The sequence below is a fragment of the Leptinotarsa decemlineata genome, unplaced genomic scaffold (genome assembly GCF_025532065.1).
Source record: "Leptinotarsa decemlineata unplaced genomic scaffold, Ldec_3_MD MMD2_tig00026328_RagTag_RagTag, whole genome shotgun sequence".
NCBI classification, from domain to species: domain Eukaryota; kingdom Metazoa; phylum Arthropoda; class Insecta; order Coleoptera; family Chrysomelidae; genus Leptinotarsa; species Leptinotarsa decemlineata.
In genome coordinates this window covers 20,556,824-20,610,792 of record NW_027412688.1, presented here as the reverse complement: position 1 = coordinate 20,610,792, position 53,969 = coordinate 20,556,824, and the positions used below count along the sequence as shown (strand labels likewise).

The 53,969-nt window shown below is 34.8% G+C and overlaps 2 protein-coding genes and 1 long non-coding RNA gene across 3 annotated transcripts; 1 reads left to right on the top strand and 2 right to left on the bottom strand.

Moving 5' to 3' along the window:
- Nucleotides 1-7,957: 7,957 nt before the first annotated feature.
- On the bottom strand, nt 7,958-24,937 carry LOC111513336 (GILT-like protein 1). The gene is made up of 4 exons (XM_074182661.1): nt 24,779-24,937; nt 23,118-23,258; nt 12,120-12,293; nt 7,958-8,268 (listed from the first exon to the last, which is right to left on the bottom strand). The coding sequence occupies exons 1-4, from the start codon at nt 24,827-24,829 to the stop codon at nt 8,023-8,025; spliced, it is 612 nt and encodes a 203-aa protein (XP_074038762.1). The 5' UTR covers nt 24,830-24,937; the 3' UTR covers nt 7,958-8,022.
- Nucleotides 24,938-36,280: 11,343 nt separating this feature from the next.
- On the bottom strand, nt 36,281-42,336 carry LOC111514389 (gamma-interferon-inducible lysosomal thiol reductase-like protein). Its single transcript, XM_023170625.2, has 4 exons — nt 42,178-42,336; nt 41,098-41,238; nt 38,999-39,172; nt 36,281-36,625 (listed from the first exon to the last, which is right to left on the bottom strand). Exons 1-4 carry the CDS (start codon nt 42,223-42,225, stop codon nt 36,368-36,370), a joined length of 621 nt encoding a protein of 206 aa, XP_023026393.2. The 5' UTR covers nt 42,226-42,336; the 3' UTR covers nt 36,281-36,367.
- Nucleotides 42,337-50,030: 7,694 nt separating this feature from the next.
- LOC141485522 (uncharacterized) lies at nt 50,031-53,689 on the top strand. Its single transcript, XR_012467265.1, has 3 exons — nt 50,031-50,111; nt 52,031-52,318; nt 52,649-53,689. It is a non-coding gene; the product is annotated as an uncharacterized lncRNA (long non-coding RNA).
- The last annotated feature ends 280 nt before the right edge of the window (nt 53,690-53,969 follow it).

Genomic DNA, 53,969 nt, shown 5'->3' with positions numbered 1-53,969 from the left:
GTCAGTTCAGGAGATACTTCTTGACATATGAACAGCCTATCCGATATTTCACGCCGAACAGTTTCGAACACAGTAGCGTCAATATCTCTAGGAATATTTATTATTCTCTGCCGTATATTCAATATTGCAGCAGGTTCAGTTCCCTACACCTTTTGTTTCAAATGGCTCATAAAAAAAGTCTAAAGGTTTCAAATCTGGCGAGCGGGCTAACCATTCTATATGACCTCGACGGCCAATTCAACGACCGAGAAAAGTAGTATCCAAATAGTTTCTTGCTTGTCTGGAGTGATATGGTGCTCAATCTTGTTGGAATACGATATCCATATCGAATTCATTAGAATTCGCTTCGACGATTTCAGTGATGAGAGGGTCAACAGTAGTTTCCAGCTTATTCAAATACAGTTCCCCTGTTCAATTTTGATCAATAAACAGAGGTACTACAATATGATTTCCCAATACCCCTGCCCAAACGATAATTTTTTCGGGATATTAGGTATGTGTTTCCCGAAAAACGTGAGAGTTGGTGTCACTCCAATAACAGCAATTTTGTCTGTGAACATTGCCGTTAGAAAAAAAAGTCACTAAAACAAATATCGTGGAGATAGGTAGGATTCCTTGCAATGATTTCCGTCATGATTTCGCAGAATTCTGTTCGTCAGAGTCATCTTCAGTTAATTGGTGTACCATTTTAATTTTGTATGGATGATACCTATTCCTCTTCAAAAGTCTCCACAAATGTGAAAGAAACACTTCACAGACATTCGCGATGGAATAAGTAGACGGTTCAGGATTTACCACCATCTCACCAATTATTTGCACTTGCTGTTCTTTCAGAATGGACGGATGACCTGAAGGTTTTCTGGGGGCTTTTTGTTACGTACACTACCGGTAGTTGTGAATTTGGATACAAGTTTCCTCAAATATTCTCTACAGATATGACGATTCGGAAAACGTTCATTGAAAATCCTTTCGGTTCCGTGAAAGTAACGTGTGGCACCATAAATGCAAATCGCTTCAATTTCTTCTTTCAATGGACGAGAATTGACCATTTTAGAGATTGTTGACGTGGCACCTTTCTACTAGTGAAACCGAAAACTAAATGAGAATATTTTAACTGCACAATGATGATCATTGTCGTAATGATATTTTTTGTCGTTTTTATAAACGAAAAATAACTTAACGAGCCTTATTGGGTTGTTGAAATTACCATATAGCAGATAAAAAGGAATGTTTCTAGAAATATCGATATTAATTTATTTGTCTTAAGGAAAGTATTAAATGTTCCGCCATTTTGTAGTAGCTAAAGATATTGACTTTATATTCTAGGATTGTGAAGTATTCGCCAGGAGCTTCAAAATGATGTATTACAAAACCCCCCTTTTCATTCAATTTTTTTCCCAGAGGGCGCCCAGTCGCCATCTTGAAAGTTTCATCTGTCAATTTCACTTCAAAATAAATTGACCTGGGATTAAAACCTGGGCTTTAAACAATTTCAATGTCGAATAGTTCAACTTACTTCAGTCCGGCTTTCCGAGACACACAATTTTTGAAAAATTGTTCTTTGGCACACTTGCAATGCCAAATATTTCATCAGATTTGTGATGGAATTTGCCGATACTTGAAAGAAGACGGCAACATTATGTTGATCCCAAACAGAGGCTCTGTTGATCTTGAGATGCTGTCAAAAAAATAATTTGGTTTTGTAGGGTGTGGTTGGTGAAAGTTGTTTCTATCACTGCTGTTTTCAATGAAAATTATCGATTTTTCAAATTTCACCCGTCCTACGAGTGAATTGTAACTTCATATTGCCTAAATAGACAAAAAGTCATTATCTTCTTACTTATATGGATTCCAACTGAGAATTTCTGCAAATATAAAAAAATACAAGTTTTTCTGTTCATTCGCATTTTCAGCCAAATTTTTCTATCCTATTTTTACTATCATTTCATCTGAGAGAAGGTGATTCAACGAAAAAAATACCACCAATAATTACAGAAAACAGATCTTTATATTTCTGAGTTTTTACCTGCATCGATACTTTGACTCCTTGTCACATTCCTTCGACTTCTGTATCCAGCGGTGCAGCAGCTTCATCAGCAGAATTATCAAAAAAAAAAAACGAAAATACAATTATTTGGGAGATTATTTCATTTTTTATGCAATGGGAATCAAAACATTTGGTACCTTAGGCTCCCAAGCATTCGAGTTCATTCATGTAATCGGCATTAGGATCTCCAAAGAGATGAATGACCCATTGATTAAAAAAATCAGCATTCTGATTCAAAGAGGAATTGCAGCTTCATGTTCAGGTACAATTCCCTAATCAAAAACACTAAGTGGATTATCTATGTTTTCCATGAACAGAATATATCAGCATCTACCTATGATGGTACGGCCAATCCAATCCTATCCTCATCGCCAATCGAACATTTCATTAATCTCTTTCTCCGATACCACTATCCAATTCTCATGTTTTTACGCATCGTAACGAATATGTACAGTCAGTGCAAGAATTGGAGTTGTGCAGTGTGGTGGGAGACTCGCAGCAAAACGGTCAAGCTTTAACAGAAGAGAAAGTGGGAACTCTAAATGTGGCTCAGTTTAGTCCTCTGGTTGAGCCCTCACAGTCCCCAGAAGAACTAATATCCAATTCAGTTTCAAGCAGTTTAGCTTCGAATTCCTCATCCCACCGATCCAGTTACATTAGATCGGTGATACATTCTTCAGTCAGAACTTTTGGGTTTAATGGATTGAGAAATATTGGAAACACCTGTTTCATGAACAGTGTAATCCAATGTTTATCAAACACGAGACGGTTGCTGAAATATCCAAAAAAGGATGCATACCTGAAAGATATCAATACTAGTATTTCTAGTATGAAAGGTGTTTTAATCAAAGCGTTTGCAGAAGTTATCAAGGAATTGTGGACAGAAGATTCATCAGATAGAGTAATTAGCACAGTCTATTTTAAAAGTCAGATTCAAAGATTTGCCCCTCGATTCATGGATTCCGCCCATCAAGACGCCCAGGAATTCCTTAGATATCTTTTAGAAGGTTCACATGAGGACCTCAACAGAATTACTGAGAAACCTGAACCGATTTAACGGAGATTGACGAAAAATTGACAACAGCGGAAAAGCACAAGAGTCCTGGCTAAGATATTTGAATATGAACAACTCTAAGATTGTAGACAATTTCGTTGGTCGATTAAAATCCACTGTGAAGTGTACACACTGTGGATACTCATCAGTAACCTTTGATTCATTCTAGGATTTGTCTCTGGGATGAACTGAGTTCATCACATTGCTTGGATTCCTTCACAAGAGAAGACACCCTGGATGCAGATGAAAAACCAACGTGTTCGGAGTAGAAGATATGAGCAATCATGCAGCAGACAATGTGGCTTTGTCGTTATAATATATATGCACTTTCAAATCACAGTGGGACTACTTGCAACATGCATTATACAGTATATTGCAGATACTCAAATAATTGCACGTGGCATGAATACAACGATTGACACGTGTTCACCAAAATCGCTTGTGAGTGATGAGGAAGATGTCCTCGTTTATGAACAGGAGGGAACGAAGCTGCACCTTTGAGGTAATTTTTTTTCTCCTCTTTTTTTTCACTAACTATGTTAATGATTGTTCCACATGATAAATCAATTTCAACAACGCTTAAACACTCTGTTGACAGATCCTTGCGGAGCAAAAAAAACTGAGGGAAACATTTTGTAAACTGTTGAATGCCTCTCACTTTTGAAAAGAGAAAGAACTGAAAGTAAAGCAAATGAAATTCTGTTGACAGATCCTTACGGAACCGGAAAGAAACTGAGGGAAACGTTTTGTAAACTGTCGAATGGCTCCCATTTTTGAAAAGAGAAGGAGCTGGAAGTAAAACAAATAAAACTGTCAACATCCAGTGTGCTCTGTACGCAAAAACTGCCATAATTTTGAAAAACTTGAAATTTTTTAAAGGAAATTTTTTTAAATTCCCAAAGAATTCGAAATCGAAAGTAATTTATTTCCACATAATGCTTTACTAGTATTTTCATTGAGTGAAATGAGGTCAAACTTGAAGCAGTTCAACTTCACAATGAAATTTCAAAAGGTGGACTGCAGTTTAGACCACATTCAATACAACCATACTGTATATTTTTGAAAATGATTTTTTTGAAATATTGATAGATTGATAACTCAAGGATATTTCAATTCTCGGTACGTGATCAATCACAAAAATATAATATAACCAAGGTCAACGAGATAACTGATATTTACTTATGATTTCCATTCAATGGTTCTTATCTGATATAAAATTGAAAAAATATGGCTTGAACGAACTGATATCTGTAGAATATTCCTTTGTTGGATAATCGTCTTCCTCCTGTTCTCCTGTTCAAGACAAAACAACGTAAGGCAACCACCCTCAGGAATATCATGTGTCCTAACATCTAGCTTTGAAAACTATCAAAGTTACTTCTTCAATACAAACTGTTCAATGTTACCATGGACCCAATATGTCTGACACATACGACAATTCCATAGTTAAAAACGGCTCCATCACATCTATTAGTTATGTTTCTGTGATAAATTATATTCATTTTTTGAAGAATCGATGATATTCAGAACAATAATTTTGCCAAGCTAAAGACATACTGCTATTTATATCCTTTAAACTTGAATTGAGAGGTTTCATATTCCTTCTTTTTGAATATTCATTATTCAATCAACTCTATATTTTGTTCATGTTCATTTTTCACATCTTGAAAGCAAAAGTTTTACAATCGATCGTCGATGAACTCCTGATTTGGTTTTGACGTCTACTATGCGTATTCGACCAACTACCGATGGTCTTTCTGAAACCATTCAGTTCTCCATACCAGCGGTGGCAAATACTCTCTCACCCATCTACACCAGAAATAATCAGTGAGTTGTTTGGAAATTCTCCATTGCTTTCGGGTGAATAAATGATCTTCAGAAAACCGTGTTAGGAATCACACGTTAAACGGTAAGACCTCGTTAGTCCTTAGCCCGCACAAGTTCCTCAACTTCTAAGAGTTGTCGTTCGTATAGGGGCGACAGCTGATTAACGGAAAAACAGATTTTAAACAATTTTTTTAAACGAAATTAATATGCAACTAAAACTAGAGGGATGCTTTTTCATCTAGTGGACCAATAGAGAAATGTACAGAGTTTCTCTTTCTAATCTTTATTGAAATATGCAGGAACATATAAGGTGTCTCATTAGAAAATAGTTTTACATCAATAACTAATGATATCTCATTTAAAAAAAAAGTTTTTGTACAACTGTCATTAAAAGTAACATTTTTAGTGGTTGTCAAGAGTATTAAAAGAAGATCATTAAGTAGCGTGTTGGAAATATTTTAACAGTAGTGTTAAAAGTATTTTCAACACGACTTTTTTCGAACAAATAGCAATAAACATAACATAATTATTCAATTTTCAAGGAAGTTTTATTATGTATTTGAAATTTCAACAATCAAAGATCTTTCATTAATTTAATGTCTTCTGTTAATAAATGACACAGCTCTTCACGCCGGCAGGCTCCATATATTCCGAAAATAGTAATAACTTTTTTCATCAATTATTTTTCATCTGGCGTCTTATTTATAAACCTCTGGACTTGTTTATTTTTTGGGCCTATAACTTTGAGAATGCTTGAGATATATATGCTTGGAATAAAATTCCAATGAAATTGGAATATGCGATGTTGTGCTGCTGAGTCGATTTTTTTGGTATCAATTCAATTGAAGCTCTTTTTGCAGCCTCTTCAATATCGTCAGGAACACACAATTCCTCACTATTGTTCTCTATTATGCAAGACATCAAACACCAGCAAGAACTTTAAATGTGACTCTAAATGAATCAATTCTGTTTGTTGGTAATCAGGTGATTCGGAGTCACCTGACACGGCCACTTCATAGCAAATGCGATAACATGTAAATAGTTAACTGACAAGACATGTCAGAACGTGTTTTTATAGAAATATTGAATTTATCTATTTTATTATGAAAACAAGCCAGTTGTTGAAAGTAAGTTTTAATTTTGTTCGGAATCTTCACTCACAAAATAAAACCTTACTTTCTACATATAGGTAAAAGTACTTTGGGAATGTAAAAATTTTTGGCAGGATAAAGTTACCGCAATATTTCAGAAATGCACATTTTCGAAAAACATACTGTAACTCTGAAACGGTGATAGATATTGATATGTGGTTTTCACCATTGAGTTTTTGTCATGAAATTTTTCGCCTAGTCTATTTTGAAAACAAGAGTTTCCTTTTGAAAGTATCCAATATGGCCCAATCTGTACGTCTAGAATATTCCAAAGAATTCGATAGTTGAATGATACGCAGGGTGTTGCATTTAAAAACGGAAAGTCGATATTGTTTATCATTACAAGTCGTATGGAAGTTTAAAAAGTTTTAGTTGAAAAACTGCACAACTGTGAATAATAATCGACGTGTCTGAGCGCTTTCTCGAACACACTGATAAATAATGTGTAACGAGTATTAACGAGCGAAAAAAGTTAATCAAATGAAGAACATTGTAGGACTTTGGAAAAATACATTGAAAACTATGATTACTGAAGAAATCGTCATTAATATGACAATTTCTTGGTGGGTAAGTGAACAATGAACTATAACTCAATACTTTCAGACCGTTTTCATATGAGTAAATTCATTATTCCACAGTTATATTTGAATCATTTTTATCAACTAGTGAGTCTTGAGATTATACCTATTCCATAATTATTTCTTCATTTCATGCTCAATCATCTTACTGACAGTATCTTTAAGAAAATATAATTTTTATCCAAAAAAAAAAACACAAAAGCCTGAACTCGGAAAGTGGAAACGAGTGTACCCAACCAAAAATATGTAATGTGGCGAAGAAATGGATATTTTTCAAAATTTCTTTACCTTATTACAAAATTTCTTCTTATTTCATTCGATTTTATATGTATCGATATTACATAATCTACAACAGGTGACATTATCAGGATCAAAAAGAACAAGCATTTAGAGATCGTTTTATGCGATGAAGAATTGTTCAGTTGCAATTCAAGGCACATCTTGTTAGTCTAACATTCTATGATTTTTATGAACCCTTACCAAACAATAATGAGTGAAAAGTGTTTGTTATAACATTTCTGTTTCTTTGTATATCAATTCAATGCAGGAGGTCTTATGAAGAATAAATAAGTTTTTTTAAGTGAATATATCTCCCAAATTGAACCTATTCATTAGTGATTTTTTTTATACGCTTCATATTAGCTTCACCTGTATGTATGTTTGTTTATAACTCTCAAGCTCGGGATCCGTATTTGACAGATTTATCGACATTATTGCTTGCTCTATTCGCGGGCAGATGGCGCTGTACGTAACCTTCTTGATATATTGACATGATTGCGTGATCTATTCGCGGGCAGATGGCGCTGAACGTAACCTCCTTGATATATCGAAATCATTGCTTGATCTATTCGCTGGCAGATGGCGCTCTACGTAACCTTCTTGATATAATTCGAACTCATTTCACATGTATTTCTTTATTTGAAAACAGTATATTTTCATTGACACGCGCGCCTGCTGCCTCATTTGTAATCCTGAAAAATCAGTATAACAATAGATTCTTGTTTCAGATACTATTACTCAAGAATTCAGGAAGGTATCATGAAAAAGATAAACCCAGCCTTTACTATTTCTGTAGATATTCGAATATATTGACACTTTCAAAAATTGTAACATGTTAGCAAAAAAAATTGCAAGAATTGCAGAAGTATGCAGGTCACAAAATGGCTTGAACCTTCATCATTTTTTCTGCTAACATGTGAATCCATGGATTCGATACATTTTCAAGTTGAATTGATGTTAGTTCATTTTATTATAATCAATTTTGTATAAAAAAGTTGGGTTTACAAAAAAAAACGTCATCTTCAGAAAGTTTACTAATTGTAATTGAACTGGAAATCTCCAGAATTGAATTTAAAAATAACATTGCTATTTATTGCACCAGTAACATTTACTATCATTCAAGATGAAGTTCACTAATTTATCTAAAGCATTTAAGGCGATAGAACTGATTCTTTCTTGAAATTTGTTGTCCAATACCACTGTCGGTACGTGGGCCAATTTTGGTTTCAAGGAATAAGTTTTCTTGCCGTTTGCAGCAAGCAACTCATCGGCTTTTCCAGATTTCAAACAGTTTTGTATTTCATCCCAACTAATATTGTTATCAGCTGCACACTAAAAAAAAAGAAGTTGAATATTTAGTGAGAGCGAGGTATATTGAATATTGAGATTCAGGTACTTTCAATAAGTGAATTGACTTCTGACAAATGAGAACCAAATTTTTGAAACACCCCTTTAATATTATGATATGTTCATCATTCTCTTAATAGTAACTGCTAACACGGGTAACGATGATAAGGGTGGAAAACAAACACGAGATAATCTCAGGGTTGGAGATTGAGACCATTTGAATCAAAGAATAAAAGTATACTCTTGAGCTAGTAATTTTTTATACGTAAAATCATGAACAAAATTTGGTCCCCGAAGAAAAAGCAGGATATAGTACGCACATTAAGTAACGCATTATCTAACTATCACCAAAATTAATAATATTATTGAAAATTCCTGGAACGGAATGATTGTTGAATTTGATTTACCATCATGTTCAAAAATAAATTCGTGTCCCTATATTAGTTTGTACAGATCCTTCAATAGATGTTTGTTATATTGTTCTGGTCATAATTTGGGTCGTACAGAATTTGTTTACCTCTTACAATACAGTACTTTACATTTGCATAAAACAAACATAATTAGCTGTTTCTGTGCCCTTGTAAACACTGCTAGCAGGCAAGATATCCGATATTTTAATACAGCTATTTTCGTACTATAGATTTCAATTACATTACAGCTGATTGTTATTACAAGATGTTGCGGCCACTTCGATCCTGCTGTTCGTGAGGTTTTAATTTTTCCCGTTTTTCACAAAAAAATTAATCTTTTCACCCTGCTCAGATTGTTTCTTCTTTGACAACCAAAGACGCATATGTTATCATGGGTGTAAATAAGCACTATATATTGATTGTAGCCAGAATACATCATGTCCAGGTCAGACCTATAACTTTCCACAAGTATGTCTGCCTTGTATAACGTGTACCTCCATATATCTTTTCATTATGTCTGAGATTTAGTTTCCCTTTCTGATATTCAACTCTCTTCGATAATCGCATCTCTGTACCTGGTAATTGTAGATGTCGATTTCGATTATCTTGATCTTCTTGGCTGATGCTACTACGATCAATTTGAATGAATTTATGTAATACCCATTGTTCTAGATTTTATCATAATAATCGAATCCTGCTACGTGCAGATTCATGATGGGGTGTAATGGGGTGAATACCAATCCGTTAGCATATCTTGGCCATTTTGCTATCAGGGATATATCTGAATATATCTATATTCTCCTCATAATCAGCAAATTCTACAGCTTGGTAACTTCCATTCACTAGGACATCCTAGAATGGTTACTCCTCGTTGTAAACAATCCAATATGTGAACTCAGTGTTTGGGGATCTATTGTTAAGAGTTGAAACAGGCATATATCTACCTTTTATGTGGTAGCCACTTTATGCAAATGCAAATTGGATACGATTTTCACAAGGCACATTCTGGAATATTTGTCAAATTCTTATAAAAAATTGATGCAATTGTCATTTTGAGTATTTTATATAGATACACTTTGTCTTTTACTCTAGTTAATTTGAATGAATCGTTCAAAAGCTGTCACGATAAGATTAACTTGACGCAACGCAGTAACCATTACGCGTCGCGTCTACTGTAAGACGACAGGGAAATATGCGCATGGGTAGAGGGGCGTTCTAAGCAATAAGGCGCCATCGCCGAAAAAATGACCCAAACGCGAGCAGACGTCGTTGATAGTTGCAAAATTTCTTCATAAGTAACATAATTTGATCCTCGCAGCTATCCATTACTCATTGCAGTTGGCATATTTCTCAGATACTATATTTTTTGGGTGAAAGTATAAATTACTAGCTGTTGCCTGTGGCTTCGCTCACCTTTAATTTGATTTTTCACATTAAGTTTCGTGACAGACCCATTTTAAACAATTAGTTACAATATTTTATTATCAACTCAAAACTTCAGGTTTCCAACTTCAAAACTGACGAAATTCAATACAATTTTTGAACCCCTATTTTCTCCCTTCTGGGTGGAAATTTCTGATTCCATTTCTTGATGCTTATTTGAGCTATGCAAAGAACCTACCTGCATATTCAAAGATTCTAGGTTCAGTAGCTCGCCTGTACGTTAATATAAGAGTGTCAGTCAATTAATAGGTACCCAAATATACACATATGAGTTTGATTCTGAACATCCGATCAAGTATTGTGATATATACATGCATATACCTTCATTTATGAATTATTCCCTGTGAAAATTACCCCCCGGAAATTGAAAAATTACCTCTTTTTCCACGAAATTTGGAGATCCCGTTATTTAGACGTGAAAAATTGAAAAACGTAAATACATACACTACATTCATCCATCATCACAAACTTTACGCATTTTTAATATTAGTAGGATTAGGATCAGTAGGGTTACCAATGTATTTCATTCTAATTGTATCAGTTTTTCTGCCGAAGCTACTGAACCTAGAATCTTGGAATATGCAGGTAGGTTCTTTGTATAGCGTAAATGAGCATCAAGGAAGGGAATCAGGAATTTTCACCCCCAATGGAGAAAAATAGGGGTTTAAAGATTGCATTGAATTTCGTCAGTTTTGAAGTTGGAAACCTGAAGTTTTGGGCAATCAAAAAAATATAGTAACTATTTATTCAAAATGGTTTGTCACGTAACTGAATGTGACAAATCAAATTCTACGCGAACTAAGCCGCGGGCAACAACAAGTTAGCTATAAATTGAAACATTGCCGTGCCTACGCGCTGTCTTCAGGAACAGTTGTTGAACAGGAAACAATTGTGTTTGTTACAGATTCTTATCAGTTGTAGGTATGCTGTTTTCTATTCATTCTCTCTGAGATCATTGACCTTCAGAAGATACCTTGGAAACTAGAATAAATAAAATGCTATTAAAATCTCTTCATCTCGCAACTTTACATCCTCAATTCTATCAATGAATTAATTCTATCAATGAGTTCATGTGAATCGACAAAACTTGAACGTAAAAATTGTGAGTGTAATTTTCACTTCTGAAACCATCTTAGGCAATAGATTCCTTGATATTTCATCAGATGGACTGCTCTCAACTGAATTATCAGGTATATCATAATGATTTGACTCATCCAATATAACAACATCATTGCTTTCGTCTGCTTTCAGATAGAAAATATTTTTCTTTCAAACATCTGATAATTTTTCTTTATTTTTCTAGGCGAAATCATTGATGTTTGTCTGAAAATGTACGCTGTAGAGATTAGTCTTGGAGTTAGGAATTAATATGCTTTTTTATCTCGTGAAGACGCCAACATGGTTGGTGAAACGCTCCTCACGTAAGTGTTGCAGTTCTGGTGGAGGTATATATATATATATATATATATATATATATATATATATATATATATATATATATATATATATATATATATATATATACCTATATACCTCCATATATGATGAATTATTCCCTGTGAAAATTACCCCTTTTCCCATGATATTTGGATCTAAATCCGCTCTTAATTATATTCGACCCGGACTATGATTACCTAATCATCTGCACATCCTAGTGCAGATGATTAGGTCCACTCGTCAACATCAGCATATAATTTTTGTTGAGGAAAATCAGTTTTTATCGACCTTTTATGGGTATTTTTAATTTTCGAAGGAGGTAGATAAAAAACAATTTTTTAATGCTTCAAATTAAGAATAATTACTGTTCATGATGAATTTATTCATAGTTAAGTTAATTTTCAATTCCAGAATGAAAAAACTATTCAATTTTTTTATATTTCCTTGCTAGGAAGAAATAATCCTCAGAGGATGAGGGTTAACAAATTGGGTATATTTTCAAAATATGTTGAACAAAAGATGTTCAACCACATGAGTTGCTGTTACCTTTTTCAAAAATTGGTCCGCAGTAGCATCATAAGATTCCATAGAACACATTGCAAATCTTATTCCTTGCTCTCCTTGTGCCAAATCAAGAGCACAAGAGTGTACCTTATTTCCATAACACTCATCCGGTCCATGTTGACAAGTGAAACTCAATTTTCCGTCTTTCTCCGTAATCTAAAAAATATTCCATATAAACTGAAAAACAATAAGTACGTTTCGTGTTGGAGTAAGACATTTTGTATTCTTTAAACGACATTTTTTGTGGGGGACTTTATATTTTATACTGTTTCTATACTGAAAAAATAAAAGCTAAGGGCAAACTGAAGAGTTCACCCTCAAAAATTACCGGGTAATATAAACCACTGAAAAGTTCAATTAGTATTCATAAATTTTGCCTTGTGTCAAAAGAAATTAGAGCTATCACAGTGTGGGCCAAGACTTCAATACTGAATTGCAGGTTTTGAATACGAAAAAGGATTATTTTCCAAAATGTCAACTACTTAAGGGAGCTAAGTGATAATATTCAATTCTTTCTTCAATTTGTAGATGAATTGACTAATTGACCTTTTCAGTAGTTTATATTACGCAGTAACTTTTCGAGGTTAACTTTTCACTTTGCTTTACTACACTTCAGCAGATTCACTATTGATTTAGCTTTTATTGTGGAAGGTCATAAACCCCAAAAAAATGAATAAAAGACATTAGAATAGAACTGGCCGATACTTGATGAAAATCCATATCAAAAACTAATTAATACAGTTCATTGTATGATTTTCACTATAAAGGGTTTTACAAAAACCGCCAAACGTTTTTCGCTATGCAATAGCTTTCTCAAGCATTGTATAGAGAAACACGTGTAGCGATTTTTGTATAATCCTTCAAAGTGAAAAACATACAATGAACTATAATAATTAGTTTTCAGAAGATATTTTGTGTCTGATATGTGAAAAAAACATATACATATTACATATTACTGGACAAGTATATACATATGTCTCACAAAAATATCAAATGGGTATTGTTCATTTCAAATACAAAATTCCTCATGATTAATCTTGAATAACTCTTTGAAAATGATTGACAAAGCTTTTTTGTCTTGTTTATTTCATTTTATCTGGATAGTGAAAATGATTGACAAGGCTTCTTTATCTTGTTTATTTCATTTTATCTGGATAGCAACGATGGGATATGTTAAATTATTCTATACTGAATGGACTGACCCGTTACTTGATGAAAATTAATAACACTTCCAATGATAATAATTGAGAAATTTCATGAGAAATGCATAAAGAAGACGAGTAAATTCACTTCGAAATAGTTCTCAGGTGTAAAATTCTATGTGAGTTTGAATCAATGTAAACAGATATCGACTTCAGATTTATGTTGATATCAAGTTTCTGCTTTAATTTTTAGATACCTACCAATAACTGTGAAATATAAAAACTTCCTCCCAAACAGCAAAAAAGCAAAAGCAGAAGCAAATTTATTGGCATTCTTGTACCACAATTCGAAGATAATTCATTTCAACCAAACCAACAACTGATTTTACCGATATGATTGTCAACATATCAGCCATTGATAAGTCATTGAATAGAACTGGCCGTTACTTGATTAAAATCCATATTAAAGAACTAATCAATACAGTTTATTGTATGATTTTCACTATAAGGATTTTACAAAAACCGTGACACGTGTTTCGCTATACAATAGTTTCTACAAGCATAAACATACTTGAAGAAGCTATAAGGTTTATGTTTGAAGAAGCTGTTGTATAGCGAAACACGTGTCGCGGTTTTTGTAAAACCCTTATATTGAAAATCATACAATAAACTGTATTGATTAGTTTTTCATTGATAAGTCAGACAATTTTATTGTTATTTTTTGGAGAGGATACAGAACTGAGATGTTCACTCCAAACGACCAAGATATCATAATGATGAAAAAATGTATAGAAGAAAAGGACCAATCATTCTTTATTTCATTTTTGACTTGATTATTCGCCGATCTGGAGTGCTATTGAAACAAGTTTCATGGAAAACGTGTTACAAAATTTTTCATCGAAACATTCAGTTTTTAGACGAGTATAACCTTATTTAATTAATTTAAAATACTTATCTAAAATTATACTTAATGTAAAATACTTTGATATCTGCAATTTTTTGAGACAAGCAAAATTTTTGTTAAAGCAATCATTTCTGAAAATAGTCTGAAAATATAAAACAAACTTCTGGGTTTGCATTCATGAATTCACATCAGGTGAATATGCACAGTGTAGCAGAGAAGATTGAGGAACACGTTGCTGAATAATACTCTGAATACACTAAACTGCGTTTGTGGAAAATTCAGAGAACTCTGAGTAAATTTAGGAAAACAACCTAGCTAGTCCAGATAAGACACATTGTTTTGTGTTTCTGCTCAGTGATCTTTCTATAGTATTCGTTGAATGAGATAAAATTCAATGACTAGAAAAACAAATAGTCTGTCAAATTTTCAATAATACGTTGAATTTTTCATATTCGTTTACATCAGTGAAAGTAAGCGGGTGTAAAAGTTATGTAGTTCTATTGTTCCCTGGGGCATTATAGTCATTCAAAAAAATGTTCACTACATATTATAAATTCTTCCTCCCAGCCGTGTCTGTATGTCTCTACTGAATGGATTTTCATACGGTTTTCATCAGTGGATTATGTGTTAAAAAGGAATGCTTATGTATATAATTTATGAATATTCTAAGTGATTTCATTGATATATGACATCATTATATATCTTTTGAAGATGGTTTACTGTACCAATTTCAATGTTTGAAATAATAGCGTCCATGGAAAACGTAGCCTGATCCTTTTGAGATATAACAAAACAATCCATTGCAAATTGGTTCTTCTTTGTATGTCTACAAGAAAGTCTTGAATGGTATAGGTCAATCTTTTAAGAATGGCCTATTGAAACCATGTTAAATATGATGTTCATATAACGTGGTAACTGAAAAGCTATGTAGACCGAAGCGATATCAATCCTCATCAAATGAATACGTGAAATATAACTTTCGGATGTCAAAGTCCTTTTTTTTAAATTAATTTTAATAACAAAAATAGATGTTAACAGTGTGAGAGCAAAATTATAACTGAATTACAAAAGTATTCTTCCCATGAAGATAAGAATGCTTGCAAATCAGTTTCCCAGAATCGCGAGATTCTGCTTCAGCATGGTCAGCGGTTCACATGGGAACGAGCGATATAATTCCTCCCCCTGAAAATTCAACGTAGGAGGGTCAGCGAGGAAGTTGAACCCTAGACATCTCGATATCTTGACTTGGTTCGGATGGTCCATTGGTTTTGCACCCTCAGAAGCCAATCTTCTTGTGCACTAGGTACAAACAAATTGATACTAGGACCAAGTAGATAAACATCGTCCAAAAACTTGGGATATGTGCTACGTCTTTGAAAGATATAATCGGTTCATTTTCCATTATTGCTGTTTTTATTGAATGAAGTTCGTCCAGGTTCAGGTCATCAAGTTGGATCCCTATTGATTTGGGTGGCTCTGGCTTCCCTTCGTCCAAGTCTGGTAAGATGATTGGTTCACTATTGGTAACTTGATGATCGTTGGTTATGATTTGGTTGCCACAGGATAACTTGCATCCAATTGGAATGTCGAATAGATAACTTCCAGGTAGTAGGTTCTCGATTTCGTTCTGGTTCTGGCATTTGAGTTTGGTAGTTTGTTGAGCCGGTAGGAGGACAACCGATTTGTTTGAGTTGTCTAGTTGTCTGATGGATGGTCTCGATAAATGTATGACAGTCTGCTTACAAGTGGCGATGTTCTGGACATTGAGTAGCTGGATTTCGCATGGATTGTCTTCTGTCAGCTCTCTGATGTTGGTGGATGGGCAGATATAGGTTCGATGGGAGATCTCCAAACAAGGATCGCTCAAGAATGCATACAATTTTTCGTTTTTTGACAAATATTTGTTTTGAGGTATAACAGCCTTAAACTGACCCTTAGTTAATATCGCAATACAAAATAAGTGATAGTAATTGAAATTTGATGGATGGGTAATTGGAATATGCAAGATATAGGTTATTCTGAAATTTGATATATAGCTTTTGGGGCAAATAATTTTTTCATAAAGCAAAGTATTCTCGAAACTTATTCCTATTGGTAGTTGATCTTTCTCAAAAATTTTATTCAATTTTTGCAGTTCTTTGAACAAATCTTTTGTTTTTATAATACTAGGATGAAGAATGTTCAGTCTGGAAAATTGTATTGAGTTTTCAACATCTTGCAAAATTGAATTTATGATTTCAAATGTATTGATTATCTGATTCAAGATGTTTTCTTTATACGTTTGATTTTCAACAATTTTTGCTATTTGATTAATTTTTGATTCCAAAAGCCTTTCGTTATGTTTCACTTGCTGATCCTGTGATCGACTTGAAAATGGATCCAATGCCGTTTATGAGACCGCGCTTTGTTCTGAGTGGATATGGTAAAATATTGTTGAGTCTATCAGTCACCTCTTCTTCCGAAAATTCTAATATTTTTAAATAGTTAGATGTGTCCCATGAGTTGTCTTTGTGACCGCCTACAAGTGTCCTTACATTTTTTGAATGGAATTTCAGTTTATTTACCTCCATGATTATTGGATTTAAATCATAATAATGAATAAGCGAATATGCTTGCGTTTCGACTTGTTCTTTAGGGTTTGTTTAGATATATTTTCCTGGAGTCCGAGAGTTCCAGATTATCTGAAAATTTAATCAATTTTTAATGGGAGATGGGTATTTTTTGAGGGGGCGTTTTAAATTGTCCATGTGAATTTTTTGTTGGTTTTCTGTAGAAACTGTTTTCATTGTATGATCAACCGTTTTGATTTGAGTTGGTTTTTGAAATTTATTTGCATCCTTTTGCCTAATATGTTTTTTCACGTAAACTCTTTGATTGGTTTTGAATACAATGGGATCATCGCGTTTTTTATTTTCTCGTTCTACTATCTTTTCCTTTCGCTTTTTTAGATCCGAGTTTATTTTGGAATAGAGGAGTTTTGATCGTTCCTTGTGATCATTGGTGTAATCATTTAGTAATTTCCGATCAATATCAATATTGAAAGGATCATTGGTTGAAATGTGACCACTTATGATGTCAATTGGTTTGAGTTTTGTGACTGAATGTATAGAGTGGTTGTATGCCAAAATTGCGTACAACATTTTCATTTTTGGAAGGGTTTTCAAAAATCCTCTAGTGTTGGGTAGACGAATGTGTTCTAGAATGGTAGAATGGAACCGTTCTATCATTCCATTGGATTGAGGATGGTGTGGTGATGTGAAATGAACTTCAACTTTGTGTAAAGCCAGGAGTTCTGAAATAAGAAAGTTATTGAATTCGGTACTGTTGTCAACGATAATTCGTTTAGGGATACCATGATGAGAAAAAAATTGAATTAGGTTGTCGGCTATTTCCGTACCTGTCAAGGAGTTGACTAGGTATGCCTGTGCGTACTTTGAAAAACTGTCTACGATTGTGAGAAATTTTATACTTTCGATAGTGAATGTATCCATATGTACGATTTCGAAAGGTTTGGTTACTGTAGGGGTGATGTTGAGCTTCATTTTGATGGGGTTTCGCTCATATTTGCTTTGTTGGCAAATAAGGCATTGATTAATATATGTTTGAATGGTTTCTTTTATGTTCGGTCAGTAATGTTTCTCCTTAATTCTTGCGAAAGTTTCGTCAACACCGCGGTGGTTTGACTCACCTTCATGGTGGTTTTTGATAATTTCTTGAACGTCTTATTTTTTCGTAACGTCCAGAAGCTTTTTGGTACACCTTTTGAATTTTATAGAGGGCCACTTGAAATATTTTTGAATTGTTGCCGAAAATGGTTCATAAAGTTCGGGGTTTCCAAAATAGACATGGTACTGCACTCCTGGGGCGACATATTCTTTGATAAAATTCAAAATATCGTTTTCTGTATTATTTTGCGATATTTGTACATGAATTCTCATCTTTTTCTCGAACAGAAGGGTAGTTTTAGCTTTGGCTGGAGAATGGAGAACTGAGCTTATAATCAACTGATTGAGCCCTAGGTTCACGGCACACTGCGCTATTGGAATTACAACAGGGTTCTGTTCAGCATTTGAGTGAATGGTGTCATCTCCGTGGTTTTCGCGTTCTGGTAGGGGTTCATCTTCTATTTGTTCGATATTATGTTGCAATGGTGAAGAAATGTCATTTCTTCCATTACCTGTGGAAGGTAATTCATTGTTTTCGTGTATTCTGGGTTCTGGTAGGGGTTCATCTCCTGTACGTTCGGTATCAGGTTGAACTTGTAAAGAAAGATTGTCATTTTATGTGTGACTTTTTGGAGGTAACTTGTTGTCCGTATTATTTACATGCATTTCGTTAGGGGGAATCATGATGGGAGAATATTCAGTGTCCAGGTTGGGTTCTCCAATAATCAAAATATCGGAAGAGGGTTGATAATCCGGGGTTTCGAGGCAACGACTTACTGGGTTTCCTTGACCACTGAAAGTGACACTTTGATTTGTTAGACGTTGTGATTCGTCTGGTATGTCATGCAATTCCTCCCAGAAGGTTTTGGTGTCCTTAGTGTGGATTTCGACACGGGATAAAGCATCGGCGTTGGTGTTCAACTTGCCTTTTTTGTAGATTATGGTATAATCGTATTCCTCTAGTTTGATCCGCCATCTCAGCAATTTTGAGTTGGGGTCCTTCAGAGAGAATAACCACTGAAGGGGTTTGTGGTCAGTGACTATATTGAACTTTCGTCCAAAAAGATATGGGCGGAAGAATTTGGTAGCCCATACGATCGCGAGAAGCTCTTTCTCAATGACTGAGTAATTTTGCTCAGAGTCATTCAGGGTCCGAGATGCGTATGCAACTGGAAGGTCTTGGCCTATAGGGCCTTGAGAAAGGACAGCTCCTTGGGCGAATTTACTTGTGTCCGTGGTGAGATTGAAAGGTTTAGAAAAGTCGGGGTACTGCAAAATCGGATCGTTGATTAACAGGTTTTTGCAGGTATTGAAACATTCCAAAAACTCTGCATTATGTTCAATTTTTGCGCCTTTCTTCAAGCATTTGGTTAATGGTTTCGTTAGTCTAACGAAATTATTGATAAAGCGTCGATAGTAACCTAACAAACCTAAGAATCCTTTGATCTGTTTGGTGGTTTTTGGGACAGGGAAATTTTTGATGGCTGTGATTTTATCTGGATTCGGCTTGACACCTTCGGGAGTCACGACGTGTCCCAGATAGGCTACTTCCTTTCGTAGGAATTCCGATTTATCCAGCTGAATTTTGAAGTTTCAGCTTCTCAGCCTGTTGAAGACAGATTTAAGGCTCTCAAGGTGTTCTTGGAGGGAAGTCGAGAAGATAATAATATCGTCGAGGTATACCAAGCACTTTTTGTTTTGGATACCACGAAGGATATTATCCATTACGCGCTGAAAGGTAGCTGGCGCGTTTTTCAAACCAAATGGCATCCTCAGGTACTCATAATGGCCATGTTCCGTATTAAAAGCTGTTTTTTCAGTATCGTCCTCTTCCATTTCAATTTGATGGAAGCCACTGGCCAGGTCGAGTGTTGTGAAATACTGGCATTTTCCCAGTTTGTCCAGAAGATCTGTGATGTTAGGTAATGGGTATTTGTCATCTATCATTTCCTCATTGAGCTTGCGATAGTCAACAACAACCCTCCATTTTTGCTTCCCAGAAGCATCGACCTTTTTGGGTACCACCCAAATTGGCGATGACCAAGGAGAATTGCTTGGCCGAATAATTTTCTGGTCGAGCATTTTTTTGATCTGATTTTTGACCTCTTGCTTGTGTATAAATGGGTACCGGTATGATTTTGTATACACCGGTATTTCATCAGATGTTCTAATTTGGTGCTTTATACGGCTCGTAAAAGTCAGCGGGGTATTTTCATAATAAAATATATCAGAGATTTCTTTGCACAGCGAAAGTATCTTAGATCTTTCCTCGTCATTCAAATGGTCACAAGGAATTTTTGAAAAATCTAAATTTTGCTTAGGGGAACCATCAAAATTATGAAAATCAATTTTTTGAATTTCGTTCTTATCAAATTTTTCAACAGCGATTGGTTCTGAAAAATTCAGGGTTACTGGTTTGGTGGTGTTGTTCAAAATTGTAGTGAGAGCTCTACCTTTATTTGCAACAGTAAGACACTCTGGCAATTCACAATTATGGAAGCGTTGGTGAGGTATTATCATTTCACCATTCTGAATTGATGTTTTGACCTGTATCACTTGCTCAGATCTTGGAGCAATTGTAATTAAATCAAGATCGCTTTTTGTTTTTTGAAACTGCAGTTTTATTTTCGCATAAGGAGTGATAAGATAGCCATTACCAAAATCTAGGTTAGCTTGTAAAAGTTTTAAATTGTCAAGACCAATTAATCCTTTGAAAATGTCATGAAATTTAAAAAGAAAAAATTTTAAATGTTTTTGTTGTGGCAAATTGAATAATTTTAGAGCGGGCATAGATGCGCTAAATTTAGGAGCTGATTTTTGGAAAACTGTGGAAACAATAAACGGGTCGTATTTAATTAGATTTGGAAACAGTTTTTGAGCAATTTCTGGATCTATAAAAGATTTCCTGGAGCCTGAATCAATGAGAAATTTTGCGTCATATTCTGGAAATGTTATATATGATAATTCGCTAGAACTAGAATTATTGAAAGAAATGATTTGCGGAACTAGGTTTGATTGTTTGTGGTTGACATTTCCTGAAAATTTACCTCGGAATTGTCAAAGTTACTTTCCTGATTTTCATTTTCGCAGTATAGAAATTCGTCATAATGTTCGTTAAAATCTTCCTCAGCGTAATATTCCTGTTCGCTATAATTTGGTTCATTTTGAGTGTCACTAACTACTGTATTAAATAATTCCTCTGATATAAAATTTCTTTGGGGTTGATTTTGAAATGAGTTTGAGGGACCTGATCGATAATTAGGGGCGTTTCTTGTCGAAACACTCATTGGTACTGGTTTATTTGTTTGATATGTATTTCTGGCGGATACACTCATGGGTGTAGGTTTTGTGAAGTTCTGATTTTGATTTTGATTGGGCCTGAAAACATTTCTGTTTTGAAATGGTTGTCTAAAAACTTGCTCGTTGGTAAATAATTTTTGGGGTTGGCTTGGTGCTCGTGGCTGAATTGGTATTGGTTGTGAAGGAAATTGATTTTGCTGTCTGAAATAGTTATTTGGTGTACTATAATTATTGATAGGAGAAGAATTTGGCTGTCTGATCTGAATTGGTGTTCTAGAAGTTTGAAAGTTTGGCCTAAATGTATTCTTATTTGAGAAATTTTGAAAGTAATGTACATTGTCTTCCTGTAAAACAAACTGCAATGCTTCATTGAGAGATTTGGGTTTCATACAACGTATTGTAGTACCCAAGGGTTCCTTGAGCTCGGAAAGAAAGGTTTTCAATGCCAAATTGCTATATAAATCTCTTTTACATCTTTAAGATTCCTGTGTGATTTCGTGAATGTCGATATAATTGCACAATAGGTTCAATATATTTAAACACCTATCATAGAACTGTTGAGGCTTTTCATCAGGGGATTGCCTAAGCATAACCATGTCTCTGTTTAGGCAAGTTTCATCCCTTTGATCGGCAAAGTTTCTGGTTAATGTATCATTGAGTTCTCTCCAATTTGAAACATACTGTATATTAGCTACTACTTTAGCATTGCCTGATAATTTTGAAATGAGACAGTTCAGCAAATAAACATTTCGAAAGCTTGTCGGCTCAGAAAGTATTAATTATTGAAGATATTGCTAGATATTTATTTAAATCATTAGGGTTGCCGTCGAATTCAGGCACACACCCAAGGTATTCTGAGTTGAATTGATCAGCCATTATTATATTTGAACTACTAGAAGAATCAGGCAAAGAAACTGAAGAGTCAGCTGAAGGGTTTTCGTTATTCAAATTTAACTTTCCAAGAATTTGAGATGAGTTATCAATAGACATTTAAAAATTACGACTTACATTAAAATTGTAAGAACTTTGAGCATCCTTTATAAGGTAGGGAACTGGTTCCTCGATTTTTGATTTCCAGAAAGACTTCCTTGCGAGACTGGACGATTCTGTTCCACTCCCCGATGATCTGCCTGTTGAGGGTAGCTGAAGATCCACGATGGATTGGGTTTCTTGAGGTTTGAAGAGCCACTCCTTCACAAACACCTCCACAAGACAAAACAACAAGTTCGATACCCGATAAATCGTTGAAACGAAAACTGCACGTTCGATACGTTCAATTTCGAGTGTCCTACCGACTGCGCCAAATATAACTTTCGGATGTCAAAGTCCTTTTTTGAAAATTAGTTTTATTAACAAAAATAGATGTTAACAGTGTGAGAGCAAAATTATAACTGAATTACAAAAGTATTCTTCCCATGAAGATAAGAATGCTTGCACATCAGTTTCCCAGAATCGCGAGATTCTGCTTCAGCATGGTCAGCGGTTCACATGGGAACGAGCGATATAATTCGTGATGGAATCGGCCTATACTTGATGAAAATTCATACCGTATTCAAGAAACACTTTATTATTGTGATATTTTCTCTGAACAGAAATACACAGATGCACAACATGTTCCTCTATACTATAGCTACTTCAGTTTTGCAAAAACGTAACACATGTTCTTGAGGAGTGTCTATACCGTATAGACTCTACACGGTATAGACGTATTGATATTTTAGGAGTTATTAAAATTTGCATTATCGGTAATTGTGTGTTCATATAGTGAATAACTTACAAGATTGAAGTCGCATTTTTGTTTTTTGATGTCTTCAGGTAGATAAGTACTTAACTATTTCATGATCAAAATCGATAGTTGCGAACATTTTCTTGATTGAATGAATGTTATCAATGGTTATTATTATCACTTGAACTATGAACTATAACTACAACAAAATCATTGAGATGAAGTCAATAAGTGTATACTCACATTTGCCTTTCCAAAAGGTATCAATTCAAGGTTCATGATGGATTTGAGTTCGTCGTAATTTGGATTGAGCTGTTCTGTGAAAAACAGTTCGGAAGCTGGACAGAGAGTCTCATAGTATACCGATACCTTCACAGTTTTTGCCTGAAACAACAAAGGGTTGAAAACTGCGTCTAATTGGAAATTTTCTGGCCACTTCCCAATTTTCAAAACTCATTTTTTATCCTGTTTCAATGAAAATCCACAGTCGTGAAATATTTCATCACGAGCTAACAATAAAACAATAAGAAAAGGTTATTTAACGTACGATTTCTAGTATCTATATATAAATATATGATCTAATGTATTCAAAAAATACATCATTGTGAGATTTTCACTGAACAGTTTTACTAAAACGCATCACGTGTTTCGCCATACAATGGCTTCTTTGGGCGTGTCTTAACTAACTGTACTCTACATATTTAATGCTTCAACTAATTTTACAATTTGAAGTACCTATATTTCGAATACCTGAATTTGTAATGAATTAAATTACCTGAGCTTATTTACCAGTTTTCACATTTGAAGAAATATTCAATAAAGAGGAGTTATTCCATTCTTATTGATCATTCAGTAAATTACCCGAATTCTTGAATTTATTAATTTCTAAATATTCTAGAAAATTGAGTTTTGAACTTTTCTCTTCATGGTTAAACTCATGTCCTTCTGCTGAAAGGTGGTTTGCAAATGTGGAACTGGTCTTTCTATTCACAAAACTATTTTTATGTTCTTCAATTCTTTGAGAAAATGTTCTCCCTGTTTGGCCGATGTACAGTATTGAGCAAAAGCCACAAGTCAGCTCATATACTGTTGATCTATCCGATATCAAAGTTTTGTCTCTGTTTTTAATGAATTTACTTAGACTATCATTCATTCTGTAAGCTACGTTCACCATTTTTTTCCCAAAAAACGGGCAATATTATTGGTGTGTTCACCTAATTATGAAAATGTCCTATGACTGACGTTATCGCATCTTCAATTTGGGTAGACCTGGTCCATGGCTTGCTTTTGTAGTTTTTTGGAAAGAATAGAGTCTATAATATCTACCTTACAACCTTACAACCGTTGTTGACCGAACTCAGCTCTCACTGGAAATTACTCTTAGCCAGTGGAATATTCAATAGTCTGTGAAGAATACTACTGAATGCAGCAACTTCATGCTGGTGACGGTGTGTAGAGGAATTATGTATGATAATGTCCGTGTAAGATGGTTTGTGAGAAATTGCATTGCATGTTTATTGATATTTTTCGTGATGGATAAGTCAAGGTGATTTATTCAATTGTTTACCCCCTTTTCAGTGGTGAATTTTATTGACGGCTGGATGGAATTGACATATTCAATAACTTGCCTAATTGCCTATTTGTACCAGTAAAACAGACAGATATCATCTACGTATCTGAACAAGATACTTCAATCAAGTTTGTGGAAGAATTTTTGTTTATGCCAAATAGTATTTTACTGGACTAAATTTCCATCCACTAAATTTCCATCCAGGACTAAATTTTTAAATAGTATTTAAAAATTTAGTCCTGGATGGAAAACTGTAGATATTTTATAATAACGTACATTCGGCAATAGTTTTCACAGTGTTATAGTATGACAGTGATATCTCAAAAATACTCACATAATTTCCAGTGACAAACAATGCTGACAAAGTAAATAGAAACCACAACATATTTAAACGCCCCAAATTATTTTGAGAGGTGTGAAAAATAATATCAAATGACAGATCTGACGATACAATTGAACAACAATTATCTCAGGGTCAGACTGTGCTTCAGGTACTGGATATTTTATAGATCCGTCTGGCCAATGAAACGATTCAGAGATAATCGTTTCACGCAAGCTTTTCAGAATATATCAAAGTATATCAGAACAAATATGGAAATAATACACATTATCTCGAAAGTACTACAGAGACGAATTACATAGTTGACCTTGTTCATCATTCTAGTCTAATTCACAAGTAGAAATTCGTGTTGAATAGATAGAAAGCTTCTTAAAATATAAGCGATAAATCATTGGATTCAGAATGACGTATACAAAAATGCTTCTTGATAATTTCAGAGCAGATGTAAAATTGCAATTGTTATTAACTAATCAAAATGAACAAAGAAGGCATTCAGCATGTCAAAGATACTATGCTATTTATTTCGCTGTGCCAGTAAAAAATTGAAGTCAAACTTTCTGTACAACATTATGAGTTAAACTTGCTGCACAATATTATGAGTTAAACTTGCTATACAACATTATGAGTTAATAACACTTCTTCACTTGTACTAAAAAAATGAACAGCATATTGTTTTCGACATTTTTTCTAGTAAAAGAAGTGAACTTAGATGTCCAAGTCACTACCTAGTAGGATTTTCGTGATAAATTGAGAGATTTGGAATACATTTATGAAAAATGCGTAGATTGATGAAAAATTTAATTTTATAATTTTGAATAAAAATCTGGGCATGGAAGAGTGTATATGAAAGAGCCAGTTTTGAAAAACATCAAAACAAGTTAACGTCAGGTGATGCTTATTGAATAAAATTGCTTTTTGTGAATGATTAGTTTAATAGTCATGGTTATCCAATCAAAATAAAATGAGATACCATGATTGAAATTAGTAATATGGCAACTTGAAAAAAAGAGAGATCGGCTCTTTCAAAGCAACATGTGTGTGAAAGAGCTGGGTTCCTCTTTACAAAAAAAAAACAGTCTTTCAGCAAATAAAAATCACCTAATAAACTATCTATCTATTATCTTATCAAACTGTAAAATTGCTCATTTCTGTGAAAATCATTTATTTATCAGTCTTAAATCACAATCCACTCGTTTATAACTATTCAATATCTTGTTTTGAAAGGCCCGTAAACCGCAACATCCAGAGGTTGGAGTCTATGGCTACAATGAGGTGGAAATATCACCAGAAGTAACTTGTTCAATTTGTTTTGACCCTCTTTCAGCGATGATTTTAGGAGGAGCTGAAACAGTGCTGCATCCTAGAGCCGGCTCTTTCAAAGCCTCCGCAAGTGGCTCTTTCAAAACATTTTGTCATTTAAGTTTTAACCTCAAAATACAGCTATTTCGCGTAAACATTATGACATCAATATAATCGTAAAATAATGCTAAATATATGCCTAACAATACAATATATCATTTTTATCAACTCATGCTGCACTTTTCTTTATAAAACAAATTGAGTGAACGCAAAAAAATTACTTTTTGGTCCTAAAATCTTTGATGTGGTCTACCGACGCCATTCATTTACACAGAACTGTTGAATGTTTGTGAATGACAGCTATTCAGTGTTGCCATACAAACATTAAAATCAAATTATGGTAAGATTTTGGTAAGTGGTAGAAAATCACATCGGCCCTTTCATACACACTCTTCCCTATAGATTTTCAAGTATTTCATCATTAAAATATCGGTTGGGGTGAACAATATCATTCTAAATTCCGAATTCAAAAAATACCCCACCTCCTAAGCGACTGAATGGCGTCGTATACATTGATTTCGTTATCACCCGGTATATATTCAATTATGTTGATTTCAATAGTTTATTTATCGTTGGAAAGTGAGTGGATAATAATATAGCATTTCTATACAAGTATCATTTGAGGACAGAAGATACGAAAATACTAATTAGATATTCAACGAAAGTCATTTTTTATAGAAGAAAATCAGTTTTTTTTAGATTTTTTTTTGGTATTTTTACTTTCCACGATCTGAAAAATATTGAAATGATAATGGAGAACTCTATACAAGTGAAAATAGGACAAACTTTTTAGTTTACCCCGATAACTTATTGCGAATAAAAATTGCTAAGAAATAATACAATACTTATCTTGACATTTCGGAGGCCAAAATCTTCCTTCATCTTCAGAAATGGACAAAAAATTCAAAGATGTTTGCAGTTATTCCTTTGGTGATTATTTATTTCTCAACTTTTTCGACAGATGTCAAAGGAGTTTTGAAAAATAAATAATCATCAATTTTTTTGTCCATTTCTAAAGATGGAGGCAGATTTTGGCCTTTGAAACGTTGATATATTGCATTATTTCTTAGCAATTTTATTTCGATGGGCATAATTGATGAATACGACAAGTTATTCAAATATAGAACATTTTTCTTTGTGAAAAATACTTTTATTTTACGCAGTAATTTATGGGGGTAAACTATATAGTTTGCCCTTTCTATATACACTTGTATAAAGTTCTCCATTATTTTTTTTATATTTTTCAGATTGTGAAAGGTTTAAATACCCAAAAAAGGTCGATAAAAACCTAACTAGATGCTATCGTTTCGAAGTGAACAATTTTTCAACTACCACCCATGTTATTATTATTTATTGATTTCAAGATATAACGTGTTCATCTCATAACAAGAAGTTTCGATTGTTCAGTTATAATGAGTTATAAAAAACATTCGAACAGTTACGCTAGTTGCACACACACCGATTTTGGACGGCCAGTATAAAATCGGCCGATATTTTATTGGTAGCGGGTGCTTGCACACTCACCGGATTTTTATCGGTCAAACAATCAGTTGCTTTGTTGTCGTAATTAGCACGCACTACCAAAACGAAGTTAATGCGTAGTAACTACAATTTCACCGAGCATTCGAGACTGGAATGGTCGGTAAAAAACCGGTGAGTATGCAAGAGTGTATTTAGTCATGTACGGCACTACGTCCCGGACTGCCAGCGATACAGTGGCAGTGGACGGCTGCTCACCGGTATTTTACCGGCGACGATCACCGGTCGGCGTGTGTGCAAGGTCCCGTTCCCACATGTGGTTCACTATTGGAATTTGGACGACCAGTACTAAGTTGGCCGTCCAAAATTTTGGACGGCCAGTACAAAATCGGCTGATATTTTATTGATAGAGGGTGCTTGCACACTCACCGGATTTTTATCGGTAAAACAATCAGTTGCTTTGTTGTCGTAATTAGCACGCACTACCAAACCAAAGTTAAAGCGTAGTAACTACAATTTCACCGAGCTTTCGAGACTGGAATGGTCGGTAAAAAACCAGTGAGTATGCAAGAGTGTATTTAGTCATGTACGCCACTACTTCCCGGTACTGGCGGCGATACAGTGGCAGTGGACGGCTGCTCACCGGTATTTTATCGGCGTGTGTGTCAAGTCCTGTTCCCACATGTGGTTCACTATTGGAATTTGGACGACCAGTATAAAATCGGCCGTCTAAATTCCAATAGTGAACCACATGTGAGTACGGGACCTGGCACACATGCCGACCGGTGATCGGCGTCGATCACCGAAACCTGGAATTGAACAGTCTGTCAAAATCTCTATCGGAGCATTTGGGCTAGTATTTTTCAAGTGTTTCTCTTTTATCAGCTGTTAGTATACGTGGACTGTCGAATGAACAACTTCCGATAGTTAATTGAATCAAAGCATTGTTTCATTTCACCAACTCAGTTTTACCTCAGGTCTTCGATGACATTTTTCTGGGTATCTTTTCGAGTGTATGAGAAGTATACTTTAATCATCCAGTTCGGGCCGTATTTGAAAATTATATATTTCAAGAATTGCCTGATGTACTTTGGAAACGTAGGAAATTGCCATTTCTCAACTCCACCTCATAACATCTTCAAAAAATGAGAACGAAAATTTTGTCTCAAACCTTAGTTTATATATTATACGAAATAGCGCTGTTACTAATTGATACTCTTTCTCTCATACGAAGGTTTCATACATGCAGTCGAGCCGCGTTGAAATTCATCAAGTCTCAAGAACTTTGTTGTTTCTGTCGGATTTTTTCGAATGAGAGGTGATTGTTTGAATCCGGTCTATATTTTATTTTATTTATTCTATTTCATTTTATTCATATGTAATCTACAGAAAATACATTCCATTAATTGATTACGATTTTAACTGTTATTAATTTAGTGACCTACAAAACTAATTATTATACTCATTATAAACAATAACATTAAAAAATTACTCTATTGGTATAAGTTTCTAAGAGTAAATATTATCATTGTACATTATACATTTTAGAATACAACAGAAAAAATTCAAATTAATTCTAAAATGACAAAGTTTGTAGAGAGGTGCGTTTTTGCCTCGATTAGCATATTTTCTTTCGTTTGATTTGCTAATTTTCAAGTTACCAATCTGTGATAATGTGAAAATATATTGTTTCTGATATTATGATGCGATCTAAATCATTCATAACTTTGCACAGTCTATAGAGAGGTGCATTTTTGCCAATATTAGTGTAAGCTTTAGGGAGAGCAAATAGACGTGTGATTCTGTGATTATAATCAGATTGCCAGTAAGTCAATATTCCTAAGAAATACAAGAAGTCAATTTCATTATTAATTTGTACATAAATAGTGCAGAAGCAATTTCTCGCCTGTGCTCTAGTTTGATGAAATTAAATTCTCACAAAAGCATCACGTAAGGTGTATCAAAGCAGTACACTCCATTTTTTTTAATAGACATATCTCATAAATTTTTTCTGAACTTTTTCAATTTCATTTTTATATTTTTCGTAGTACGGTGACCAGACGATAGAAGAGTATTCTAGTATGCTCCTGGCATTAGTGATTATTGTATTCATATGATATTTGAAATTGAGAAGTGAACACCTAGGTCTTTCACAACATTTCTATCAGCCAGAATAGTATTATTATTTTTGTACATGATCTACTCGACTGATTTCAGCATGGTCCTGCTGAACGAGAAACATCTGCAACACTAACCTCTTTGAGGTATCTTATAAAAATGTTTGTTGAATATAATCAAATGTCCAGCGTGGTATCAGCCTAGAAAGTAATTTTTTTTGGCAGGTATTTACAGAAACCTACGGTGTGAAAACTTTGTAAGAAATGGATGTTTTTAGATTTTATTTTGAAATATTTATATTCATTTATGTATTTATCTTTTTTCAATACAATATTCAAACTTGTTTTTATCTATTAATAATTATTATATTATTGTGTCAAGGCTATTTCCCGGAATTTTTGGCAGTGGCCTGCATCAATAAAATCTGGCTTCCTGTCCTTAATTGTACATAAACAAGGCAATTAATCGAATTTTGAAAAACGAAGCCACATCGAACTAAGATGATATAAAATCGGGAACAAATTCCAGCACTGTAGTTTCTGTACCTAATAGCCGCGTACAAACAGGTAAATTGATATAGTACGCGCCAACTGAGATGAGATTTTGATGCGCATTCGAAAGCCTAGAAGATAGCTCTATTGGTCACACAAACTTATGTCAATAGTACATTGGCGAAATATGACTTGAGTGTGCGGAGTCTTTCAACACAGAACGATTTTACGTTTCTACGCTGACTCATTTTAGTTGGCGTGTATTAGTAATTGCGTTCATCTGCTTAACTCATGTTGAATATACAGGTCATTTTATTACGAGTTGCTTGTAAAATCTATTCATAGACAACGGCAACAATGCTTTGAAGTTTAAAAAATTGGAGCAGGCAAATATGTGTGACAGAGAAGCGTTGCTCATACGTTTCATGCGATAAAGGAGGACGTAACATAGCAGTTGCGCGTTACCTACCTGTGAAATATGATAGAGTGCGCATGTTTCCTATCCCTAGTATAGAAAAAGCGATTGGTGGTGTTTAAAACTGGTGTTTAAACAGCGATTGGCTTGTTTAAACACCACAGAAGCCATGAGAACAACACCAACCGCGGCAATAGAATTAATTACTGGTCTGACTCCTCTGAACCTATACGTTAAGGAGGTTGCGTTAATGGTCATGTTACGATTGCGCACGGCTGGTGTAAACCTCGAAGTGAAATGGGTCAATTGAGGCTGAGCCTATGGCAAGAAGCGCTTACTGCGCAACCTTTGCTGCAGGCAGTCAGTGATGCAATTGAACCCAAGTTTGTGTTTGATGAACCCTACAAAATACAAATAAAACAGAGCATAGTGTCAGATGCTTCAAATGCAATTCGCATATATACAGACAGCTCAAAAAACTAAGCCTAATGATTGAGTGGGGAATGGGAAAAAATACTAGCGTGGTTCAAACAGAACTGGCTGGTATCTCAATCGCCACAATAGCAATAACCAGCAAAGAAATTTTTGGCAAACACGAAACAATCTGCACTGATAGTAGACAAGCCCTATTAGCTTCGAACAGACAACGTGTTACCTCAGGGCTAGTACAAGAGTGCCACCAAGATTTAGCCAAAGCTTCGGTGGATAATAACATTATCCTGACGTAGGTTGAAAGGCACGTTAGGAGTAGAGGTTTACGCATTGCCGGCTCTTTGGCCAAGGAAGCAGCAGGACTAAAAATTTTAGGAGCCAGTGACACCTACCACCTGATGACTTCGACAATTGCGGAACTAGTCAAACGTCACACCCATGATCAATCCCTAAAGAGATAGGATGGAATTAAAGGATGCAATTTGATTAACGGAAAAACAGATTTCAAACAGATTTTTTTAATCTTGCCAGGATCACCGTGGGCGACCCTGGGAAGCTGGCGCCGAAGAAATATCTGGCGATGACCAGGAAAAATCTACGCTCAATAGTAGGATTTCTGACTGGTCACTGACAACTAAGGAAACACCTCCATAATATGGGTCTAGTGGACACACCTCTATGCAGGATGTGTGAACAGGAAGATAAAACTGTCAGGCATGTCTTATGTGAGTGTCCAGAGTTATCGTGTGTGTTCGGCGAGTCTTAGCCTACACCTGCCGATATAAAGGAGATGTCTCCCAGTGACCTGTCAACCTTCCTGGAAAGTACAGGGTGGACGATGACCTAGGAGGACAACTTCTCGGGAGTATATACAATGGGTCACATGTGGCCTAAGTGCTGTGGACCTACACTCACCCTCCCTACTCAACAGATACAGATACAGATACATGTCAAGAATTTCATCTATGTAGAGAATTTGAAAAGCAAATTGCAACCATCAATATTATTCTTATATTCTCGAATATTTGCAAAACATTGCCATTTGAACTTTCGTTTGTCTTTAAGGTTCATATTGTCGATTTTATACATGGCATCTTTGTTGTGGAAGTGGTCTGAAAGTTGTTTTTTTTTAATCTTGGCTCAAAAGTTTCGTTCATGACCATGACATCATGGATGTAAGGTTTTTTGCTATGTCAACTAGCACTAGCTCCAGACTTTTGTCATTATAATCTGCATCTCAGAAACGTCTTGTTACTAGTTGAATATTGAGTTATATAGTCGTTAATATTTGGTGAAATTACGAAAATGATATTCAGCAACTTATACTCCACGATGTAAAATACCCTTGACGGAAGATAACTGTAATCTCCAAGAATCATGAGACATTGACGTTTCTTTGTAAACACTTGATTTTTTATCTTTTCATCTCCTAATTTCTGCAAGATAATAATTATTTCAAATCCAAAAAAATTCTGCAAATTAGAAAAATCGATTGTTCATTCATTTTCTCTTTATTAATAATAGATAACATCCAAGTGGAGATTCATTAATTTCCAATCTCAATTAATCTATTTCATACCATGTTCAAACTGTAGTAATGAATTTATTGGTTAAACGTCAAGAGTATCCAAAGATAGAATCAGTTCACGTGAAAGTGATAGTAGATAAGACCCTGAGAGATGTGCTCTCCGTAATCATATTTTCAAAGAAGGTTTTAAAATGGACTATAATTCAAGAAAAATCGCAGCAATTGAAAGAAATATATCCAAAAGTTTGTTTTGGGAAGTGTCATTTATATTACAATCAAATAATTGCCTTAATAGTAGATCAGACATTGATCACCTCAGTGAAATTTATGTTTTTCTACTCGATATAGATGAAAATTACATGAAATTCAAACCAGCAAGGATTCTGAACATTCATTAATATAATTCATAACAGTTTTTTAATATTTTGAAACAAATTTCCAACCTCCCTATGGCAAGATTTTACTTTCAATTAATAACACCTCTTCATTATGTTTTTACCACAAAACTAATAAGGGTGTTTTCAAATAATTAAATTTGAAATTGAAGTATTCGATATTGGGTTTTCTCATTGATATGCTTATATAACAGCACATGACTCTGATCACACTTGCACCATCATTGTTCTCGAGTGTTCCATAGTTTTAACATATACAAACGAACACACCTTTTTCAAAGTTAATCACATGTCAGTGCACATTGTTTTGTTGTCTCTCTCTTTGATCTTCAACCACATGGCTTATCCGGTATCTTACAATTTTATGTTTCAATTGTTCAAATGTAGCATTCTTTTAGACACAGCCATCCGGTAAGTTGAGCCTTTTTGTAATAATTCTACATCTGCCACACGTACCTACAAAGCCGTAGGTCTACATGAGAGGAAAGGGGTATTCCTACTCCCATTCCGGTTCACACCGTTCTGAAGAGACCATGCTCGATTCTGATGTTGAGGCAAATACCTCGAAACCGGTCTATCGATTGGTCGGATTGACTTGCAATGAATTTTACAAATATTTTACAAATCGCCACACGTACCTACAACCCTGTATATATATATATATATATATATATATATATATATATATATATATATATATATATATTGATTGGTCAAACCACCAACACTGACATAAAAACTTGTCAAGTTGACTTGGGTGTCACACCAATAGGTGGTTCCACTTACGTTTCGCTTGCGTTCACGCAGCTATTTTTATCAAGTACTTTCTTGGTTTTTTCTCATTTTGTCATTAGTCAGGGAAGCTATGGATTATACTGTAGACGACCCCTCTCGATATAGAAGGCCCCGACACTGTCGAATGAGGCCCCTATGTCCTCCGTTAAAAGATGAACAATTTCTCCATCCAACCCACCCCAGCCAGGTAGGGGTACACCGTGAAGGGCGGTACTGATATCTGAGGACATTCATGCCGCCATACTATCAACACTCACCATCAGTCATGACCCGTTTGTCCTTTTGGCAAACATCAGTCCAAAGGGTAAGGGAGTCAGGCTTCAACCTGATTGAAATCAAGACGACGTGCAGGTCTCATTTTGTCTTCAGTCGAGGACCGCCTGCCCGGTACTGACGATGCCCAATAGGCTGAAACAGCTGTCTACCGGTGGCTCTTGAATAGAAATCAATATGGAAATGATCAAAAAGTACTTATCTATTCATTTTTTGATTTTCATGGAATTATTTTCCAGCAGCTTGACTGCATTAACCTTTCTTGATTTCATATCATTTCTAGAAACAATGTGGATTCGTTTTCCGATGGCTTTTCAGGTTAGCTTCCCAATTTTCTGCTGCCGCAGTTGTCGGTTGATTGGTCAAACCACCAACACTGACATAAAAACTTGGCAAGTTGACTTGGTTGTCACACCAATAGGTGGTTCCACTTATGTTTCGCTTGCGATCACGCAGCTATTTTTATCAAGTAATTTCTTGGTTTTTTCTCATTTTGTCTTCAATCGAGGACCGCCTGAGGATATATATATATATATATATATATATATATATATATATATATATATATATATATATATATATATATATATATATATATATATATGTGTGTATATATGTGTATATATAAAATATAAGGTGACCCATATAAAAGTCCGCGGGCAAATATCTAAAAAATGAAAAAGAATATCCATATTTCCATATTTCGTGAAAGCAGATAATTTTGATGCCAAAGGGTCCTCTTATTTACGTAAAGATCCAGTACAAAGCGTCATCCGTTAGGGCGTCGCGACATCGACGCCCATATTTTTGAATGATAACCCATTAAATTTTGAATTCAGCCATATAGCACACTTGTAGTTTTCCATGAATACTGATGAAAAAGGGCAATTTTATTGCGTATTATAAAGAGGGCCATGAATAAGTCAAAATGAATGCACTAATACGAGTTTATTAAAATGAATCCATCAGTTATGATTTCATAGTCTGTTCAATTTTATCTAGTTGCGTATTTCTGTACAAATTGAAATAAATGTTTCAATTTTCCAAAAAATATATTACTCTGACCATAACTCGACTAACATGATAATAACGAAATCAATTAGTGATAACAAGAATCATTTTAGTAAGTATTCGAACTGTCTCCCTTCACGAAGAATACACATATTGGTATTGGACCCTTATTTCCAATTTATTTCTCATTGAAAGTATTATCCAAATATTGGGTAACTATTCTATTATTATGTAGAGGTTCCCCATTTTGTTGAAACCACATATTCCGTCGAGTTTGTATTGGTAAATTCTCCAAGAGATTCGGCAACACATGTTGTAGAAAAACCAAGTACCTCTTGGTCGGTCGGTAGCCAAGCGGTTCGGCGTGGGTGCTTTTTTCACTCACTCGAATTGACTGCCGTGTTGGTTCCTCCGACCGATCGATCTTCACTTGCTATCGTCCAACCCGAGTTAGGAATCACACGTTAAAAGGTAAGACCTCGTTAATCCCCAGCTCGCACAAGTTTAGACTTCTGAGGGTTGTCGTTCGTACGGGTGCGACAGCTGGTTAACGGAAAAACAGATTTTAAACAGACAGATTTAACAGATTTCTTCCCATTGAGAATTCCTTCGAAAAAATTGGCGTCGGTGTCGCGACGCCCTAACGGATGATGGCTTGTGCTGGATCTCTACGTGAATAAGAGGACCATTTGACACCAGAATCATCTGCTTTCGCGAAATACGAATATTCTTTTTCATTTTCTATATATTTGCCCGCGGAGTTTTATATGCGACACCCTGTATATGTATCGAATCCAGAAAGGATAATGCAGTCAAGCTGCTGGAAAATAATTTCATGAAAATCAAAAAATAAGTAGATGAAGTATTTTCTGATCATTCCCATATTGATTTTAATTAAAGAGACACCGGTCGACAACTGTTTCAGCCTCAAATCATCTGAAGGAACAATTTGTTCTGGCTAGTCTCAACTCCCGACACTGTAGGTTAATGGACTGACATCTATCAGAAAACAACTACTCCCCTGGATAATACCACGAAGGGCGTTGGATTATATGCGACAGGTGTCAGTGCAAGAAATTATACCTACATATGCTGTTGGCGATACAACTGCCACAATAGATTTTTCAAGAAAAAATACACAAAGAACTCTATCAAATATTATATAAATTCCAGGATTATAAGTTAGCCAAACAAATTAACTCTCTCATGAATATTTATTTACTGATTCAATCGAAATCTTGGTTCACAAATATTTCACCTAAAATACATATGAAATACGGAATTACTTCAGTTACACTCCTTCGGTTCACACCAATAGCATGCGTCTCCACTCTGAATGAATTCTATGATTTCTTGCAAATTCGTCAGAGCTATTTCTGTAATAGATTCTACATAATGGTTGTCCAGAGCTATTGCAGGAATGCCGTTTATTGAGGGTGTCACAGAATAGGTTCTGTTGGCGTACTCAACGAGCAAATTATCAGCCTTTCCAGAATGCAAACAATTTTCTATCTGGTCCCAATCAATTTTTTGATCAATGGCACACTGAAAAAAATTGTGGAATGTTCATTAAATGCAAAAAGTGAGATATTATATCATAGGATCATATTGAATGTGTAATATAATGTACAAGAAGTTAACATCAGCATATCCTTCTTCATAATTTTTTTGTAAAATAACCTTGGAGAAAATTGGTGAAAAGGATGACTTTGGGAGATCTAAGTAACCTTTGAATGAAGCCCAGGAGTTCCTATCCACTAGTCTTTCATCAATGCCATTGGAAGCTAATACGTCCCTCTGCATATGAGCTGAGAATATTGTGCAAATTCATGAGGTGATGTTCATCCGGAGCATTGTTCAAAATGGCAGTCGAAACCTCTACAGACCACGACCGTTAGATATATTCTAAGGTGAGCTGGGAACTATAGAGAGCTTTCAGCAACAGCAGCTCCAACAGATTCTTTGTAACTGTAAATCGATCTACATTGAAACCAAGAAGAGGAATGCACAAACCTGGTTCTCGACAAATAAGCAATAGAAAACCAAGAGAACACCAAGAGAAGGTATTCACTTTATCGCGTTTGAAAAAACTCAAATACTTGATAGAACTGACAGTCAGTATCAATTACCAAATATAGAGGTGATGGGCATTCAGATAAATTGAAACAATTGCAACAGAAGGGAAGAAAAAATTAAATTTAATGATATCTGACTGCCTGTACCTAATTCCTCTCGTGTCAAGTCATTCAATTCGGCTACACCCTCCACCACTGGAATGAAAGTGGAGACCCAAACCAACACTGTGATATATGCAGCCAGAACGCTTTGTTCGTCGCCTCATTGCCTTCTATCCACCGTAGTCATAGACTAAACTTCAGGTATAAAAACCATTATTTTTGACATATCACTTTTCTAAAAGAAATTATTTAAGTTTTAAAAAAATCATGTTTCTCAAATATCAAGAGAACGATACTCAATAATTTGTTCCTTTCTTGTATTCTATTGAGCATAGAAATATTGATTATAAGCGAACTTGAATTGAAGGGTCTTCCAACAGGAACTTCTGAACTTTGACATTTGATAACGGTCATCTTGTTGAAGCTACATTTGTCAACTTAGTTGTAATTTATTGCTTTTGTTTTGCCAAATCACCATGGACGAATAAAGTTATCAACAATACGTATAATAAAAAAAAATCATCAAATACGGTCATTTCATCAATACCCATACGTCGATGGAATGCAAGATCTGCCGAAAACATCGCCTTTGTCTGTGAGAGTGTGCAGGAGAATCGGAGGTAGTCGATTTCGCGTCATCCACAGGAACTCGACCTTTCGCAGACCACAACTTGGCGAATTTTGCGTCGTGACTTGAGCCTAGGAACTGAAGGTAAACGACCATAGACAACGACGTGTGTTAGCTGAATGGGCTTTGGAGCAGTCGGCAACTGACCCTAATTTTCATGCAAAAATTATCTTCAGCAATGAGGACCATTTCTGGATGAATAGGCACGTGAACGAACGAACTTGTTGAATTTGGGATTATACCACATGATATCCAAGAGCATCCAATGCATCCCGAAAAATTCACTGTTTAGTATCGACTTTTGGCTGGCGACGTCATCGGTCCATATTTCTTTGAGAACGACGTTGGCCAGACCATTACTGTCAATGACGAGTGATGGCCTGACATGAATGATCGGGACACCGACATGTGGTTTCAACAGGACGGCACTACGTACCACACACCTTATGCCACATTGAATATTCTGCACGAGCGATTTGAGGGCATGGTCATATCACGTGGAGGTGATGTGAACTGGACACCGAGATCGTGCGATTTGACCTCGTTGGATTTTTTCTTAGGAGGATTTCCTCGAATGAGCCACAAACCGCAGCGGTCCTCAAAGCCAACATGATCCATGCCATCAGTCAAGTTTTGCATACACTTGAACGATGTTATATTCCACGGTCGGTAGCCAAGCGGTTCGGCGTGGGTGCTTTGTTCACTGACTCGAATTGACTGCCGTGTTGGTCGGTGGTTCAAGCCCTAGTCTGAACGATCGATCTTCACTTGCTATCGTCCAACCCGTGTTAGGAATTACACGTAAAAAGGTAAGGCCTCGTTAATCCTTGTCGTTCGTAGGGGTGCGACAGCTGGTTAACGGAAAAACAGAACAGAAACAGACATATTTTAAACACATAATGGCATCAGTAGGTCTTTTTTACAAATGAAAAATTTTGATGATATTTCACACGCACTTTTTGTTATTTAAATTTGAAGATAGGAAACGCTCTTTGAAAGACCCCTTGTTTGGTGTCCAAAATAAAATCAAATATAGCAATGATTCTAACTCAGTTTGAATCAGTCTGAATTTGAAGCCATCCAAGGAAAAATATACCTTCATTGGACTTTTACCTGTTTCAAAATTGTTGGGCTGGATGGATCAGAGGAAGTCATTGCACACATTGCAAATTCTATTCCAGAGTTTCCAACTCCTAAATCCAACGCACAGGCCTGTACTCTATTTCCGTAACACTCAGGTTCTCCTCGTGGACAAGTAATGATATATTTTCCATCAACTAGATCGACCTGAAAAACATTTCCTTTTCATTGAAAAATCATAAATATGCCACCTTTGAAAAATATATCAAATTTTCTTATGAGTAGGAGAAATACTAGATTATTAATTGTGTATAATCCTGAAACTGTATTGCGAAGCCATTGTTGATAAATTTATCAAAGAAAAATCAAAAGAGAATAATTCCATATAGAAGCATACCCCGTAACTGGAGATGTGGAAATTTGACCAGATAACTGGTGAGATGGGGTTTTATTTTAGCTCCTGAGATGACTTGTACAGTTTTAATATGTAACTAATCTCTTCATTGTACCTACAAAAAAGGTGCAACAAATTTTTTTATATTGAGAGCAACAAATAAAAAAAAATATATTGCGAAAACTATATTTGTAGTACAAAAAACACTGATTGCATTAATTGAGCAAAAAGTTCCACTGGCGCCGAAGCAGATTTAAGGGATCATTTCCTATGTACAATCTACGTAACGGGTAATACAGCATGCACCGCAAATTGGTGTTAGACATTGGGAACAGATTACTTTTGTCTTTTCATCCTTAGTCCTAGGGCATTTTCCACATCGAACCTTCTTCTGAAGTTGTTGTTGGGGATAACAGGGACGTTTTTCTTCAGGATCCTTGCAATATTGATCCGTAACTCGCGAGGTAGCCGCTTGTTGATCAATCTTGCATTCAGTTGATATTCTACTAGTTCTTTGGCAAGCTCTTTCATTGAAAACTCTTTGGATTCTGTTTTCGTTCCTTTACTTCAGGAGTATCATCTGCATTACCAACCAATTCATCTTCAGATTCCGAATGGACAATACCATGCTCGGATTCACTACCAGGCAACTCAATTTCAGATTCTGAGTTGTGATCAGATTGAAAATCAGATTCAACTTCCTCTTCACCGCTGTATTGGCTTTCTAAATCGTTCAGAATTTCATTTGTCCATTATTCAAAATTGGGGTCATCGGATCTCATAGATTTTTTCGGGAAACCGCCATATTTAGATATAAAAAACCAAGAAGCTCTTATTTAAAAAAGCAACATAACTGGTGAGGTGGGATTATTCAAACCCCATTCAGCAAATGAAGCATGATAATACAAAATAACTAACCTGCAATAATGCGTGCGCACACTGACAGCCTAGCTAATACACTGATGAAGAGGTACTGTAAAGGTTTTCCCCCTTCGCGCTTCAACTATCGCCCAGTGATGTATGTATATTATCTTGGGGTGTGGATAACCCCACCTCACTAGTTGCGGGATAGCGATATTATCATTGTTAATGGTGATTCTCATTATTATTATATTTCATGAATATACTCGCTTTTTATTGAATTTATATTCAAGATTGTCATCGCAACAAAAATACAAATGAATTATTGAAATATTTCCATAAACAATCTCATACCATTACAGAAAATTTGTCATTGGTTAGTTGGTAATATTTCAAATTTCATAGCTAAACCACGAAAAATATTTGTAAATTGGAAAAGACAAAAATTCTAGTTCTTTAAAAAAACAAAACTGTGTTTTTCAACTGATTTTACAAATTCTGACATGACCACAGTCATTACGTAAACTTCTCTTCGTATTCCTTCCATTTCAATTTTACCCGGTTCTTCGGAGTTGTTCATTCCATTTCTTTCTTGTGTGTACCACTTACCCAAACTTTAATAACTTTTCTTGTGAACCTTTATAGATTCTGTGAATATATTTTTTTATATTATATTTACTGGTTTGATTGGTGTTACCTTGTCGACAAATATCAATGAAAATGCATGACTTTATCATTAAAGGGATCGAGATTCATGTGCTTCAAAAATAAGTAAAGCACAAAGGATGAGACCATTCAGAATGTTTCCAACAAATAATTCTGCCGTTTCGATATTTTTTATATTATCATTAATGTTTTGTGATTCTTATTTACTCACATCACTATTTCCAGAAGGTAACAACTCCAATTTTATTTTATCTCCGATTTCAGAGTAAGCTGGAATGAGCTGAACTTCGAAAAAATCTTGACTATATGGGCCGAGACTTTCATAGTAGACGGACACAGTCATAGGACTTGCCTGAAACAACAAATGAGTTACTCAGGGTTGATACGAAAACTTTCAAAATGGTTCATTTTAGAATACCCACTAATGCTATTACTTGAAAAAATCCAAACAAGAAAGTATATAATCAATTTTCCATGTTAATATTTTCAAATTGTCATGGTTACCTATAATATGGATTTTAAAAAGTGGGTTTGATTGTTTGATTCATTGAGCAGTATTTTTCCTCACATCCCTCAAAATCCAAAGTTTGTACGAGTTGAAGATTGACGAGATTTTTTCTTCGAATGTGCGATTCTTGGCACGGATATAAACGCTTCTACTTCAAATATTTCAGATTAAAATTTAACATATCCCCGTCGAATTTTTTTATTTTTTTCGAATGCATATCATCTATATGTCCCACAAGAAAATTGAACAAACCTAAATATTCAAACAATTTAATTTCTCATCGAAATTTTTTTTTATGGCTACCTTATCCATCAAATAAATTTGGGAAATATGTCTGGGAAGCACCCAAAAATCACATTTTCTGTATGTTTCACGATCACTTGCAGATCAAAAAGTAGATGTACAACCATCAAAATTAATTTCTTTCCTCATTAGATTCATCAGCACCTCTTTCCAATAATTTGTGATGTGGTAAATCCTTGTTTCGATGTTGCATCTACTTGTTGAACCCTTTTACAACGATTGAAGAACCCATAGGATGCACATATTTGGAAATGTTCTTGAAAAATCGGACATAATTAGATGGGAGGGCATGTGTCTAAATTTTTAGTTGAAATATGCATCGAATTAGTTCTTACATTATTTTCAAATTGTTTTCATCAACCAGAATGGACTTTTTGAAGTATAATATCTTCATTATTTAGATAAATCAGTATTCCGGGACAGCTGCAGTTTGAAAATAAATCCTCAAATCATCAACATTGATATTTCGAAACTACTTACACCGTTGGCAGAAACAAACAACGCCGATAAAGCTAGCAGAAACCACATTTCTAAATGCCTTGATTCAGTTGTGGGATGAGAACAGAAAAACTTTAATTATTCTACATTGTACCTCAGTGAGTAGGTATTTTATAGATTTATCTGACCAATGAAACGGTTCACAGATAATCAATTGATTCAAACAGTTCAAAATACGTAATATTCCATCATATCAAGTATTAAGGAGAAATCATAAGCATTCAGGTGTATCTCGTTAATTTTGGTGAAAACTTTGTGTACTTTTATGACAGAAACGATTGTTTGAGGCTATTTTTCAAACCATTTATTATATCGTATATCCAGATTACTGGATGTATGTCTTTATCTGTGAATATATTTCGAATAGATAGACATTTTCAGCCAATATAAGTCTGAACATATTATCACTCAACTAAATTTTTTTTTTAAGTTATTAATTTCCATTGCTTCCAAATGATTCAGTTTCAAACGTTTATTTTCTATTTGCAAAATTTTGAACTCTTCGTTGAAGATGTGATTTTCTTCTGGAAGATGATTTGAATATGTTGAATTTGTTTTCTTATTCACATCGCTCGTATGATGTTCCTGGATTCGGTCGGTCGATCGGTAGCCAAGCGGTTTGGCGTGGGTGCTTTGTTCACTCACTCGAATTGACTGCCGTGTTGGTCGGTGGTTCAAACCCTAGTCTGAACGATCGATCTTCACTTGTTATCGTCTAACCCGTGTTAGGAATCACACGTTAAAAGGTAAGACCTCGTTAATCCTTAGCTCGCACAAGTCTCGACTTCTGAGGGTTGTCGTTTGTAGGAGTGCGACAGCTGGTTAACGGAAAAACAGATTTTAAACAGATTTTAAACAGATTCCTAAATGTTCTACCTGTTTGACCAATATGTACCTTAGATCCACACTTCAATTTATGCACTCCGAATTTCTCGAATTTGGATGTTTTGTCTTTATTATTCTTAACTAACTTTCCCAACGTATTACTTTTTCTATATGCAATTTTATTATCTCGTTTCCTCAAAAATGAAACCACTTTTTCCATTGGTTGTCCAGAATACCTAAATTAAATTCACTCATAAAACTGCACAAACAGCGTTAACCAATTAGACCAGTGGTTTCCTTTGTTACTGCACCATCAGCGAAATTATCAGAAAGGCTCATCGATATCATCTTGAATCAATAAAATAGAAAACAAACCTCTACCAGACAACGCAAAATTACTATCCTTTGATGTACAGAATCTATTTCACAGCATACCTCCTGATATACTTTTACTCTTACTCTAATACTCTTACTTTAGTAATAGAATTATTCTGTCGTTGTCTCAAACAAAGGTATTTTCAATTTAACAACTATATTTATTCCTCCTCAAAAGGTTTGATTATGGGAAATCCATTAAGACCCTCACTTGCAGAAATGTTCATGGATAATACTATACATGACGATTCTACCCATCCTTATCAACACAAAGTAGCAGCTTATAATAGTATGATTCACAGATTAGTCAACGTTCCTCTTTCAATAGATAATTTCAATAAAGAACTTGATATCATTAAGCAAATTGCGGTTAACAATGGGTTTAAAGCCGAATTAATAAACAAAATACTTGCCAAGAAAGTCTACGCAAAAGCGGTTCGAAACGTTTGTTCTATTAATATGTAGATAATCAAAACTATAGAGCTTCATTTTTGAGGAAACGAGATATTAAAATTGCATATAGAACAAGTAATAAGTTGGGAAAGTAAGTTGAAAATAATGAAGACAAAACATCCAAATTCGAGAAATCACGAGTATATAAATTAAACTGTAGAACATTCCCTAAGGTATACAGGGTGTTCCTTAAACACATGCTAATATTTAAGGAGGTAATTCTTAGACCCATTTTAAGAAAAAAACTTCCGATGGACGTATGTCCTAAACGCCTTAACTTTTGAGATACAGGGTGACAAAGTTTTCAAAAATAATCAGTTTTTTAATAATAACTGAGATAATTTTGTAAACATCTTTGGCATATTTGGTACATAATATGTTCCATGCCTCAAGGCGCATTTTCTGATGTACACAAATTTGTATTTTTTCAAACAGTGGCATCCCTACGGGTTTCGCATTGAATATTTTTGGGGAAAAAGTACTGAGCCAATGCTTTCTTTTAGAAATAAAATCATTTTTGAAATACTCATTTATTTTTGAGAAAATTTGATCTCCTAGTATTTTTAGTCCGACGCATGATTTTTACTCGAAAAAATAAAAATCGACAGAAAGCAAATTAAGAAATTAGATCATTTCTAAAATGAATGAGAATCTGAAAATTGCTTCATAACGCATTACCAATTCCCTAATAATATTTGAAAACATAATCTGCAAAAAAATTAATTTTTCACAAAAACGAGTTTTATTTTATTTTGTGACAGTAAGTCTAAACGAATAGCACAAATTTGTTAATTAGTAATAATACCAAGACTGATTATAAAAATTGTTGGAAGTCGCCACCTGCACTTAGTATGCATACTTCCACCCTTCTACGCATGGAATTATGCACCCGTTCAAATATTCCCGGCGTCTTTCGTATAGTTTCACACGGGGCAACTATTCGCTCTCTTAAATCTTCTAAAGTATTAACGGGAGTTTTATACACAAGAGTTTTAAAGTGACCCCATAAAAAAAAATCTGAACTGTTGAGATCGGGGGATCTTGCTGGCCATTGCTGAGGTCCTCCGCGACCTATCCAACGCTTAGGATGAACTGTATTTAAATGGTTTCGGACAATTACACTGAAATGAGCAGGGGCGCCATCGTGCATGTACCATATTCGATTCCTTAACGCAAGTGGCACATCTTCCAATAACCCAGGTAAGTCTTCTTCGAGAAAGTGTAAATAAGAACGACCATCAAGGCGTCCTGGTAGAAAAAATGGGCTTATTAGATGATCACCTATAATTCCTGCCCATACATTAACCGAAAATTGGTGTTGAAAATGGGTTTCGGTTATTGCATGGGGATTTTCTTCAGCCCACACATGATTGTTATGGAAATTTTGAATGGCATTCCGAAAAAAATTTGCTTCGTCTGTGAACAAAATTTGTGTCTCAAACTGCGGATTTAGTGCAATACTTTGTAAATACCACTGACTGAAGTTCACACGCTGTGGAAAATCTCTGGGGAGTAATGCCTGCACTCTTGAAATATGGTATGGGTATAACAAAAAATCAACCAAAATACGCCAAACAATTTGATGACAAATATCCAGAGTTCTAGCGATCTTCCTCGTACTCGTCTCAGGATGTTCCTCAATTTCTTGCAGTACCGCTTCCTCAATTTCAGGAGTTCTAACTACACGAGGTCTACCTTCCGGAGTCCCTTTCTTTAAACTACCAGTTTCCCCAAGTCGACGATGAATATTTGAAAAGGTTCGGCTATCTGGTAAGGCACGAGTAGGATATCTTTCCTGATAAATGCGCCTGGCTTCTGTTGCATTACCATCGGCAAGGCCATATACGAAATGCATTTGCGCCATTTACGCATTCGTATAATTTACCATATTTACTGATATTCATAAAAACAGCGGACTACCAAAATAACTTCAATAACACTTCAAAATCAATCAAAACGCGCTGTGACAGTTTTTAACACCAACACCTTACTTTAAACCAACATCAATATTAGCTACTGACGTTTGTACATACAGAGAATTCGTTTTTTATTGCTATGGTGGGCACGCTGTTTTTTCTGCTTTTAATATTTAAAAGAAATCACATATCGATAAACACCATATTTCCAAGAGGTGAAGTAAATAAATTCTGCTACACGTCATTTGTTCCAGGATAACTAAATTTATGTTTTCAAAAATTATTAAGCGGTGCTGCGTTATGACGTAATTTTAATTGAGAACAGTGCATCTGTCAACAAACAAATACCTTTTAGATCCTCAATTATTTTGCAACAAATCTGATCTCTTAGTTTGCTTTCAGTCGATGCACGATACCGCATCCGATTTTTAAGGAATTTATCCTTAAGTAAAGCGATTTAATTTTTTGAGCGAAAACCATGCGTCGGAAAAAGAAAACCCTGCAAATCAAATGTGCTCAAAAATGTATGGAGATTTTAAAAATAATTTTTAATTCAAGATAAAGCAGTGGCGTAGTATTTTTTTCGCCAAAAATATACATTTCAAAACCCGTACGTACGCCACTGGCAGAGAAAATTAAGAAAATTGTACATCAGAAAATGCGCCTTGAGGCATGGAACATATGTACCAAATATGTCAAAGATGTCTACAAAATTATCTCAGTTATTATTAAAAAACTGATTATTTTTGAAAACTTTGCCACCCTGTATCTCAAAAGTTGAGGCGTTTAGGACATACGTCCATAGGACGTTTTTTCCTTAAAATGGGTCTAAGAATTACCTCCTTGAATATTAGCATGTGTTTAAGGAACACCCTGTATATTGGTCAAACGGTCAGAACATTAGGGAACCGAATCCAGGAACATCATACGAGCTATGTAAATAAGAAAACAAATGCAACATATTCAAATCATCTTCTAGAAGAAAATCACATCTTTAACGAAGAGTTCAAAATTTTGCACATAGAAAATATAGGTTTGAAACTGAATCATTTGGAAGCAATAGAAATTAATAAACTTGAATATTCAAACATTCTAATGAATGACCAACTAGATTTGAATAGATCATCATTATTGAACTTGTTTTCCTAAAAACCGAGAAAGAATTATTATTGATGTAGATGTGAGGTGATATGCTTCAGGTGATCATAATTGAACAGGTACCTTAGGTAGAGGTTTAGGTAATTATGATTACCTGTAGTATATAAATATTAATGTAAGAATAACTTGAAGCATTCAAATCACTTGGAAAGCTACTGTGCTATCGAAACATGTTGTGATATATTTTTCAAATAAAGTTTGTACAGATCAAATCGTGAGGTGTAGTTTTTGAAATTACTATGGATCTCCATCAAGTATCGACCGAATAAATCAGAAAAAAAAACCTACTTGATCGGAGACCTAGTTGATCGTTTTCAAAAAAAATACAGACTGTTTATATTACACCTGATGTTTTTGCCTTAATCGGTATCTTGCAATGACGTACAGAAATTATACTGAACAGATGATAAAAAATGATGATGAAATATATAAAATCAGACTCTTGATAACAATGTTTTCGTTTTAATGCAGTAATATTTCTGAAAATTCAGTGCCTATCATTAGGGAATTGTACTATAGAAAATAAATATTTAGGAATGAAATCTCGAAGCATTCATCCCTCCCAACGGACCTACACGGTAGGTCCTGATGAATGCCTGCCGGAAAATAGTTACTTCTCCAGCTAATACCACGATAGACATTGATTCATATCCGATAGACAGAAATATTTCATATACCAATACTCGTACAGATATCAAAATAAGAGATACATGTTTCAAAATTTCAATTCGAATATTCATTTTCTTCTTCGTATGTATCTCTCCTCGAAATAGTCTCCAGAATTATTTGGGTTTCTATCAGAGCATGATTGTAGTAATAAATGTGATGTATCAGAGGCCGACGAATTGCCATACAAAATTGCAGAAGGCTGTTGGAAATGTTTCAGTTTTGATATGCTTCAAATATGATCAGATCGCATTTTATCAAATGAAAGTAGCTGCGAATCATACTACATTTTGGAATGGAAAGTACTTCAGAATTGGATTTGATGAAATTTCAATTCAAATTATTGCCAAATTGAGTGGCAGCTGTTTTGGATACCGAGTATAACAAAGAGCGTTGAGAATTTCACTTGGTGTGAAATAATTCCATATCAACTCCTGTTCTCAGGAGAGGAAGCCATGATGATGGAAATCAATTGATCATGATAGCATATACCTCAGTTAGTACAATATCATATAAACCGTTATCTTGAGTTTTGGTTATTTCATTATGATGTATCACGTAATTTTACCAGAAAATATTGAGTATTCCAAAAAATTCGTGACACATGTTTCACCATTCAATAGTCTCTTCAGACTCGTTCAGTACTTACTAATAATTTCTACATTGTGCTTTCATATCGTGCATTAAATCTCAATGAATGTTGATGATTAACAAATTTCTACCCAATGGACTTATTACATAATGCATTTTCACTGTTCTAGGAAGGAAGTTTTTGAACTGGACATACAATAAAAACACAACTACCAGCGTTCTCATTTTACTTTGATTAATTAATGGAGGACCGTCCATTTGGTCATTGAGCAATAATTTAAAAATCTTGAATCTACTGATTTCTTACTATTCCAAAAGATAAGTGTGAACCTTTCTCTTTCAAATATAATACGTTGTAACTGTGACCGAGCTCGTGTCCCTCTGTCGAAAAATGGTTTGCAAATGTTGGAAGTTCCGAAGAGAAAACCACAATTGAACTCCTATACTCCCAGATATGTCCAACACTTACTTTTGTCTCTATTGTTTTCGATGAATCTCCTGAGCCCAGAAACAAAGCTTTCGAGATACTACACCAAACTTGCTGTTTAGAATCACCACATGAATGCACTGCTGTACTCAACTAACATGAAAGAAGAAGCCTGATTGAATACAAAGAATTCATCTATGATCTCAACAGAAAACTCAAGGCAAATAGTTGGTACTAGAGCCCAAAAACAAAACACATTCGTGATCTAACACTAGACAGCGTCGTTTTGGTACAACAAAGGTCTCATCAGTGGTTCTAGACTGTACCATAAATGTCAACGCTAGTTTTTTCAAGTAACCTTCTCATTTCATTTTGATATTCAAGAGTTGAATCTTCTGTCGATTCCATAGATGCCGTATTTGTAAAATATATCATCGTCTCCACTAACTTACTGAAGCTTGTCCTTCAAGGCCAGCAGTGCATTCATTATCAAGAAAAAGATGATGACTTATTATGATAATGAGTCATCATTATGATAATGAGTAATCATACCTCTAGTCTATAACGAAAAAATCTTCGAATGATTTCATCATACTCACTTGATGATAAGAAACACGACTGTTCAGAACCATTAGGATGAATTGAGTAGAAAGAAGCTATAGCTCCATCTATAGGCTGGATAGATATATTTGAAACCTCTGTCGTAAGATACTTCTTCCACACACCAGAGTTATAACTATGTATCCCGTCGCAGGTTAACGAACACTGTCATCTCACATCATCCCACACCAATAACAACCCTCAAAAGTCGAGACTTGTGCAAATAGATCAAAAATCTTTTTTTAAGAACAAAGAACATACAGTATCAAAAGCAATAAAAGCATATTCATGTCTTGGCAGTGAGTTATTGAAACTTTGTAGAGGATGGAAAAGTTTGTTTCTGGAAATTATTCTGTAAAACCCAAATTGAGATTGTTATATTTGTTGAAAACACATTTCCCCCATCTGAACAAAAATGCTGTCTCTCGATGCGTGTTTCAGTAACGAAGTTAGTGTCATCAAAATATAACTAGGAGGAGTTCCGGTCATTCGGCCTAATGATGCTAACTTAACCAAACGCGCAGAGAGCAGTTTTGTTTCTAGTAAGGAAAATTTTACTCAAGAAGATAACGTAGTTGAACAACTAATGCTACGAAGAATATAAATCGTACACGGGTTATTCAAATCTATATCTTTGAAAATGGTATATCAAATGAGTACGTCTCAAGAGGCCAGTAAATAAAAACCACCAAATTTGGTAAAAAGGTTTTCGAGTACTTTTTTCGTTCATGGAATCGTTATCTTGTGAATTAATATTTCAGTATGATACAATGAAATGATAATTCAAAAATGAGCTTGAATATTACTCAGATTACAATTTATGGGAAAAATTGTGAGACATGTCCATTTTCACTTCAGAAATGATAGGTTGTTCGAGCATAATTTCATAATTCCCATGGAGATTGGTAAGTAGAAAAAATGAATATATCAAAGCAACTTTTCCCAAAACAGAACAAAAAGCTGTCTTTCGACGCGCATTTCGATAAACAAGTTAGCTTATCTTCTGGATTTTACCTAACAACCAATCCAGACATTTAGAGAATTTGACATTACAGATCTGCTGAGTGGGAGGATCTTTAAGATCATTTCCGAAATTTCCTTTGGCTAGATGTTTGTTTCAGCTCTAATGATCAATCAACTTGTGCTTTTGAAGTCACGTGAATTATTCTATAATCCATGAATGCATATATTTCTTTTTCAATGAAATGAACTTCTAAAGGCAAACCTTGGTTCAATAAAGATTGCGAGCAAACTGCGCATTTGGTTCAACAAAGATTGCGAGCAAACTGCGCATAAACCGCTGAAAACCGAACTAGGTTTGTTAATGCTCGCAACAACTGCAAAGTCAGAATGAATTGAAGCAAAGAACTTCACAATCAGAGAATTGGGAATAAACTAACGATAAATTGTCAATCCTAATGGTCTAGAATAGTCTAGATTCTTCTGGTCGGTAGCTGAAGCTATTGATGAAAACTTTACAAAATCTGCAATTACACTACTAGCACAAGCAAACAGTTCAATTGCAATAACAATCATATGAAAAGCAATTCTACTGGCTGAACAATTTGCGTCACACTCCACAGTCGATTTTCTGGGAAAGGCATCAACCACTATTTCCACACTTGAATCCACAATGCCGGAAATTACTTTTTGACATCGTCTAGTCAGGCGAATTCTGAAACCGCTTGATATCACCAAGGCGTCTGGTCCTGATGAAGTTCCCGCCATCTTACCCAAGAACTGCGGCAATGATCCCGCATCAGTATTTTGCAAAATTTTCAACCTGCCCTTCTTGTTGGAAGATTTCTCGCATTCAGGCTATTCCCATCCTATCGTATATCACCAATATTTGGAATGACGCAATCGAGAAACATGGATAGTCAACAGCTATTGCGCTTGATAATTCTAATAATTACTAATAATTCAAATTTGTTCACCTAATAGTTCCATTTTCAATTTTTGCATAAGAATACGTATTTTATAATTTTTTAAATGAGGGGGAAGTTCATTGTAAATGTTCCATTTCTGATACGTAAATGATCGCTTGAATAATTCATGAGTGCGTATCGAAGGAGTTAATAATCCTTTGTGCCATAGATTTAAGTTGTGTACGTCAGTCCGAAATGTAGTTTCATTATATAGATAAGTCGGAATTTTATTGCAGATAACCTTATGATAGATACACGCTGATTATAGCAACCTTTGGTTTTCCATATTAAGCCAACAAGTTTCTGACAGCTTCGATGATATTCTGTTGCTTCTAAATACCCCATGAATAAGGCAAAGGCAGGAGTTTTGAATCTTTTGGAGTCTTTTTTTTGGTTCTAATTGTGAGGCTTGGTCCATAGATTACATCTGCATAGTTCAAACATGAAAGAATGATACTGTCACATACCCAAGGTGACATGGATCAATGCTAAATCGACATATGGAAATATGCAGTTCTCAAAACAACGAAACAAAAACTTTTTATCTTCTTTGTTTTATTTCAGAATATATGAACACTAATTTCACTATAAATACGTCCTGCGTGGCGAAATGAGTTACTTGTATAAGTTGAAAGTGATACCAATGACAAGTGCACCGATTTTATTTGAAAGTCAGTATTTTGAGTTCGACTTTTTCTCAGATGTATTTATTCAAATGGTATTCAATTCGAAGTTGGTGAGAATTATTGAAATATCATCCAATTTCCAAAATGATTGTCAATATATATTGGATAACTTCAGTCAAATGTTTTTCATGTCGTCATTCGTTGGAGAGAGTGTTCGTATAATCCATAATTCAAAACATAAACTTTTTTAATTTTTTTGGTTTTTCGTAGATGGATTTACAGAAATTGGATGCAAGTGAAGAGAAATTATCAAAGTAGCAGATTTGCCTATGGAGACGCCGCAGAGGATAATGGCAGCCAAAATCGTGACAGGAAAATTTGGTGGGGCGGTGTTGTTGGATTTGGGTGAGAAAGTGTCATTTTTGCCGCATTATGTGACGAATGAGCATCACCCCCATTCAGAAGAATTTTCATCAGGAAAATACGCTGTTGTGTTCAGTTACATTCAGTTGGTTGATGGACATTGGGAAACCGAGTCGTGTTGTTTCATTTGAAATTGTACGAAATTAAGATTAGTATTATTTTCCATTTTCTCATCGTTTATTACGCAAAGAGTCTGTAGTTATATACAATATTTTTTGTTCGGCTCAAAAATTGTCATTCATAGATATGAACCGCATGAAGTAGTTTTTTTTATACAATGCTTTTTCTTTGTTCAGTACATGCAGAATATGTGTTTTGAATTCCTCGTTTTGGATTATAGTTGATTTCTTCAATTATAAGTGTAGCTGGCTCATTTTTCAGCATCACTTCATGAAACACATTAGCCTCAATGTTGAAAAAATATTTTTTGGTATATGTTTTTATTGAAAATCGAATTCATTTCAGATCAATGCATCAACGTGTGCAGTATCAATTCAGAGTCATCTCGAAAACAGCATCCAAAACCGTCGTAGCAACCTTTCCAGAACGAGTTTCAAATCTCAGCAGTTTCCGCAATACAATAACGTGTGCAGTATCAGTTCAGAGTCATCTCAACAACAGCGGCCAAAACCATCTAAGCAACCTTGCCAGAACAAGTTTCAAATCTCGTCGTTGCAGTCGTCGAAATTCAGAGATTTGTTGTTGAGCACCAATTCCACCCCAAGGAGATTGCCATTAATTTTATTTTTATAACCGCCGAAACCATTCTCCTTGAGCAAACACGATAGAAAAGGCGTTGTGTATGTGGAAAGAAACATTCATGGTTTAAAGTATTCTCCAGGCTCCGTGGAATATCATCTACTAGACAGCATCTTCAAGGAATATCTACATGATGTTGATATCATTTATATGCTTGATCATCAGAAGAAAGGCTTTATGAATTACGGGCTGCACCAAAACCGCTGTGAATTTGGAAAACTTTCAAGATTCATGATAGTGTGTTCCGAAATTGTAAAAAAAACACGCCGTTTTGTATGCATTATTCCAAAGGAAATTTGTTCAGCTGCAGTCTCAATAACGTTGATATTTTATATAAATGGCTTTATGATATACTACCAAAAAGAATGAAATGCATGTCACAAACATATTTGTTTGTAAATTGAAACTTATCTTATACAGGAAAAGTTGTCGAAAATAAGCAATAATGAAAAATTATGATGAATAAACATCATGTCGAAAGATACAAAATTGGTGAAAAAACTACTCACATACATAAGCTATTTTAGAAATAAAGAAAATGTGTTTGTCTGTCAATTTAGATTATTATCATATTTTATTTCACAACTCTAACCCAAAAGTCAACAAATGAGTTGAGCAAAATGCAAAGTTGAAAAAGGTTGACTGATGATTCGTTGGGTCGTTTAAGAAAAAGCTGTATTTTATATCTAAAATTTATTCAAGAAATTATTATAGATGATTGATAATAGACATTACATTTTAATAACGATATTTGGAAATTCATTTCGTATTGTGGTTATTTCGAAATTCTTATTTGAAATAGCATCCTTCGATGTAGATACCGGACGAGTCCATTATGTGTAGACGACTTGAGTTTCATTTGTACTACAAGTCAAAGTAATTAGGTGTGGTGACTGTGATGTTTATTTAAACGCCATTGATCATTGTTATGTCCGACTCATGGACAGAAAAGGCTTTAGACAATTTTGAAATATGTAATTTTAATTCAATCAACTTTTAATAAATCACTTTCCTGATGACCACTGCC

Excerpts from the sequence above, each read along its gene's own strand:
- LOC111514389 (XM_023170625.2), bottom strand. The coding sequence starts at position 42,225 with ATGTGGTTTCTGCTAGCTTTATCGGCGTTGTTTGTTTCTGCCAACGGT. Across the intron at positions 41,239-42,177 it reads TGTTTGTTTCTGCCAACGGT|GCAAGTCCTATGACTGTGTC; the intron begins GTAAGTAGTTTC and ends TTGTTGTTTCAG. Across the intron at positions 39,173-41,097 it reads TACCTTCTGGAAATAGTGAT|GTCGATCTAGTTGATGGAAA; the intron begins GTGAGTAAATAA and ends AATGTTTTTCAG.
- LOC111513336 (XM_074182661.1), bottom strand. The coding sequence starts at position 24,829 with ATGTTGTGGTTTCTATTTACTTTGTCAGCATTGTTTGTCACTGGAAAT. Across the intron at positions 12,294-23,117 it reads TACCTTTTGGAAAGGCAAAT|ATTACGGAGAAAGACGGAAA; the intron begins GTGAGTATACAC and ends AATATTTTTTAG. Across the intron at positions 8,269-12,119 it reads CGGACCAATTTTTGAAAAAG|TGTGCAGCTGATAACAATAT; the intron begins GTAACAGCAACT and ends CTTTTTTTTTAG.